A 69,443-nucleotide genomic window follows, 5' to 3' on the forward strand; every position below is an offset into this window, starting at 1 on the left:
CTGCTTTATATGCCTGCTACAGGAGTATCTGGAATTGAATTTTAAAACAAAATTTGAAGAACTTCCAATACAGACAATAACGGCTCGCAATGGTAAAAGACAAAGATGATCGCAAGAAAAAAATACACAAGCAGTTGGGTAAACATCAGCTACGGGGCACTTTATTGAATGAAAATACTAAAAGTGAGTTTATTTATAAAAACTGTTGAATAAGGTCAGTTGTTCATCACGTTGTCGTATTGAAACCCTTTAGTTATAAGTGAAATATTTGCTGAAGTACTGAGGTTTTCACGCTTTCTATGGTATATAATGATTTTTTGGTGACAAATGAAAATGCACAGTGTTACTGTGAACACAGCATCATCTAATTAATTAATTGCAATAATAAAAAATAATGAAAAAACATAGTAATCCCTGCTAAGGACACACTCACAACTTAGTAGAGTCACTAGGTTAGTATTTCATTCGGCGACCCAAAGAGTTCAGCCCAAACAGTGGATCTTAGCCCGCGTTTGATAAAGATCAAATGATTGGTTGCAACTTTCAACAACACTTCATTGTGATTACGTGCCGTTTTGTGGAATCGTTCTTTAAATAGAATATTTCCATTATTGATGCTTCAATTTATACGTGTTGTACATAGTACTTCATTATAACGTTATACAACAAACAGCAATTATCTGTCGAACGGTTTTCATGAAACCTAAGTGGAAATATTCTAAATTTAGCATACAAACTCTGCCAAAATATTTTTTCAAGTTCGTGTTTTCAACAGCAAAACGTAAATTCATTGTTATTGGAGTGGTGATTGTGATCTTGGCTGTGTCAATAGCTGTGCCGGTGACTTTATTGGTTCTCAAAAAAGAAACTATTCCAGATACGACGGCATCAACGCTGGCAACAACACCGGGGAATATGCATGGTAAGTAATTTCAAGCAAAAAATGATAGTCAATATTTTTTTTCGTTAGTTTTTAATCAGTTAATTGTATATTTTACAATTACGGTCAATTTCATGTCAATAACTGACTCAGGCCTACAATCTGGTAGTGAGACAAAAATTCGTTTTCGATGTTGGACTATAATATAATAGTGGGGTTTTCAACGACAACGACGAGAAAGTGCTGCCTGTAGCATACGTAGAAAGATATAGAAAGTGTGCAAAATTCAGGATTGCTAGATTGTGGGTTGTTTACATAAGATTCGGGGTACGCGTTAGGTTGTAATACAAGCGGTTACACTTATAAATTGATCTATGCCAGCATAATACAGTTCAGGAATATTGATATTATGTGGTCAAATTAAATTTAAAATTTATGAATAATTTAAAAATATATATTGTCACGGTAGAGAGGCATCACAAACGGAATAGCCAAGGCTGATGTGAAAAGGGTTGAAATGGTGCAAATCCAGGCCCGCGGACACATGCGGTCCGCAGATTCATTATCTGTGGCCCGCGTCGCATTCGGAAAGTACCGTATATGCTCGTTTTACCGCCCGATCTTGATTAATAAGGGCCCATTTGAATAGCCGTCCGTGGGAACAGAACATAAAAACGAGAATATCGGTCGGAGACCGAAGACTTATCGATCGAAACCGCGGTTTCGATTCATGACTCTATAGTGACACCGCGTGTACCATCACTAATTAATAAATAACTCGCTAATTATACGACATAATTCATCCATAATCGATATTCTCGTTTCAATATTGATGGGGCGTCGCAAAACTTTTCTTCTTTTGCGGATTTGTACCTGCGGTGCGTAGAAAAAGTCAAAATTTTCGTTATTCTCGTTCGAATCATACTTGAGAACTGGAAATGACAATATATTTATTATTGTAACGATCGATCTTATCTATATGTGACTTCACAAACAAACAACCTGACAAAACAACAAGCGTCCGTGCTTGAATAAGGGCCCGGTTAGTGAGTTTGGTTTAAAAATATGGGCCCGGGCTAAAAAACGAGAAAATATACGGTAATCAAAAAATTGCATTTTGTGTTGTTTAGTCATAAAATTAACCAGAAAAATTTTCTGACGTATTGTTACATCACTAATGTCACTGAATTGACTAGTGATATGGCTAGCTGAGGCAACGTTTGGTCGGGAATATATGCTATCAATTTTGGCATCATAGAAATCTAAAAATCGAATGAGGAAAATGATGCCTATATGTCGGAAAATTTAGTAATTACTCTCCTGTACCTCACATTGTGTAATCAATCAATCTGTTATTTTGTAAAATAAGTTTGAAAAAAAAAGTTGACAAATTCAAACAGATTTTTAACTAGATGTGGGAAGAAAAACACCACAATGCTCACTTGATATGTCTGCAAGTTGTGTCGATGAAAAAAGAATATAATTTAGAACGACATTTTGAAATCTTGTGAGCAATGAGCATTTCCAGAGTCAAGATTTTACTTAAATTTGCGGAAGCACTTTTTACGTTATGAAGAGTTTGAAATCCTACACTAAATGTAGATATAGAAAGAGTTTTGTAGGTTTTAGAAAGTTTTTTGGTGGTTTTTACATGCCTTAATGTGTTAGCGTAATAAATGACAAATACTGATCAATGTGTTTGCACAATGAAAGTGTTTGTTATGTATTGCACTGTTTACATATTCTTGGCACTATTGTGGCCCGCGAACAATGCAAAAATAATTTTGGGGCCCCGGAGCCGATAACCTTGGACCACATCAAGTTAGACAGAGGATCCGGCAAGTTTTAGATAAAATAAATTTGAAATGTTTATCGCAGGATCGACTGTATCTATGAGCGTACAGCAAAAAAGCAAGACTTATTAACATTTTCAAAAAAGTCTAATTTCAGTATACCATGATATAATTTATATACTACATAAGCATGTAACTATGACATTGATATATGTTTTGAGGAATATTTTTATTTGCGTTTATGTTTTCTCAGAATTTTGTGAAGTAAAAAATGAAAAAAGAGGTCTGTGTTACTGGACTGAAATCCATCAAAAACCCGATGTCGATTATTTACGAGCAGTTTCTATTTGCAAACAAATGTCGATGGAAATTGCTGTCATAGGGCAATATGATCGCATTGTTAATGCGTTCATTTCTTCGAAATTGCTGAAATCGTATCCTCCACATCGTTATTGGACAAGCGCATGGACAAATATGACTGTTGATTTGAAGGTATAAACGTAACTACCGTCAAGTGTGTTAGATTTAAAACTTTTCTTAGAGTTTATCATGATGGATTGGTTTTGAAGATGTGCGTTACTATCGATGTGCTTTTGCAGAACCAATTTTATAATCAACATGATCAATGATCTCCGATTATGCTGACGTCATTGCTTAATATTGATGTCTATAGATAAGACTTATGATCAGATATAACGTTTGAATCTCGCATAGGTCCTGTGCGCAGACTTGGATCGGGTTGGGGAACGCAGTGGCAACGTGGCAACTGTTTTATCACCTCAAAAAAAGATCCCATCACAAGTCTCACGAAAATTGTATTGTATTGAGATTCACAGTTTATCTACTATAATATAGATTTTTAATCTCGACTGTATTTTCACGGGTAATAATGAATAAATATTTATTTTATGATAATCCAAATATTTTTTTAAAGATTTTCTCGCCCACGATTTCTTTCGAAGGAATAAAGGTTGAGAAATATTGGTTTAATCATGTCAATGTGCACATTGGACCTTTTCATTTTTTTGATTTGTTATTTCATACATAAAATATTGCTTTTGCTCTACATCCGCGATCAAATTTATAGGACTATTTTGAAAACTTAATCATCGTAAAGCAAGTTCGATATATTTTTTCACGTGTATTATAGTGGATTCGGTTTTTCTGTTATCGTCGCACACAACAAAGTTGTCAGTCATCGTATACAATTCAATTTATCGTCCATTTGAAATCAAAAAGTTTTTCTCAAAAAGTTTCATAACTTACATTCTTTGCTTGACCGCATTGAACAATAGTGCCCAAATTTAAAAGTTTCTCATAAAAGACTGCAGTCCCTACTTCCAATTTTGCCTTTATAATTTTCAGAGATTGAGTAGGAAGAATTATATTTTTTCTGATCAGATTGTTGAAATCATCGATCAAATCAATATTTTCTTAAGATTTGAAGATCAGATACATGATGTTGACTCAATGCTACAAAGCTGTATAAACATTTCAGCTTTTCGAACTTTGAATCTCTGCTTTTGTCGTAGATTACCAACATAATTCAGTTCGCTTTATTTTGTGTAAACGTTAACATATTGATTATCCAATATTACAACTATCTAGATTTTACATCAAGTTTAATACCATTAATCTTCTTTATTTATTTCAGACTAGAGTGGTTTCTCCTCCGGGTAGTTTAGACAACTTCCTTTGGTATGGAATATTTGATGCTCCTCAGCAGAAAACGTGGACAAGAATTGTTTTGATTGTCATGGATTTTGCTGCTTGCACTGTTGTCAATTCTGATCCTTCCCAAATGACCTATGGAGCTGTGTGTTCGTTTCCCATACCATGATATTTTTGGTGCAGCTCACCTTCTATATACAGGGTGATCAGACAGTGTAGACAAATGTTTCAGTGAAATATTTACAATATAGCAAAATAGCATTACAAATATAAATAATAGAATTCATTTTTATTTTTCGATATATCCGCCCTTTGCCGTCATCACACGCCTCGATCTGAGTGGAACTTAACTGCACGAGGCACGTATAGTTTCTTCCGAAATCTTGTCCCAATAAGTCATCAACCTATGCTTTAGAGAAGATCTGAGTTCCGCGCACCACTAGTGGTACGCAAGCAGCTTTGAATCATTACAACAATTAATTTTTCTATTCGCTGAAGGACGATTATAGCGCTACCGATCTTTGTCTTTTATAGATCGCCCTCGTCCATCACTGACCATTCAAAACGGAACGGGCATGTTTTCGGCATTTTGCATGATATGTCACAGTGCGTCTGCATTAAATGAGGGAGCGTTCGTGATAGCGGCTAGCACTGTTCAAAGTGTAATCGTACGAGGTTTCGGATAATTTAGCGATTATGATAAGATGTATTGTGACGTAACGGACAAATTGGCAAAAACGTGCCCGTTTCGTTTCAGGTGGGCACAGGGGCGTAGCAGAAATTTTTCAAAAGGTAGGGGGTTCTGTCAGATCGAACGCTGGAATACGCGTGTTTTTAGTAGTCTTGGAGGTTCTAAAAAACATTTCAAGCTACGAAAAATGCTATCTATGGACTATGATACAGAAAATTGATTTTTTTTTTTATATTTCAATAGGGGGGGGGGGGGGGGTCCACCCGCAAAACCACCCTCCCTGGCTACGCCACTAATTGGACAGTAATGGTCGAGGGCGGTCTCTGACGACAAGAACGCCGTTTAGCGAATACAAAAGTTAATTGTTGCAATAATTCAAAGCTGAAATACTCCCGTGTATCAGACTGACATCAACTAATCTTAAGGCAAAAATTGATGACCTGTTGGGACAAAATTTCAGAAAGCACCATACGTGCCTCGTGCAGTCAAGTTTCAATCAGATGCGTGTAGTGAAGGCAAAGGGAGGATTTATCGAAAAATAACAATGAATTTTAATATTTATTTTTGGACACGTTTATTGGACACGTTTAGTGGCGATAACGATCGTTTCAAAATTTTGTTGTTATTGTTATTTTCTTTCGTCATTATCATTGAAAAATCGGGTTTCTCTTCGAATACTGGACCAATTACTTTCAAATTTTCAGTGATTAAAGATTGATTTTTTTGCCAGAAGCCTATCACTTTTATTTATTTCTAAATTTCGCCTGAAATCTGATATTTCGTCTAAAATTTCGCTGTCTTATTTTATCCATGGGAACACTGGCTGTCCGGTTTGATTCTGCAAATTATTTCTACGCGAAACTCGGAATTTTTTGTGGGTATCGGTGGCGTCAAAGATAAATACTGCTTTGCTCTTCGCTACCGGTATTTGTTTTTCGAAATCATGGACTGCTTGCTTGGTGTCAGTATATTTGTAGACTGTGGTATGTCCTGTAGACCAGTACCGGTATGTAGACCAAGTATGTACCGGTACGTGGACCGTAACTAGACCAATACGGTTATTCAGTCATTGTATTATAAATAGGAACATGTAAAATATTTTATTCCTAATACCGTACCGGTAACTGCGTTGTCTCAGTTCTAACACCGGTACCATACGCTGTTACCCTGTACCGGTAAGTGCCGAACACTGGAATATATTAAATGTCAGAATGCCTGGTACCGGTAGTGAAATGAATTTCCTTTACCAGATTTGGCTACTTCGGACGAAAACTAAAGGTTTGATCTTGTCCGCCTTATTTTAGATATTTACATTTCTTTATTTTGAATATTTACGTTTCATCCACACATTTTCAACGTGTTTTTGAATAAAACATACTTTCGGCTCACTATCTGTTATTTGCAGCTTATTGTTAGCTAGATGTTTTTGAAGGGGGGCACAAGACATGACAAACTCTAAAAAGAGGGCATGTCGATTTGCCAGACTCGTTTTATTGAGAATATTCAAAACTGTTGCCTGAAACATAAATGAAAATAATTAGCACCAAACAAATAAAGACAACTGATACGGAATAAAAAACTAATACACACGGAAACAACTCCATATAAAAGCCTAGTACCAAAATGCCTGATTAACAATCAATGTAAAACAATACATGTAAATGCAACACAAATCGAACTGTGTACATGCAAATATCATAATGTTACTTAACGATCCAAAATACAGCATAAAAGGACGCTTTACATGGAGATTACTAAATGAATTCAAACCACAACGCTATTTAAGGCAATGTAATCTTAAACTGCCATAACAAGAAATACATTTTAACTGTTACCACCAGAAATGCAATCCTAAATATCTTACTGAGCTTGGAGGGACGATGATAAATTCAATACATAAAACGACGACACGTGAAAGAGAAAAAGGCGACACGTCGGATGCAAAAAACAACACACTAAAGATGACGACGACGAAATAGCGATAATCATCACGATAACAATTGAAGATGCCCGAACTAAACAAAAACCTAGGATTATTCAAACTGCCGAGAAAGCCACCTCCATGAGTATCAGCAGGAAGTCATTCTTCTAGGAGTCAGAGTTTCGAATATGAAAAGAAATTTGCTAATAACTATTACTATTGCGACATCAAGAAAGGGGGAAATCAGTAATCAGTGCCCACAATACTACCACAAAACATAATAAGCATTGCGGGAAACCAAAGTATGAAGACTTTAGATCAGAGTTCAGCCACCAGCGGGCCATATTAATAAGGCTGCAGTGTTTATTCTTGTGCAATCTGTTGAGATGTATTTGAGTAAAAGAACTTAAAAAGAGTCTTTTATAGAATTCGGCTTTACAAGTAGTATCAAAAATTTCGTGGACAATCCGCAATGCGTCGTTTGCTGTAAAATACTCATCCAGAAAAGTATGGAACCGGTAAACTGAGGAAACACTTTGAGTCGTGTCATGGCGACTTGGCAGGATAAACAGTTGATTATTTCAGGAGAAAATCTGAGAATTTGAAATTTTCTCATCTTTATTCCTGTGGAATGTGAGCACGCCAAAATTATTCATTATTGGAGGGATCGTACCGCATCGCCTTCCGGATCTCCCAGGCAAATAAACCCCACGCCGTCGGTGAAGAACTGATAAAGCCCTGTCTCATCGAAGCAGCTACTTTGGGAAAGCAGCAATCTACCAAGTTAATTTGACTAATAAACAATACAATCAAACATCGTATTTCTAAAACGAGTGACGATATTTTACAGCACGTTGTGGAAGATTTAAGGACCAGTCCGTTGTTCTCTTTGCAATTAGATGAATCCACGGATGTTTCTCCATGTGCTCAATTATTGTTTTATACTCTGTGCATTTCCGAAAACGACATTATTTCAGTTACAAGGGGCACCGCAGACATGATTTCCTGCTGATGGTGGCTGGATGGATGATGGATGATGATCGATCGGTACTTTCCTGGAATTGTAGAACAACACTAGGACATGTGGATTTGTAAATCATTTTTGTGCAAAGAAAGCACCATTAGTGATACCGATATTTTCAGATTTTATTTTCCAGTTTGCGTAAAGATTTAGTTCTCAAAATTGATTTTGCAAGGACAGACATCGGAAAATTATGGACTAGCCTCCAACATGAATATACCATTCTCTCTAAGAAGGCATTGAGATTTTCGATTCAATGTCCTTCAACTTACCGCTGTGAAGTAGGATTCTCTGCAATGACATCTATTAAAACAAAATATCGGAGTAAGCTTATGATTGATTAAATCTCAAATCGAACACGTATATACAATGAAACTGATTTTCCTTTTCTTCTGATTTCTATTTTGACACGTTACTCATAGTGTGGTAGGTTCCATTACATTTGAACCCACGTACATTTGAACCCATGACAATTGCACCTATGGAATTTTTTTTGTTTCACGGATAGTTAAACCCATACTAAACCCGCATATAGATTGAACCCGTGGATATACGCATGGGTTCAAATGTACATGGGTTCAAATGTACGGTCACCAGTGTGGTACGATACCCTTTTTCCTTTTTATGCTACAAAAAGCTGACATTTTCTCGAGTGTATATGTGTGAGCGTTGACGTTGCCGAAAATCAATCACCAGTTTGATATCATGAGAAACTTCACTTCATAAGTGGCCTCCTATTAATATACGCAAGGAATGCAAAAGAGGCTAGCTGAAAACAACCATAGTATTTGACCTCTCTTAACTACGAAAGTGAGGCTGGAAGAATATGTTTTTCGAAAAGGTTCATCAAAGTTTTTCAATTTTTTTTACGGGTTTTCTTTAAAATTGAATTATAATCAGATCAAGAGATACGTTTACTTTTGTCTCCATTTAGCTTAATTATTTATTTAGTATGTCAACAATGAAAGCCTCAACATTTTTTGGCGTACAACCGTATCTTTCTCCCATCACCAGAAATTCGCATTAGACCGTTCATATTCATTTTCACATCAGATTAGAAATAAACCATTATAAATTAGATAGGCTGAAACTATTACATTGATGATGGCAATATTTACATATCGAACTAAAATCTAAACTGAACTATATAAGGTTTGAAACCAAAGTCTCTGTTCTCCGTAACTAGTATTGATAAAGTCATATATAATCTTCACTATACTTACCTTTGTTTTCAACTTCACCTTTCACGTTGCTTACCATTAGACATTATTATCGGTTGGGATTACGCTAGACTTACTAATTTTACCTGCTCTATGCATTTGCGCCAATGGATTTGTATACGTTTAATGCATGGGTACTGTAGCAAGGATAACAATGACCATTCTGTTTGATTTATAAGTCTTGCTGCCACAATATACCTTTCTCCAAAGATACTTTTTAATAAATATTTTGAACCCGCATTTATCATCGTAACTAGCAGAAAGTTTCATACAATATTGATGCTTGCTCTGACAAATGACGATAACCACATTTTGATTGTGTTCAACAATGAAGTATTTCATACCCCAAATATAGTGAAAATTTTGCCATTCATAACCAATTTTGCCTTGTACTGATAGATATTTTATCTTTTTTTAGTCACAACATGGCACCAATGAAAAATTTCACGTTTATGATTCATTGTCAGACAAATTGTTATCCCAGTCTGACGTAGTTACATGACAAAACGTAGAAAACACCGGTAGTTACGTTACAAATTGATAAAACGTTTTAGAAATACTGGGGTTCCGAGTCTCTAGCGGGGCACCGTGGGTCGGACAAGGGTCAGCGGACCGTATGTTGCACCCCTCAAACTTACACTATAGCTGTAAGTTCTTCAATAAAGACCACCATTTTCAGTTCGGATCAGATACGATCTGATGACAACTTGTCGTTCAATTCTACATTTGCGCCATCTTTTCCCACGGTCCCGCTTTATTCTGTCCAACTGACCCGGATACAATTTCATCAGCTCCCTCGTTAGCTTGAATGTCTTTACGCTTCTTTAAATGGGGTTCGATATTCGTAACAATTTTCGGACGCAAAAGAGATTTTGATGTTGGAAGCAGAGTTCTTGTGCGTCTTCCAAATAACCTTTGTGCTGGTAAACCTGGTATTCCTTCACTCGGCGTATTACGCCAATCGAGCAACGCAAGAAATACATCACCCTTACTCTCAATAGATTTTATCATTATGCTCTTCATTTGTTTACGGCGGACTCTGCTTTGTCGTTGCTTTGGCTATATGTAGGAGAGCTTGTAACATGCTGAAATTCATATTCTTCAGCAAATATTCTAAATTCCTCGTTACTATATTGAGGAGCGTTGTCAGAAATCAGTTTTTCTGGTAAGCGGTGTCTAGCCATGTGTTGTTTCAACGCTTTGATAACTTCTGCAGATGTGGTCGTATGAAGTCTGTCAACTTCGCAAAAATTGGAGTAAAAATCAACTGTTACCAGACAGTTTCTGCCTTGCAGTTCAAATAAATCGGACGCAATAATTTGCCATGGTCGAGAAGGAATCTCATGGTTAATTATCGGCTCTTTTTGTTGATTAGGTTGAAACACTCGACAAGTAGTGCATGACGAGACATAATCATGTATGTCACTGGCCATTTTTGGCCAGAGTAGAACCTCTCTTGCCCTACGAATGAAAGCCTGTATTCCAATGTGACTTGCGTGTATGCGCTGCAGAATATATTGTTTGGCAGATTCTGGTACCACAATGCGACATCCTTTCGAAATTAGCCCATTTTGAACAGTAAGTTCTTCTCTAAAATTGAAATATTCTTGCATGGACCGTGGAAGCTGTTTCTTGGTAATCGGCCATCCATCTTCAATGATGGCTCTAGGAGTTTGCATTGACGATTCTTTCTGTGTCAATTTTTGTAAAACATGCATTGTTTTGTCCAACACTGGAATATCTTCCAACATATCAATTTCTTCAATTTCATTAGCCAGTGACAGTTGATACACATCATCTTCACCAATCGTGTCAGTACTTTTATCAATATATGCTCGGCTCAGACTATCGGCAATGAACATATTTGCACCTTTTTTGTAATTTACCACAAAGTCATATTTTTGTAATTGAAGAAGCATTCTTTGTAGTCGTTTTGGTGCATCTACTAATGGCTTTTAGTAATAGTTTCGAGTAGTTTGTGATCGGAGTCAACTCGTACAGTCCTTTCATACACATAGTGTTTAAATTTTTCCATGCCAAACAAAATCGCCAAGACTTTTTTTTATTTGGGCATAATTGCACTCAGTAGATGTCAGGGCACGTGAAGCATAAGCAACAGGGTGGTCATTTTGCATCAAGCAAGCTCCCAAGCCCTTTGAAGAAGCATCACATTGTAGGACAATGGGGGATTTCTCATCACAATATTGCAAAATAGGAGATTTCATCAGAGTATCTTTCATTGTATTGAAACATGTACCGTGTACTTTTTTGTCCCATATGAACTCATTATATTTTCTAATAAGTTTTCTAATAGGTGCACTAATTTGAGATAATTTCGGAGCAAATCGCCGTAGAAATATTGTGTTAGCCAAAATTCTTTGCACCTCTTGTTTATCAGTCGGATGAGGCATATCTCTGATACCTTCCAATTTTGCCAAATCTGGTTTTAAACCGTCTTTGCTGATAACGAGACCCAAGTAAGCAACTTATGTTTTCATATATTGTAATTAATCTTTATCCAATTTAATACCCTTCTCTCTAGATCTTTGTAGAAGATCATAAATTTTTTTTCTTGTTATCGGGCGTTGCCTATTCTATGGTATCACCCACACCATATATCAAGATATCATCGGTAACTGGCATAACTCCACTTAAACCATTAAGAGCAAAGTTCAGACGGCGCACAAACTCTTCAGGGGACGGCTTAAGTCCGAATGCCATTCTTCGCCACCAATAGCGACCCCATGGAGTACCAAACGTTGTCAGATAACTACTTTTAACATCGAGTTCAATATGCCAAAAACCATTTTTAACATCGGCAATGGTGAATACTTTTGCCTTGTGCAAGTGAGGTAGGTAATACATCGTCAATAGTAGGCAGTGGATGATTGTTTCGTTTAAAAGCCTTATTCAAAGGCTTTGGGTCAAGACATAAACGAATATTTCCAGATTTCTTTGATACTACAATCAAATTTGAAATCCATGGCGTATAACAATCTACAGGGGATATAATACCGTCATTCACCAATCTGTCCAGCTCATTCTTAACCTTGTTTTGAAGTGATAATGGTACTTTTCGCACTGGCATTTGAACTGGAGTAACCGTATTATCAACCTCCAGTTTCAATTTTTCTTCAAGTTTGCCCGTGCCAGTAAATATATCAGCGAACTCGGCAAAAATTTGGCTGAGCGACATCTTGGAGAATTTTTCAAAATTACATGAATTGGAAATGGTACAAAAAATATTTTCATAATTGACAGTAACTAAATTCAGTTCTTGAATTGCCCCAAATACCAGTAATGGTATTAATGGTTGTTTTAAAACCATAAAATTTAAAAAATAAGATATACGATTTTTCGGGTTATAAACCGGTAAAGAAATCTTCCCCAACGGCAAGATTAACGTCTTGTTGTACATCGATAATTCAGCAGATGTAGGTACTAGTTTAATTAATTTAAAGTCGTTGCTGGCCTTCGAAATAACATTAACATAACAACAACTTCTTATGAGATAAATGGGTACTGCTATTGGTATAAATTTTTTCACACATATCAATGTCATTTTTATAATAAGTATCGACACATTCAGCATTTGGGCCATCGGTACCATGGTTATATTTAGTTCTCAGTCGACATTTTACTGCAAAGTGATTTTTCATATTGCATCTGTTGCAAACTTTACCCCACCCTGGACAATAATTTCTACCAAAAATGTGCTTTTTACCACAAAATTTACACTCACGGATATTGAGTTTGCTCTCAATATTTCTCTTTCAATTTGCTCTCCATATTGATGATTTTCGACATTCGACAGAGGTGGAAACATCACAAACGGTTGTGCAATGTGTCAAGTGATAGTGCCGTTATGGTTTAGTAATCATGCATAGTTGGCGCGTTTTCTTACCATTTCTAGTTTATCTTATTGCATTTTCATTCAAACTACGCTTATCACAACCTCCAACTCCGAGTACAAAGGTATATTTATTTTTGAGATATAAATATACTTAGTTATATGAAGATTTATTCACATAGTTTTATGATATGCTTGTTGTAGTTCAATTGGACCCAACGTATCGAAGACAATTACACAGTAGGTCCTTTTTGCATTTATAGTTCATATTTTATGTAAATCGAAGCGTTAGAAATATAACTCGTTTATATCGTCAATTTTAATTTTGAAGACGCCACATTCTGAGACTTTCTTACAAAAATCTTAGCTTATTCATACTGATCCCGATAAAGGAAAGTTCATGGACCCCGCACATTCGTCAGATTACCAGTCAAACTTAGTTTTTGAATTAGTTGACCAGTTCATTGTTCCATATGCAGGACTTTGATAAGGTAATCATATAACAGTGACTGACATTGATTTGCCCATTCAGAACATTTATTATGATAGTATTTACAGCCAATTACTGTGCTGCAGTCCATATATAATTTCATTGCTCGTATTTTACTGCAATTAAGTTGAAAAATATTTTATAATATCTGGTAACTGCATTTTAGACCTTCTTGGCTTTCTTCCCCGTCAATATAACAAATCCGTATAATGCGATGAAGCAATGTTTGTCTACAAGCTCAACAAGTCAGTCGCTTCCTATATAACTAGTCATGGTTATGACGTTAAATTCTCACAATTTATTTGTATATTTTAAGTTGGTCAGTTTCTTCTCTAAATATCAAACAGCCCACACATACATGTAAAACTGCTTATATCGAAGAAGAAAAGTTTTGAGATAATTATCACATGTTAAATTAATCACCAATTATATAAAACGCATGTGACGCTCAAGATGCATTCGAAAGAATGCCATTGTTTATTTCAGCTGTTTTAAAACTGTCCGTTTTAAAAAGTTCGATTTACAGACTTCAAAATATGTACTAATATTTTCATCATAATTGTCTAATAAATGTATTGTATTGTATAAATATTTTTTAAAATATATGTCACGTCGAAGCGCCAAGCGCCATATATAGAAGTTAAGGTCAATCCCAAGATCAATATCTCAGAAAAGTTTCTAGCTAAGATGAGACTATATTGTTGGTATAGGGTTTCGGGGCTGAGTTTTTATTTTGGTCGTTCTATTCAAATACAAATCTGAAATTAATGTTTGAACCTGAACAGAGGGTATTTTATCATGTTTTCTTCTAAGAACAAATGTGGGAATTTATTTTTGAGTGCTGTTCTACAAAAACGATGGCGAAAATGATGTGAAAAAAACTGATATAAACTCGAGCCGATTCCCTGGCAAACTCGAAAAACTTTAATCCAAGATCTGAAAGTGATTTACCGAAGTTAGATGATCCGAAGTCATGTGAGACCTTAAGTATGATTCAGGTCAATAAGGTCGGAAAAACAAACTTTAATGTTACAATGTTTTGTCTGAGGTAACGATCTAAAATTTAGTAAACACTTTAAGAAAGTTGAAAGGATTGGGACAAAGTGACACGACAGTGCATTTCTATAAACCTAAATTTTACAGCTGAAACTGAAATTTTAGCAGCTTATGACAATATATATACTTAGTTTGTCATAATATTAGCAAAGAATTTTTCCTATTTTGAATCGTGGAAGCGCAAGTGAACTTTCGAAACAAAGCTATAAGAAAAAAACTATTATACTTCCATGATATAAATTCAACATTCAAGCTATCAAATTCGACAAATCAATAATTTTTGATCTGATAGATAGTACTTTTCACATATGAAACACATAAACCTTGAACGAAGAATCAATATTGATCGTGTAATCACATTTCACGCAAAACCCCAGGAAGTCTGGTAGTATGTAGGTTCATCAAACATTCCGTGATTTTCATGATTCGGATCCGATTCATGTTAATATATAACTTAACAAGGCTAGCACCGCAGAACGGAACCTTTGGTTTAAAACCGTATTGTTCAGTTTAAAATTCACTTCAAAATGTCAATATTGCCAACATCAATGTAATAAATAGGCTACTGCTTATCTAGACGATAGTGATATATTTTTAATCTGATGTGAAAATGAATATGCACGGTCTAATACGAATTTCTGGTGATGGGAGAAAGATACGATTGTACGTATAATGTTGATACGTACGTTGTTGTTATAAATGTTGATGCTCTCCGTGTTGACATAGTAAATCAATGATTAACCTATCTAAATGAAGACAAAATTAAATGTATCTCTCGATCTCAATGTAATTCAATTGTAACGAAAACACGTAAAAGAATAATAAAAAAGTTTGATGGACATTTTCGAAAACATTTTCTTTCAGCCTCACTTTTCGTATTTAAGTGAGGTCAAATACTATGGTTGTATATAGTTAGCCTCATTTTCATCCATTTGGTATAGCACAAAAGAGGCCACTTATAAAGTCTGTAATAAACTTGAGAAACCTTTTTGTGAAGTTTTTCACGATATCAAACTGGTGATTGATTTTAGGCAACGTCAACGATCACACATATACACTCGAGAAAATGTCAGCTTTTTGTAGCATAAAATGAAAAAAGGGGTATCATACCACACTATAAGTAGCGTGTCAATATATAGACTATAAGAAAAGGAAAATCGGTTCCGTTGTAGATACGTGTTTGATTTGCGATTCAAGTGAATAGATTGACAATGAAAATGCATGTTTGCATTCATTTGGCCATTTTCTTGTTGGCATTTATCTTAGGTCATACGCAAGGCCATGACAATAAGAAAATAATGGTCTGTGAAGACTTGGATGATGTGCTCGGAAATGAAAATCAACAAAGACCCGATGTCCGGTCTCAAGTTAATGGACCCCCCGGCAAAAAGGGGCCCCCTGGAATTAAGGGAGAGAAAGGAAATGTTGGCACCACAGGGCGGCAAGGTTTATTGGGTCCACCGGGTGCGAGAGGATTGAAAGGTGCAACAGGCTCTCCTGGTGTTGCTGATGAAACTGAACTTCAAAGAATTCATCAAGGTAATTAATACAACAACATTTGTTGAACAATGACTTTGCCAACTTTCTGCGCCTGAGAGACTAATTGTTATCGATACTATGGCAAGTGTAGGAAAAAGCTTATCAAGCATATTAAATTTCCGAAATTGATTAATTAATTAATACCATTAATAAGTCGATTCAACGCCAACAGATTCCAGAACTTATACTTGACCACAAGTATTTCCAACTTACATATATCAAAATAAAAATGGAATTTCTGAACATTATTTCAAATAGCTTTAATTTTTGTCTATTAGACATTGCCGACGTTGATGGTATAGCAAAAGGTATTGAGACTAGATTAAACGATTTGGAAGGAAAGTGTATGACAAGAAGAGATTTAGGTATGATACACAAGATTATTTCTCTACTTTTATTTGAGTTTTAAACTTTGTGGAAAGGTTCCACAGATTGAAATATAGAAATCTTTAAATAATAATTTATTAGTTTTATGCAAGCTATATTCACTAAGACTATAAAATAGACCAGTATGGTGGTCCATCGTTGTCACGCGGAAAATTAAAAAAAATAATTTAAAACAAAATAAAACAAAATTTGCAAAAAAACGAAACTAAAATAAAAACGGAATAAAAAAATAATGAAATAGCCAAAAAAAAAAACGATTAAAATGAAAATAAAGAGGTTTATCCTTGTCAGACGTTTTCATTTGAAAAAGTGTTGCTTCTGCTCGGGGCAGGTAGAAACCTGTGGAAAGGTTAATCCATATATCATTTAGAAATTAAACTTATTCCACTCAATGCAAATTAGTAGTGAATTGGAAACCCAAGGAACACCGTTTGTAAGCGTAGAAGTATGTATGACAACGTTGGTGCAAGGCAGAAGCAACATTTTTCAAAATAAACCTCCTGTCAACGATATTTTAATCTTAATTTTTTATTCCGTTTTCATTTCATTTTTGTTTTATTTTTGTAAACTTTATTTAATTTTTATATTTTCTATTTTATATTTTAGAGTTTTTCACTGATAATTTGGCGCCAAACGAACAAAAAGTTTGGGAACCTCTGAAATGGGCAATCCTAAACATTTTCATTTATATTTAGAAAATTGCGATGAAGTTTACGATGGAAAGTGTTACGTGTTGATCACAAATGATAACCGCCTAAATCTAGACCAAGCAAAAGCGAGTTGTCGAAGGATCGGCGGGAATGCAGCAAACATTTATAGCAAAGATCACTTCTATAAGATGGTTGCATTAATCCGGTCACGGATCGTCATCGGACATTATTACCATCACCTATGGACGGGAATGACATTAAACACGAGTGTAAGTTTTCACCTGCAAATACAACCACAATGTTTAATAACTGCAAATTTTGTGTTCATCTTTTTTCTGTTTGATCTTTTCAGACAAAAAAAATTTATTTATCCAATGGAAGAACAGCTGCCTACACACGCTGGTTACCAAATAGACCATTCAATCCTGCAAGACCTTACATGGGCATTCACGTTCCATCAGATTCAAATCATGTAAATCAAGGAATGTTTGATGAAAATTCCTCATACAGACTTCTCGGGGTTTTGTGTGAAATGTGATTGAAAGCGAACTTTAATATTGATACTTCGTTCAAAGTTTTCTTTTGTATATGTTTTCTATGTATTCATAAAAAGGCTGAATGAACAGCAAACTGCATAACTTTTGTAAAGACATTACATAAGAATTGCTTTTTACAATTGCTCATCAACGTGTCTGAATGATGACCCCATTATTCCCGTGTCTGTTCAATTCTAATTTGAAGATTTTAGTCAGCATTGCCGCTATATGAATATTAGTTGGCTGTATTATATATATTGGCTGTATTTGTATGTCACGTTACCAACCCTATCGAAATGAAAAGCCCAATAGGATTAGCTTACTATTTGAATGAGAACACAAAACGCTGAAAATGCCTTCAGCCTAATGCAAAATTAAGTCGATGAGATCTCAGTACTACTTCATCAATGAACCATGCTCGTTATCAGACGATTTCTGCAGGGTTGACTTTCGAGTTTCTCAAACGAAGCGGTAAACGCAAACATAGAACCAAATTTGCCACAAAAATTTGTGCGTGATACACCCGACTTTTAATGGATTTTCATAACACACATAAAACAAAACATTTCATGAACTTGTTAACTTTCCGCATGTGTCTAAATTGACTTATAATTCAAATAAATGTACATTGAAATGCAATTATCTCCTGCGTCACACAGCTAGCTTGTGGAATTATCGAAGGTGAAAATGAAAGTAAATGAAGCATTAAAAGAAACTTCGTACTGAACTATGAACTAAACCTAAATCAATACCTAAGAAATCTTCGCAAACGTTTGGAAAAATCGCTGAATATTATCTAGCAGCGTTGAATTAGGTACACGTTCGATAGACTTGGGTATAAATTTAGGCATTTTGCAATAAAAATGAATCATAGCTAATAATTTACATTTAAAGGTCTGCTTTATATGCCTGCTACAGGAGTATTTAGAATTAAATTAAAAAAATTCGTTTTCGATGTTGGACTATAATATAATAGTGGGGTTTTCAACAACTACGACGAGAAAGTGCTGCCTGTAGCATACGTAGAAAGATATAGAAAGTGTGCAAAATTCAGGATTGCTAGATTGTGGGTTGTTTACACAAGATTCTGGGTACGCGTTACGTTGTAATACAAGCGGTTACACTTACAAATTGATCTATGCCAGCATAATACAGTTCAGGAATATTGATATTATGTGGTCAAATTAAATTAAAAATTCATGAATAATTAAAAAATATATATCGTCACGGTAGAGAGGCGGCACAAACGGAATAGCCAAGGCTGATGTGAAAAGGGTTGGAATGGTGCAAATCCAGGCCCGTGGACACATGCAGTCCGCAGATTCATTATCTGTGGCCCGCGTCGCATTCGGAAAGTACCGTATATGCTCGTTTTACCGCCCGATCTTGATTAATAAAGGCCCATTTGAATAGCCGTCCGTGTGAACAGAACATAAAAACGAGAATATCGGTCGGGGACCGAAGACTTATCGATCGAAACCGCGGTTTCGATTTATGACTCTATAGTGACACCGCGTTTACCATCACTAATTAACAAATAACTCGCTAATTATACGACATAATTCATCCATAATTGATATTCTCGTTTCAACATTGATAGGGCTTTGCAAAACTTTTCCTCTTTTGCGGATTTGTACCTGCGGTGCGTAGAAAAAGTCAAAATTTTCGTTATTCTCGTTCGAATCATACTTGAGAACTGGAAATGACAATATATTAATTATTGTAACGATCGATCTTATCTATATGTGACTTGACAAACAAACAACCTGACAAAACAACGAGCGTCCGTGCTTGAATAAGGGCCCGGTTAGTGAGTTTGGTTTAAAAATATGGGCCCGGGCTACAAAACGAGAAAATATACGGTAATCAAAAAATTGCATTTTGTGATGTTTAGTCATAAAATTAACCAGAAAAATTTTCTGACGTATTGTTACATCACTAATGTCACTGAATTGACTAGTGATATGGCTAGCTGAGGCAACGTTTAGTCGGGAATATATGCTAACAATTTTGGCATCATAGAAATCTAAAAATCGAATGCGGAAAATGATGCCTATATGTCGGAAAATTTAGTAATTACTCTCCTGTACCTCACATTGTGTAATCAATCAATCTGTTATTTTGTAAACGTAAGTTTGAAAAAAAAAGTTGACAAATTCAAACAGATTTTTAACTAGATGTGGGAGGAAAAACACCACAATGCTCACTTGATATGTCTGCAAGTTGTGTCGGTGAAAAAAGAATATAATTTAGAACGACATTTTGAAATCTTGTGAGCAATGAACTTTTCCAGAGTCAAGATTTTACTTAAATTTGCGGAAGCACTTTTTCCGTTATGAAGAGTTTGAAATCCTACATTAAATGTAGATATAGAAAGAGTTTTGTAGGTTTTAGAAAGTTTTTTGGTGGTTTTTACATGCCTTAATGTGTTAGCTTAATAAATGACAGATACTGATCAATGTGTTTGCAAAATAAAAGTGTTTGTTATGTATTGCACTGTTTACCTATTCTTGGCACTATTGTGGCCCGCGAACAATGCAAAAATAATTTTGGGGCCCCGAAGCCGATAACCTTGGAACACCCTGAGTTAGACAGAGGATCCGGCAAGTTTTAAATAAAATAAATTTGGAATGTTTATCGCAGGATCGACTGTATCTATGAGCGTACAGCAAAAAAGTAAGACTTATGAACATTTTCTAAAAAGTCTAATTTCAGTATACCATGATATAATTTATATACTATATAAGCATGTAACTATGACATTGAGATATGTTTTGAGGAATCTTTTTATTTGCGTTTATGTTTTCTCAGAATTTTGTGAAGTAAAAAATGAAAAAGAGGTCTGTGTTACTGGACTGAAATCCATCGAAAACCAGATGTTGATTATTTACGAGCAGTTTCTATTTGCAAACAAATGTCGATGGAAATTGCTGTCATACCGAAAGATGATCCCAGTATTGATACGTTCATTTCTTCGAAATTGATGAAAATGATTCCTCCACATCGTTATTGGTCAAGCGCATGGACAAATATGACTTTTGATTTGAAGGTATAAACGTAACTACCGCCAAGTGTGTTAGATTTAAACTTTTTTTAGAGTTTATCATGATGGATTGATTTTGAAGATGTGCGTTACTATCGATGTGCTTTTGCAGAACCAATTTTATCATCTACATCAGGGGTGGCCAACCTATGGCGCATGCGCCAAACGTGGCGCATTGCATGATTAGAGGTGGCGCATTGCATCTTTAACAGGAAAATAAATAAAGTTTAAATATTGATACTAAAGGCCTGTTGTCACAATATTACGCCTAACTTTACTTCTTAATCGTACCTTTTTCTCTTCGTTGTTAAAAACAGCTTTATTGCGTAATGCTCATAAGACAGAATGCGTTTTTCTCCTACTTTCAGGAAGGCTGTAGTTTTTACTTGAAGCATGGCGTCACAATGGTTCCCTGTTTCGTAATCAATCGTAATCTGTTTATCGTAAATTGCTCGAATTATTGCGTGGATACGAGAATTTTCGTTGAGTTAACTATATATATGCGGCTGTCATTGAAATTTATTCATTCAGTGTTTAATTCAGTGATTCGGTAATTCTCTAAATGAGTGGTTTTCTGTAAACTTAATTGGTAAAGTTTCTTCTTGTGTGTGTAAAGGCGTGTATTAAGGTTGATTTTTGTTTGTAAACATTTGCAGTTGTGTACTTTTCAGGATTTAAGCTTTGCTTTTATATATTTTGTTACCTAACACAGTGCGAAAGAAAATGAACAAAAGAAAGGCGGAAACTGATAGTAAGCTTGAATTTAATGAACAATGGGAAAATGAGTTGTTATTTATTGCAGGTCCGTCAAGAAAACCGTTGTGCATTGTTTATGAAAAAACTCTTTCACAAAATAGAACTCCAAGAATAAAAAAACTGGCGAAAGTAAAACAGCAGCAAAAGTCTCATAAAGGTGGTACTCAAATAAAATTGATCAGTTTTATTTATTATACTTCCTTGCTTAATTTCTATTCCTGTGAAGTTGTAAATTGTAAAAACTACATATACGTGTGTATATATGTGTGTGTATTATAAATTTATATAATTTCAACAAGAAGCGGACATTAGGCGTGGGAATACAAGAGATTTACGGCGCATCTGAAACATGATGTTTAAAACGTGGCGCATGGTATGTGAAAGGTTGGCCACCCCTGATCTACATGATCAATGATCTCATCTCCGATTATGCCGACGTCATTACTTAATATTGATGTCTATAGATAAGATTTATGATCACATATAACGTAGATCGGGTTGGGGAAATTGGGGAAAGCAGTGGCAACTGTTTTATCACCTAAAAAAAAAAAAGATTCCACCACAAATCAATATCAATCTAATGCCATGACAATCAATGGAGAATTCATTTCGTTTATAGCAAAAAATCTTTCTGTAATTTTGGTTGTAAATTTGGTCTCACGAAAATTGTATTGTATTGAAATTCACAGTTTATCTACTATATTATAGATTTTTAAACTTGACTGTAAATTATTTTCACGGTTAATAATGAAGAAACAACATTTTTATGATAATCCAAATATATTTTTTTTAGATTTTCTCGCCCACGATTTTTTTCAAAGGCATAAAGGTTAAGAAATATTGGTTCAATCATGTGCACATTTGACCTTTACAAATTGTTGATTCGTTATTTCATATATAAAATATTGCCCTTGCTATAGATCCGCGACCAAATTTATAAGACTATTTTGAAAACTTAATCATCGTAAAGCGAGTTCGATATTTTTTTCCACGTGTATTATAGTGGATTCGGTTTTTCTGTTATCGTCGCACAAAACACAGTTGCCAGTCATCGTAGACAATTCCATTTATCGTCCATTTCAAATCGTGTTTACAGAAAGTTTTATTCAAAAAGTTTCATAACTTGGACTATTAAATCAACAAACTTACATTCCTTACTTGACCGCAATGAACAATAATGCCCAAATTTAAAAGTTTCTGATAAAAGGCTGCAGTCTCCATACTTCCAATTTTGCCTTCATAATTTTCAGAGATTGAGTAGGAAGAATTATATTTTTTCTGATCAGATTGTTGAAATCATCGATCAAAGCAATATTTTCTCGAGATTTGAAGATCAGATACGTGATGTTGACTCAATGCTACAAAGCTGTATAAACATTTCAGCTTTTCTAATTTTGAGTCTCTGCCTTTGTCGCAGGTTACCAATATAATTCAGTTCGATTTATGTTGTGTAAACGTTAACATATTGATTATCCGATATTACAACTATCTACATTTTCATCAAATTTAATACCATTAATCTTCTTGATTTATTTCAGACGAGAGTGGTTTCTCCTCCGGGTAGTTTAGACAACTTCGTTTGGTATGGAATATTTGATGCTCCTCAGCAGAAAACGTGGACAAGACTTTTTTTGTTTGTCATTGATTTTCCTGTTTCCACTGTTGTCAACTCGGATCCTTCCAGAATGACATATGGAGCTGTGTGTTCGTTTCCCATACCATGATATTTGTGGTGCAGCTCACAAACCTTTTACATACAGGGTGATCAGACCAAATGTAGACAAATGTTTATTGAAATATCTACAATATAAATGTGAGAGAGAAAAAATTATTTTGCGGAAAATGGCATTATAAAGATAAATAAAATAATTCATTGTTATTTTCTGATATATCCTCTCTTTGCCTTCACCACACTCCTCGATCTGTTCGGAACTTGACTGCACGAGGCACGTATGGTTTCTTCCGAAATCTTGTCCCAATAAGTCATCTATGCTTTAGAGCAGTTGCTCTCAATCTGAGTTACGCGCACCACTAGTGGTACGCAAGCAGCTTTGAATCATTGCAACAATCAATCTTTGTATTCGCTGAAAAGCGATTGTAGCGCTACAGATCCTTGTTTTTTAAAGATCGCCCTCGTCGGTTACTGTCCACTAAAAACGGAACGGGCATGTTTCGCCATTTTGCATGATATTTTACAGTGCGTCTGCATTAAATGAGGGAGCGTTCGTGATAGCGGCTAGTACTGTTCAAAGTGTATTCGTACGAGGTTTCCAATAATTTAGCGATTATGATAAGATGTATTGTGACGTAACGGACAAATTGGCAAAAACGTCCCTGTTTCGTTTCAGGTGGGCACAGGGGCGTAGCCAAAAATTTTGAAAGGGTTTCTGAAAATTTTTTTTTTTCCAAGTTAGATTGAAACAGCTAGCGGGTCCGATCGAACGCAGGAATACGCGTGTTTTCAGGTAGTCAGTAGTTTTGGTAATCTTGGTAAAGTAATGGGCGAGGGCGCTCTCTAACGACAAGGATTGGTAGCCTTATAAACGCCGTTTAGCGAATACAAAAGTTAATTGTTGCAATAATTCAAAGCTGCTTTCGTACCACGTGAAATACTCCCGTGTATCAGACTGACAACAACTAATATTAAGGCATAAATTGATGAGCTGTTGGGACAAGATTTCAGAAGACACCATACGTGCCTCGTGCAGTCAAGTTTCACTCAGATCGAGGCGTGTAGTGAAGGCAAAGGGAGGATATATCAAAAACTAACAATGAATTTTAATATTAAATTTTATAATGATATTTTCTGCAAAATATTTTTTTCTTTCTCGCATTTTTAATGTAGATATTTTAAATAATAAACATTTGTCTACACTTGGTTTGATCACCCTGTATGTTGCATTCTATATCATTTATATTTTACATGTTGATTTGAATTTAATTACATATTTAGAATTTAATGATGATAACAAAGCAATAAATAATATCATGTGTCCGAGGTTGTTTATTTACCGCGAAGAATTTTTTTCTTGAATTTCTTCTTTACTTTCGACTGTGAGGTTTTGCGCTTATCTCTGGACTAAATCGCAACCCCCATCTTTCCACTTGTCACAATGGACAGTTTCCCCGACACCTTCTTTGTATTTGTTTGTTTTCCGTATAATATAGGCGGATAGGACATGATATATAATCAGTTAGATCATAAAATCTCGACACGAAAGTGTCAGGTCCATAGTGAATTAACAACAACAGTAGCATTATTTGAACGTTTCGCTGCCGTTCGTATTTAAGCTTGCTGAAAAACGGTCCCAAATGCTCCATCAAAAGTCGAAGAAATACTGTTTGCATTTGCGAATATTTATGTCGATTTGTTTAATGAAAGCACACAGGCCGATTTGAGTCACCCGCAATTTACAATTTCCAAGATACTTTGAGGGAACAATGCTTGAAAATATTGGTCGCAAATCGAAGCCTTTATATTTACGTTTGCAATGTCGCTGAAAAGCCTCTTTCTGATTGTACAAACTTTTGTTTGTTTGTATGACTTTTTACAAATTACATTTCTGTACATATGACCTAACTTAGTTTCGAATAAACAAAAGGTGTGTTGCATTTCAATAGCTGAATATGGAGTTGGTTAATCGAATTTTGAATGAGCTATCTTCAATTAGTCTCTGTAGGGGTAGGCTATTTGTTCAATCACACATATTATATACTTGTCCATAAAATGTTGAACAAAAAGTTTTCTTAAGTCCGTTTTCCATGATATGGTAGGTTAACATTCATCTTGTTTTATGATGCCAAGTAAGGAAGTGCTTCCTTTCAACCTATTTAGTTTTTAGTGACATCTTACTCTAAATCAGTGGTTCTGAAACGCTGGGACGCGTAGACAATTTTTCTAGTGGGCGTGAAGCTAAGTAAAAATATAAATATTTGTAAGGTTTGTTCCTGTCCGCCTTATTTTGGATATTTACATTTCTTTATTTTGAATATTTACGTTTCATCCACACATTTTCAACGTGTTTTTGAATAAAACATACTTTCGGCTCACTATCTGTTATTTGTAGCTTATTGTTAGCTAGTTGTTTTTGAAGGGGGGCACAAGACATGACAAACTCTAAAAAGAGGGCGTGTCGATTTGCCAGACTCGTTTTATTGAGAATATTCAAAACTGTTGCCTGAAACATAAATGAAGATAATTAGTGTTGCGCTCGATTCTATGTAGCCTGGTTACTTCTCACGCACATTAAGAGATTGGAGACTTCAAAAACGCGTCCCAATACCCCAGTCCTGACCCCAAACCTATATCGGTTAATTGTTACAACTAGTCCGTGCTTTCAAGCAATTAAAGTCTGTAAAGAGCGGTTAAAGTGCCGCCAGATTCTTCTGTGCCTTTCAAATGCTGCCCCAATATAATTCAACTTGAAATCGGTGAATATCTTTAATAACAATCAACAGACACTTCAAATCAAATCTCGTACATGAATCAGGAAAATAGAACTTGTCGGGTACCGGAAACGGAACGTTGTTAATGGAACGTAACGTAACTCTTGATACCGGGTATGAGGAACGTAAAGGAACGTTGTTAATGGAACGGTTTTCTGCCAAAATAATAGATAAAACTAAATAGCTTATATGGCACAATTAATCAAATATAACAGCATTACCATTTTACAAGCAATAACAATTCACATCAATTAGCAGATAACCATATGTCACAATTATGTACAGATTAAATCACATAGGATAAAATAGTATTCGCAATACTAAAATACAGAATAAATCATACAAGATAAACAATATTTACATACCGAATGTTTAGGATCTCCAGGCAACTCAATTCAACAATTTATAATCCAAAGTAAATACAACTTAACTTGTGTGACTAAATACAAGAAACGGCATTTATCATTCTATTTGGACTATATTACAACCCTAACCTGTATCCCTACATTATATTACAACTCCAGTATGAACCGTTGATTTTAAACCCAACTAATAACTTCAATTCGAATCGTTTATCCTAACCGCGAATAGTAAACCCAATATTAAACACGATAAACAACTCCTAGCGCAATAGATTACACTGTATACAAGGACAGAAGGTGCCAACTCATCGAAGCAGCGTGGCGATAATTTAGAATTCCCGGGATTAATCGAGAAACAGGACTCTGTCGCAATAATGCTGCGTCGATACGTTTGCAACGTCTGCGTAACAACGTAAAACGTCATCAAATTAGAAACACGTTATGATTCTCGCTAACATTCCCCGCCCCAGATGTAGGAACGAAGAGAATACATCTTACAATTCAAAAAGAAAAAGTGAGAATCATCACCAATAAGTAATACAACTAACAATGAATTACTCATCAGCTCATCAGCTCTCTGAATCATACAAAGTTTTGCTATTGGTCTTCTTAAAAACCCATGAGAAGTTTTGACAGTCACTTGTCTGACAGCTCCAAATTTGTCTGGTATAACTTCCATAATTCTGCCTGTCAGCCACTTCCCTCTTGTCTGACAGCTCCAAATTTGTCTGGTATAACTTCCATAATTCTGCCTGTCAGCCACTTCCCTCTTGGTATTGTGTTGTCAACCAGTAGCACAAGATCATCGACTTTGAAATTGTCTTCCTTCTTCAACCATTTATGTCGAGCTTGTAGATTGACAAGTACTTCTCTGGACCATCTTATCCAGAATTGGTCAGCCAAATATTGTATTTGACGCCATCTTCTTCTCGCATAACAATCTTTCTTGTCAAATATTCCTGGTGGTAAATTTGCTTTATGCTTCAGCAACAATAATTGATTTGGTGAAAGTGGTTCTTCATCCAAAGGATCCATACTAATAGGTGTAAGTGGTCTTGAATTCAATTGACTTTCAACTTCACAAAATATAGTAGACAACGCTTCATCAGTAACCAATTGATCATGCAATAAAGCAGTCAGTATCTTTCTTGCTGATCTGATGAGTCTTTCATAGAAACCTCCAAAGTGTGAAGCTGTGGGAGGATTGAACTTGAATATGATATCACTTTGTCTGCAAAATTCTCCCATTTTAATGGAATTCCAAATTTGAATTTCTTTCTTCAACACTTTATTTCCAGCTGTAAAATTGCTCCTATTATCACATATAATGGTTGACATCTTGCCTCTTCTGGCAATGAATCTTCTTAATCCATTAATAAATGAATTGACATCCATACTATGCACAATTTCCAAATGCACTGCTCTAGTTGTTGCACAGGTTATTATCAAGCCCCATCTCTTCACAGAACTTCTTCCTTGCTTCACCAACAACGGTCCGAAGTTGTCAACTCCAACACATGTGAATGGTGGTTGATCTGGTGTCACACGCTCTTCAGGTAGGTCAGCCATAAATTGCTTACCCATCGAAGCATTTCTCTTTTTGCAAAAAATGCAATTACGAATATTTCGCTTTACAACAACAGCTCCATTGATAATCCAGAACTTCTGTCTCAGCAAATTCCATGTATGACTTGCTCCACAATGATGTGAACTTTTATGGTATTCTCTGACAATCAACTGTGTGATATGATGGTTACTTGGCAGTATTATTGGATGTTTCAAATCAAATTCTATGGGTGCGTTCTGCAATCTTCCACCCACTCTCAATATTCCTTCAATTAAAACAGGATTCAACTTTTGCATTGAAGGTGCAATTTTCAAATTTCTAAGCACACTTTTTCCTTGTACATCAGAATTTTGTAACTTTGCAATAACTTTATTCAACTCACTATTTTGTAAATACTTTATCAGCTCATTTTCGGATCTTCTCAACTCTTCTGTTTGCAATTTACCTTTTTGAACAGTTGGTTTAGCTTGTAAATAAATTTTGAATCTGATAATCCATGCCGTAGCTTTCTTCAACTTATACCACGAAGAATAATATTTGATGAACTTGTCCAATGGTTCATTCTCTGTCACTAGATTAATTAGGACATTCATTGGCTTTTTTTGAATATATTCCAATGGTAAATGTGGTAATTTAACTGGCATTTGTGGCCAGTTCTCTTCATTCTGGTAGAGAAATTCTGGTCCTTGTAACCATGATTTCTTTGCAGTCAATTTCTTTGCTGTCATTCCTCGAGATGCATAATCCGCTGGGTTCAATTCACTTGGAACATAACGCCATTGATGTGGCTCTGAACCTTCTTCAATTTTTTCTAATCGGTTAGCTATGAAAGTAGGAAATCTTTTCGACGAATTGTAAATTGATTGGATAGTAGCTGTGCTATCACTCCAGAATATAGACTTAACATTCTTCTCAAATTTTAATTGACATCTTATAAACATATCCACTCGCACACAAAGCGCAGCAGCTGTAATTTCCAGCCGTGGAAGTGAACATATTGTCTTGATAGGACACAATCTTGATTTTCCAAGTAAAAATGAACAGTGTATTTGACCGTTTTCATCTGATAACCTCAAATATGAAACTGATCCACAGGCAACTTGTGATGCTTCGCCAAAATGATGTAATTCTTGTGAAACAATAACCCCAAATGAATTCGGTTTAATGTATCTTGGTAATTTGACTTCTGATAAGTCTGGAATTGCTCTAGTCCAGCTTTCCCATGCTATTTGTTCATTTTCTCCGATAGTTTCATCCCATCCCAATTGTTGGCGACATAACTCTTGGAATATAAGTCTTGCTTGCAATATCACAGGTGATACAATACCCATGGGATCGAATACGGAACTTAAAATTGCTAGAACTCCTCTTTTCGTATCAGGTTTTGGCTTCAGCTTTGTATTGAATCCAAAGCAATCTTCTACCACGAACCACACAACTCCCAAAACTCGTTCAACACGATTTGGGTCTAAATTTACGTTTGCTTGAATTTGTGCTCTATCCTTTTCTGGAACACAAGAAATAATTTCTTCTGAATTACTCCTCCATTTGTTTAAATGAAAACCTCCACATTCAGTAAGTTCTGAGGTTTGCTTGACAATTCTCCTCCCTTCAGATATACTATCTGCTCCAAGTAGGAAGTCATCTATATATAAATTATCTTTGATATTGTCACTTATATCTGATGGAAAGTCTTTTCCAAAATCTTCTGCAGTTCTCCTTAAACAGTAATTTGCACAAAATGGACTTGATGTATTTCCAAAACAATGCACTAACATCTGATGATCGACAGGAGTTTTTGTCAAATCTCCATCAGGCCAAAATAGGAATCTCAATGCATCAACATCCCTAGGCGTTACACGAGCTTGTAAGAACATAGCTTCTATATTTGCCGTTATACCATATTTGTACATTCTGAAACGTAGCAAAACAGATAACAATCCATTTGCCATATCTGGACCTTGCAGTAATTGATCATTCAGTGATGTGTTCAAATATCTTGCACCTGCATCAAATACCAGGCGTACTTTACCAGGTTTCTGTTCTGATGTAACGGGTTGATGAGAAAGATACCACGCTTTACCAATGGGTGCTTCAAATTCAGCAGCAGGAATTTTCCTTGCCCATCCTTTCTTTATAAATTCAGCCATGGTACTGCAATATTTGTCCCTTAAAACATCATTTCTCAACAAGCGTTTTCCCAAATTGTTGGTTCTTCTCATAACTGCATCACGATTATTAGGAAATTCAGGACATCCCGGTTTCCATGGTAACGGAGATTGGTAATGTCCATCCACCATCTTTATATTATCTTCCATCAGTTGTAATGCATACTTATCTTCTCTTGACAATGTTGGTGTGGGAGTCAATGATATATCTTTGAAATCCGTTTCCCACATCCCTCGAATTTGTTGTTGAAGATCTTCACTTTTCACTTCAACATGATTAACATGTACATGAAAACTTTCATTCCCAGAAGCTTTATTAAAGGCAGGCCCGACCAGTGACCAACCAAGAATACTTCTTTTTGCAACTGGTTCATTTGTAGTACCACGCCTTTCATCTTTTACCCAGAATACTTCAGGTACATTCACGCCAATCATGAGCATCACTCTTTCATCTGGTAATTTTGGAAATTCAATACCCTCGAGATATTCATGCCTTTTTAATTCAATCCTTTTAGGTAATTTATTCGGTACTGTCGGAATTTCATCCACAGTGAGCACACGATGTAATGTCACACAACCTTCCCCTTTCAGTGGTTTAACAGTTAAGTCAAGAGCGAATCCATCTTGTTTCTGTGGATTCGGTGTGTTTACAGTAGTAATGGAATAACTCATTGGATCACCATCCATCTCTAAAAGTTCCATCAATCTTTTATCACATAGACAAGAGGTGCTTCCCTCGTCTAGGAAACAGTATACTTCGATTTCTCTACCTTGAGGTGAGGATACTTTCACTGGAACTATATTCAAGTATACTCCAGCTGAATTTCTGGTATAGTTCGTTAAGGTCGATCCCGATGTAGCAGTTTGAGTAGCGGAACTTGTACTTTGCTCTTTTCGCTTAGTATCTGCAACATTTCGATGAAGCATCCTATGATGTCTGCCACCACATCCTCTCTCAGTACATGCAGGATTCTTACGACATTGCCGTGCCATATGACCAATGTATAAACAGTTTCTGCAAATATGAAATTCACGAATTGTAGCCTCGCGTTCACTTGCAGATTTTCTTTCAAACTCTGGACAATGAATAAGAAAATGATCTTTTGAACAGATAACACATCTGTATCTATTTCTATAATCTGCTGCCTCTTCTTCCCATTTATTATGGTACTTCAGGGGTAATCTACATGAAAGTTGAGCAATATTATCAAAATTATTTAGATCTGAATATTGCTTCCAATGCGACAGCGTTAGGTAACATTCTTCCATTTTATGAGAAAGATCCAGAAGACTATCTCGATCATCTGGTTTCAACATTGGACCATGTACCAACTCTTCCATATAAGTTCTGGCAATCAACAATGGTCGTCCGTAAGCTTCTCTTAGAAGTCTCTTTGCTAAAGTCAATCCTTCTGTAGGAGGATATACAGAACATTGACGAATCAATTCTCTTGCTTTACCTTTGCAAAACTGTTGCAAGTAAGTCAATCTCAGATTGTCATCTGAAATCCTGTTCTCAATATTTATCTTGAAACTATTCATGAATCTTGTATATTCTTCATGAGAACCATGAAACGAAAGTAATTCGGGTTTAGGTAAATCTACCATGTCACGCATTGTAGATGTCATAGTAGCAAGAATTGAGCCAACATCTTGTGATGGCATATTAGGTACTTCTACAGGACTCACCAAATTAGCCTGTCTCGTTCCACCTTGTCTAGTTCGAAATTCTTGATTAACGGGATTCATCACTTCCGCAACCACTTCCTGGACCGGATCCAGGGATAATCTAACTTGTGGCTCTCTAGGAGGCACAATACAATTGGTTTGACCCACTTGAGGTGTGTTTACTTCAGCCTGTGCTGCTTCACATTCTACCAATTGTGCTATCGGTGGTCCAGAATCCATTTCTTGAAACTGAACCCTTTCATTGCGATTAGAGCCTATTTCCCACACTTCCGCCTCTACACATGCGGCTTGATATTCGTGTATAGCTTGTACTCGCCTTATTTCTCTCTCTGATGCTGATTTTAATTCTTCAGCTTGTTCCAACTCTGACAGTTGCTTCATTTTCAATTTTGCAAGTTCTCTGACAGCTATTGCCTCAGTTCTCTTGTAACTGGAACTTGTACTTTTGTAACTCGATGCTGTCCTTGCAGATCGAGGTCTTGACATATTAGAGGATTTTCTACTAGCTATAGATTGTGGTTTTGATGGAGGATTCTCAACGATTTGTGTGCTTTCTTGTCTGGAAAGCCACTCTTCAACATGTGCTTTGAACTCTTCATATCCATAACTTTCTCTCTGGAAAGATTCTTTAGCTACTCTTTGAGCCTCTTCATCTACTGGCAGTTCTGCAACATGTATTTCATAAGCTTTAGAATACTCCACAAACATTGCATCTATTTCTTTCACTTGTGATTGTAGAATCTCCTTATTTCTTGGATTCAACATCAATTCTTCTGCTGATCTATACTGACCATTCAGATCAGCCAATAAACGTTCCAGTTCTTCTTGTGAAACTGGTTTTGCCGCCATTTCGACTTTTAAGTGACTTTCTTTACTCACTCTAGGATCAATTGAAAAGTTTAATATCTTTCAATTGCTGCTTACAATACTCTGGTTTGATTTCGAAATAGAAAACTTCAGTTTTCCTTCATTCGAAAACTTTAATGTTGCGCTCGATTCTATGTAGCCTGGTTACTTCTCACGCACATTAAGAGATTGGAGACTTCAAAAACGCGTCCCAATACCCCAGTCCTGACCCCAAACCTATATCGGTTAATTGTTACAACGAGTCCGTGCTTTCAAGCAATTAAAGTCTGTAAACAGCGGTTAAAGTGCCGCCAGATTCTTCTGTGCCTTTCAAATGCTGCCCCAATATAATTCAACTTGAAATCGGTGAATATCTTTAATAACAATCAACAGACACTTCAAATCAAATCTCGTACATGAATCAGGAAAATAGAACTTGTCGGGTACCGGAAACGGAACGTTGTTAATGGAACGTAACGTAACTCTTGATACCGGGTATGAGGAACGTAAAGGAACGTTGTTAATGGAACGGTTTTCTGCCAAAATAATAGATAAAACTAAATAGCTTATATGGCACAATTAATCAAATATAACAGCATTACCATTTTACAAGCAATAACAATTCACATCAATTAGCAGATAACCATATGTCACAATTATGTACAGATTAAATCACATAGGATAAAATAGTATTCGCAATACTAAAATACAGAATAAATCATACAAGATAAACAATATTTACATACCGAATGTTTAGGATCTCCAGGCAACTCAATTCAACAATTTATAATCCAAAGTAAATACAACTTAACTTATGTGACTAAATACAAGAAACGGCATTTATCATTCTATTTGGACTATATTACAACCCTAACCTGTATCCCTACATTATATTACAACTCCAGTATGAACCGTTGATTTTAAACCCAATTAATAACTTCAATTCGAATCGTTTATCCTAACCGCGAATAGTAAACCCAATATTAAACACGATAAACAACTCCTAGCGCAATAGATTACACTGTATACAAGGACAGAAGGTGCCAACTCATCGAAGCAGCGTGGCGATAATTTAGAATTCCCGGGATTAATCGAGAAACAGGACTCTGTCGCAATAATGCTGCGTCGATACGTTTGCAACGTCTGCGTAACAACGTAAAACGTCATCAAATTAGAAACACGTTATGATTCTCGCTAACAATTAGCACCAAACAAATAAAGACAACTGAAAAAATTGCGGCAATCGACTGCTGATCATATGCTTGTTTTTTTTGTGACAGTGATAAACTAGTCATGGGCAGCAGACTACGCTTCCCTCGAGGAGTGACCGACCCACCGTTTAAGATTCTGATCAAATAATAGAGAATTGGTTTTGGACACTCGGCCACTTTTCCCGATAGTTAATGTCGTTAACTTAACTTAGAGCGATTTTGTGCCAATATGAAATATCAATTCGCGACATGGCTTAGTACTGACATTTAGGATACAAAGTTCTCAAAATAGGAATTTCGTATTTTTAAATATTAGAGTATTCATATATACACTTATTGCCGCTCAACTGAACCCGAAAAAGTATTGCAAATCGAAAGAAACGAAAGCCGAATAATAGGTGTTTTGTTATATGTATATTGATAAATATTTAAAAATACTTTTAAAACTGTAATAGTAGTTATATTTATTTCATTGCCACTTTAATATTTACTTTTACTAGACACTGAATAAATTAGGTAAGATGTACTTAGTTTATCATGTCTTTTTACTTTTAATTACCTACATATAATTCACCTCTGACGATGATTTTCGACATTCGACAGAGGTGGAAACATCACACACGGTTGTGAAATGTGTCAAGTAATGGTACCGTTATGGTTTAGTAATCATGCATAGTGGGTTCGTTTTCTTACCATTTCTAGTTTATCTTATTGCATTTTCATTCAAACTACGCTTATCACAACCTCCAACTCCGAGGACTCAAGTATATTTATTTTCGAGATATAAATATACTTAGTTATATGAAGATTTATTAACATAGTTTTATGATATGCTTGTTGTAGTTCAACTGGACCCAATGTATCGAAGACAATCACACAGTAGGTCCTTCTTGCATTTATAGTTTATATATTATGTAAATCAAAGCGTTAGAAATTTAACTCGTTTATATCGTCAATTTTAATTTTTAAGACTTCACATTCTGAGACTTTCTTACAAAAATCTTAGCATATTCATACTTATCCCGTTAAAGGAAAGTTCATGGACCCCGCCCACTCGTCAGATTACCAGTCAAACTTAGTTTTTGTATTAGTTGACCAGTTAATTGTTCCATATGCAGGACTTTGATAAGGTAATCATATAACAGGGACTGACATTGATTTGCCCATTCAGAACATTTATTATGATAGTATTTACAGACAATTACTGTGCTGCAGTCCATATATAATTTTATTGCTCGTATTTTACTGCAATTAAGTTGAAAAATATTTCATAATATCTGATGACTGCATTTTAGACCTTCTTGGCTTTCTTACCGTCAATATAACAAATCCGTATAATCCGATGAAGCAATGTTTGTCTACAAGCTCAACAAGTCAGTCGCTTCCTATACAACCAGTCATGGTTATGACGTTAAATTCTCACAATTTATTTGTATATTTTTAGTGGGTCAGTTTATTCTCCAAATACCAAACAGCACACACATACATGTATAACTGCTTATACCGAAGAAGAAAAGTTTTGAGATAATTATCACATGTAAAATTAATCACCAATTACATAAAACGCATGTGACGCTCAAGATGCATTCGAAAGAATGACATTGTTTATTTCAGCTGTTTCAAAACTGTCCGTTTTAAAAAGTTATGTTTACAGACTTCAAATATGTTCAAAATATGGGGCCACAGAGGAGTTGGATGGGGGCCACAAGGATGGGCTGAAATCTGAATTTACTTTCCACTTCAAAAGAAATCTCACAGTTTTTCCTAGTTTGCTGCTCAACAAGATTATTTCGCAGGGTGTTTTCGCTCTCTTTTGTGCAAATTGTTTTAACATAATGGGATTTGGAATCTATCAATGAAATTAACCCTATTAATACCTCTGGAATATTAAAGTGGGGGCCATGAGGGCTAAAAGCCTCCGAAATGGGGCCACGAGTCATAAAAGGTTGAGAACCACTGGTTTAATGAATGTATTGTATTGTATAAAGATATTTTTTAAATATAGGTCACGTAGAAGTTAAGGTCAATCTCAAGATCACTATCTCGGAAATGTTCTTTTTAAGCTAAGATGAGACTATATTGTTGGTAAGTTTCGGGGCTGAGTTTTTATTTCGGTCATCATAATCAAATACAAATCTGAAATAAATGTGTGAAACCTGAACAGAGGGTATTTTATCATGTTTTCTTCCAAGAAAAAATGAGGGAATTTATCTTTGGAGTGCTGTTCTACAAAAACGATGGCGAAAATGATGTGAACAAAACTGATGTAAACTTGAGCCGATTCCCTGGCAAACTCGAAAAACTTTGATTCAAGATCTGAAAGTTATTTACTGAAGTTAAATGATCCGAAGTCATGTGAGACCTTAAGTATGATTCAGGTCAAAAAGATGGGAAAAACAAACTTTTATGTTACAATGTTTTGTCTGAGGTAACGATCTAAAATTTAGTAAACACTTGGAGAAAGTTGAAAGGATTGGGACGAAGTGACACGACAGTGCATTTCTATAAACCTAAATTTTACAACTGAAACTGAAATTTTAGCAGCTTATGACAATATATATACTTAGTTTGTCATCATATTAGCAAATAATTTTTCCTATATTGAATTGTGGCAGCGCAAGTGAACTTTCGAAACAAAACTATTATAAAAAAAAAACTATTATACTTCCAAGATATAAATTAAACATTCGAACTATCAAATTCGACAAATCAATAATTTTTGATCTGATAGATAGTACTTTTTCACATATGAAACACATAAATTTTGAACGACGAATCAATATTGAATCAATATAATTGAATCAATATTGATCGTGTAATCACATTTCCCACAAAACCCCAAGAGGTCTGATAATAATAGGTTCATCAAACATTCCGTGATTTTCATGATTCGGATCCGATTCAAGAGTATATATAACATAACAATTCTGGTGATGGGAGAAAGATACGATTGTACGTATTAAAAATGTTGACGCTCTCCTTGTTGACATAGTGGATTATCCTATCCTAATTATCCTAGCTAAATGGAGACAAAATAAATGTATCTCTCGATCTCAATGTAATTCAATTGTAACGAAAACCCGTAATAGAATAATGAAAAACTATGATAAACCTTTTCGAAAACATTTTCTTTCAGCCTCACTTTTCGTATTTAAGTGAGGTCAAATACTATGGTTGTTTATAGTTAGCCTCATTTGCATTCATTGGGTATAATATATACGAGGCCACTTATACGTTCTCGAATAAACATGAGAAATCTTTTTGTAAATTTTCTCACGATATCAAACTGGTGATTGATTTTCGGCAACGTCGACGCTCACACATATACACTCGAGAAAAAACGGCGTTTTGGAGCAGAAAATGAAAAAGGGTTTCTTATCACACTATATCGTAGATAGTGTTTGATTTGATATTTAAGTGAATAGATTGACCATGAAAATGCATGTTTGCATTTATTTGGCCCTTTTTTGTTTTCATTTAACTTAGGCCATACACAAGGCCATGACAATAAGAAAAGAATGGTCTGTGAAAAATTAGATGATGTGTTCGGAAATGAAAATCAACAAAGACCCGAAGTTCGATCACAAATTAATGGACCCCCCGGCAAAAAGGGAACCCCTGGAATTAAGAGAGAGGAAGGAAATGTTGGCAGCAAAGGTCGGCAAGATTTATTGGGTCCACCGGGTGCAAGAGGATTGAAAGGTGCAACAGGCTCTCCTGGTGTTGCTGATGAAACTGAACTTCAAAGAATTCATCAAGGTAATTATTACAACAACATTTATTTAAATTTTGAACTTGCTTTATTGAACTTGCTTGAACTTTATTGAAATTGCATAGTGAATTTCCGAAATTAATTTAATCATATTATTAATAGGACGATTCAACGCCAACAGATTCCAGAACTTGTACTTGCTCACATGTATTTCCAACCTACAAATACAAAATGAAAATGGAATTTTTGAACATTATTGAAAATAGCTTAAATTTTTTTCTATCAGACATTGCCGACGTTGATAATATAGCAACAGGTATTAAGACCAGATTAAACGATTTGGAAGAAAAGTGTATTACAAGAAGAGATTTAGGTATGATACACAAGATTATTTCTCTACTTTTATTTGAGTTTTAAACTTTGTGGAAATGTTCCACAGATTGAAATATAGAAATCTCTAAATAATAATTTGATAGTTTTATGCAAGCTATATTCACTATAATTATAGAATAGACCAGTATGGTGGTCCATCGTTGTCACGCGAAAAATTGAAAAAAAAAATCAAAAAATAAAAAATTAGAGAAATAAAACAAAATTTGCAAAAAAAAAAACGAAACAAAAATAAAATCGGAATAAAAAAATAATGGTAATGAAAAAAAAATTAAAAAAAAAATAAATTAAAATGAAAATAAAGAAGGTTCCTCTTTGTCAGACGTTTTCATTTTAAAAAATGTTGCTTCTGCTTGGGGCAAGTAGAAACTTGTGGAAAGTTTAATTTATATATCATTTAGAAATTAAACTTATTGCACTCAATGAAAATTAGTAGTCAATTGGAAACCCAGGGAACACCGTTTGTAAGCGTAGAAGTATGTATGACAACGTTGGTTCCAGGCAGAAGCAACATTTTTCAAAATAAAAACGCTTGTCAACGATATTTTAATTTTATTCCTAATTTTTTATTCCGTTTTCATTTCATTTTTGTTTTATTTTCGTAAACTTTATTTAATTTTCCAATTTTCTTTTTTGTTTTTGAAATTTATTTTTTATTTTACGCGTGACAACGATGGGCCACCATAGACCAGTATTCCCAAAGAAAAATCAACGGAATTGTGTTAAACATAACTAAAATGCATTTATCATAAATGTTTTTTATTTTAAATGCTGTTTATATAAAGCAATAACTTCATTTTACCTTTCAATGTCATTCATTTTCTGTTACGTAAGAAGAGTTGACTCTTTGCCTTTATTTATTAGGCCTACATGTTTACAAACTTTAAAAGGCAAAAAGTACACATTAACGATCACAATATTGAGTTTTATTTAAAAGCAGAATTTTCTTTCGTGTAAGTGCGTCGTGAGTTTTTCATTGATAATTTGGCGACGTACGAACAAAAAGTTTGGGAACCTCTGAATTGGGCAATCTTATACATTTTCATTTGTATTTGGAAAATTGCGATGAAGTTTACGATGGAAAGTGCTACTTGTCGATCACAATTGATAACCGACCAAACCTAGACCAAGCAAAAGCGAGTTGTCGAACGATCGGCGGAAATGCAGCAAATATTTACAGCAAAGATCATTTCTATAAGATGGTTGCATTAGTCCGGTCACGAATCGTCATCAGGCATACTTATCATCACATATGGACGGGAATGGCATTTAACACGAGGGTAAGTCTTCACCTGCAATGTAAAACCACAATGTTTTGTATCTATTGCATTTATTATCTTTTCGCGAAGTTTATGTTCAACTATTTCCTATTTGATCTTTTCAGACAAAAAGAATTTATTTATCCAATGGAAGAACAGATGCCTACACACGCTGGGTTCTAAATAGACCATTCAAATCTGCAAGACCTTACATGGGCATTCACGTTCAATCGGATCCCAAGGAATGTTTGATGAAAATTCCTCATTCAGACTTCTTGGGGTTTTGTGTGAAATGTGATTGAAAGCGAACTTTAATACTGATACTTCGTTCAAAGTTTTCTTTTGTATATGTTTTCTATGTATTCATAAAAAGGCTGAATGAACAGCAAACTGCATAACTTTTGTAAAGACATTACATAAGAATTGCTTTTTACAATTGCTCATCAACATGCCTGAATGATGACCCCATTATTCCCGTGTCTGTTCGATTATAATAAGATGTTTTATTTTTAACATTAGTTGGCTTTACGTCAATGTGCAAGAACATCTCCCTATTGATGGTATGACATATAACCGACCAGTCGATCGCGATCTAATTTGAAGATTTTAGTCAGCATTGCCGCTATATGAATATTAGTTGGCTGTATTATATTGGCTGTATTTGTATGTCACGTTACCAACCCTATCGAAATGCAAAGCCCTATAGGATTAGCTTACTATTTGAATGAGAACACAAAACGCTGAAAATGCCTTCAGCCTAAAGCAAAATTAAGTCGATGAGTTCTCAGTACTACTTCATCAACGAACGAAGATGTGCGTTTACTCAAACGAAGCGGTAAACGCAAACATAGAACCAAATTTGCCACAAAAATTTGTGCGTGATACACCCGACTTTTAATGGATTTTCATAACACACATAAAACAAAACATTTCATAAACTTGTTAACTTTCCGCCTGTGTCTAAATTGACTTATAATTCAAATAAATGTACATTGGAATGCAATTATCTCCTGCGTCACACAGCTAGCTTGTGGAATTATCGAAGGTGAAAATGAAAGTAAATGAAGCATTAAAAGAAACTTCGTACTGAACCTAAATCAATACCTAAGAAATTTTCGCAAACGTTTGGAAAAATCGCTGAATATTATCTAGCAGAGTTGAATTAGGTACACGTTCGATAGACTTGGGTATAAATTTGAGCATTTTGCACTAAAAATGAATCATAACTAATAATTTACTTTTATAGTCTGCTTTATATGCCTGCTACAGGAGTATCTGGAATTAAATTTTAAAACAAAATTTGAAGAACTTTCAATACAGACAATAACGGCTCGCAATGGTAAAAGACAAAGATGATCGCAAGAAAAAAATACACAAGCAGTTGGGTAAACATCAGCTACGGGGCACTTTATCGAATGAAAATACTAAAAGTGAGTTTATTTATAAAAACTGTTGAATAAGGTCAGTTGTTCATCACGTTGTCGTATTCAAACCCTTTAGTTATAAGTGAAATATTTGCTGAAGTACTGAGGTTTGCACGCTTTCTATGGTATATAATGATTTTTTGGTGACAAATGAGAATGCACAGTGTTACTGTGAACACAGCATCATCTAATTAATTAATTGCAATAATAAAAAATAACGAAAATACATAGTAATCCCTGCTAAGGACACACTCACAACTTAGTAGAGTCACTAGGTTAGTATTTCATTCGGCGACCCAAAGAGTTCAGCCCAAACAGTGGATCTTAGCCCGCGTTTGATAAAGATCAAATGATTGGTTGCAACTTTCAACAACACTTCATTGTGATTACGTGCCGTTTTGTGGAATCGTTCTTTAAATATAATATTTCCATTATTGATGCTTCAATTTATACGTGTTGTACATAGTACTTCATTATAACGTTATACAACAAGCAGCAATTATAGGTCGAACGGTTTTCATGAAACCTAAGTGGAAATATTCTAAATTTAGCATACAAACTCTGCCGAAATATTTTTTCAAGTTCGTGTTTTCAACAGCAAAACGTAAATTCATTGTTATTGGAGTGGTGATCGTGATCTTGGCTGTGTCAATAGCTGTGCCGGTGACTTTATTGGTTCTCAAAAAAGAAACTATTCCAGATACGACGGCATCAACGCTGGCAACAACACCGGGGAGTATGCATGGTAAGTAATTTCAAGCAAAAAATGATAGTCAATATTTTTTTTCGTTAGTTTTTAATCAGTTAATTGTATATTTTACAATTACTGTCAACTTCATATCAATAACTGTCTCAGGCCTACAATCTGGTAGTGAGACAAAAATTCGTTTTCGATGTTGGACTATAATATATTAGTGGGGTTTTCAACGACAACGACGAGAAAGTGCTGCCTGTAGCATACGTAGAAAGATATAGAAAGTGTGCAAAATTCAGGATTGCTAGATTGTGGGTTGTTTACATAAGATTCGGGGTACGCGTTACGTTGTAATACAAGCGGTTACACTTATAAATTGATCTATGCCAGCATAATACAGTTCAGGAATATTGATATTATGTGGTCAAATTAAATTTAAAATTTATGAATAATTTAAAAATATATATTGTCACGGTAGAGAGGCGTCACAAACGGAATAGCTAAGGCTGATGTGAAAAGGGTTGAAATGGTGCAAATCCAGGCCCGCGGACACATGCGGTCCGCAGATTCATTATCTGTGGCCCGCGTCGCATTCGGAAAGTACCGTATATGCTCGTTTTACCGCCCGATCTTGATTAATAAGAGCCCATTTGAATAGCCGTCCGTGAAAACAGAACATAAAAACGAGAATATCGGTGGGAGACCGAAGACTTATCGATCGAAACCGCGGTTTCGATTCATGACTCTATAGTGACACCGCGTGTACCATCACTAATTAATAAATAACTCGCTAATTATACGACATAATTCATCCATAATCGATATTCTCGTTTCAATATTGATAGGGCGTCGCAAAACTTTTCTTCTTTTGCGGATTTGTACCTGCGGTGCGTAGAAAAAGTCAAAATTTTCGTTATTCTCGTTCGAATCATACTTGAGAACTGGAAATGACAATATATTTATAATTGTAACGATCGATCTTATCTATATGTGACTTCACAAACAAACAACCTGACAAAACAACAAGCGTCCGTGCTTGAATAAGGGCCCGGTTAGTGAGTTTGGTTTAAAAATATGGGCCCGGGCTAAAAAACGAGGAAATATACGGTAATCAAAAAATTGCATTTTGTGTTGTTTAGTCATAAAATTAACCAGAAAATCTTCTGACGTATTGTTACATCACTAATGTCACTGAATTGACTAGTGATATGGCTAGCTGAGGCAACGTTTGGTCGGGAATATATGCTAACAATTTTGGCATCATAGAAATCTAAAAATCGAATGCGGAAAATAATGCCTATATGCCGGAAAATTTAGTAATTACTCTCCTGTACCTCACATTGTGAAATCAATCAATCTGTTATTTTGTAAACATAAGTTTGAAAAAAAAAGTTGACAAATTCAAACAGATTTTCAACTAGATGTGGGAGGAATAACACCACAATGCTTACTTGATATGTCTGCAAGTTGTGTCGATGAAAAAAGAATATAATTTAGAACGGCATTTTGAAATCTTGTGAGCAATGAGCATTTCCAGAGTCAAGATTTTACCTAAATTTGCGGAAGCACTTTTTCCGTTATGAAGAGTTTGAAATCCTACACTAAATGTAGATATAGAAAGAGTTTTGTAGGTTTTAGAAAGTTTTTTGGTGGTTTTTACATGCCTTAATGTGTTAGCTTAATAAATGACAAATACTGATCAATGTGTTTGCACAATACAAGTGTTTGTTATGTATTGCACTGCTTACCTATTCTTGGCACTATTGTGGCCCCAAAAATAATTTTGGGGCCCCGGAGCCGACAACCTTGGACCACCCTGAGTTAGACATAGGATCCGGCAAGTTTTAAATAAGATAAATTTGGAATGTTTATCGCAGGATCGACTGTATCTATGAGCATACAGCAAAAAAGTAAGACTTATGAACATTTTCATAAAAGTCTAATTTCCGTATACCATGATATAATTCATATACCACATAAGCATGTAACTATGACATTGATATATGTTTTGAGGAATCTTTTTATTTGCGTTTATGTTTTCTCAGAATTTTGTGAAGTAAAAAATGACAAAAGAGGTCTGTGTTACTGGACTGAAATCCATCAAAAACCAGATGTCGATTATTTACGAGCAGTTTCTATTTGCAAACAAATGTCGATGGAAATTGCTGTCATACAGAATAATGATCCCATTATTAATACGTTCATTTCTTCGAAATTGCTAAAATCAAATCCTCCACATCGTTATTGGACAAGCGTATGGACAAATATGACTGTTGATTTGAAGGTATAAACGTAACTACCGTCAAGTGTGTTAGAATTAAAACTTTTCTTAGAGTTTATCATGATGGATTGGTTTTGAAGATGTGCGTTACTATCGATGTGCTTTTGCAGAACCAATTTTATAACCAACATGATCAATGATCTCCGATTATGCTGACGTCATTGCTTAATATTGATGTCTATAGATAAGACTTATGATCAGATATAACGTTTGAATCTCGTATAGGTCCTGTGCGCAGACTTAGATCGGGTTGGGGAACGCAGTGGCAACTGTTTTATCACCTCAAAAAAGATCCCATCACACGTCTCACGAAAATTGTATTGTATTAATATTCACAGTTTATCTACTATAATATAGATTTTTAATCTTGACTGTATTTTCACGGTTAATAATGAATAAATATTTATTTTATGATAATCCAAATATTTTTTTAAAGATTTTCTCGCCCGCGATTTCTTTCGAAGGAATAAAGGTTGAGAAATATTGGTTTAATCATGTGCACATTGAACCTTTTCAAATTTTTGATTTAGTATTTCATACATAAAATATTGCTTTTGCTCTACATCCGCGATCAAATTTATAGGACTATTTTGAAAACTTAATCATCGTAAAGCAAGTTCGATATTTTTTTCCACGTGTATTATAGTGGATTCGGTTTTTCTGTTATCGTCGCACACAACAAAGTTGTCAGTCATCGTATACAATTCAATTTATCGTCCATTTCAAATCAAAAAGTTTTTCTCAAAAAGTTTCATAACTTACATTCTTTGCTTGACCGCATTGAACAATAGTGCTCAAATTTAAAAGTTTCTCATAAAAGACTGCAGTCCCTACTTCCAATTTTGCCATTATAATTTTCAGAGATTGAGTAGGAAGAATTATATTTTTTCTGATCAGATTGTTGAAATCATCGATCAAATCAAAATTTTCTAAAGATTTGAAGATCAGATACGTGATGTTGACTCAATGCTACAAAGCTGAATAAACATTTCAGCTTTTCGAACTTTGAATCTCTGCCTTTGTCGTAGATTACCAACATAATTCAGTTCGCTTTATTTTGTGTAAACGTTAACATATTGATTATCCAATATTACAACTATCTAGATTTTACATCAAGTTTAATACCATTAATCTTCTTTATTTATTTCAGACTAGAGTGGTTTCTCCTCCGGGTAGTTTAGACAACTTCCTTTGGTATGGAATATTTGATGCTCCTCAGCAGAAAACGTGAACAAGAATTGTTTTGATTGTCATTGATTTTGCTGCTTGCACTGTTGTCAATTCTGATCCTTCCAAAATGACATATGGAGCTGTGTGTTCGTTTCCCATACCATGATATTTTTGGTGCAGCTCACCTTCTATATACAGGGTGATCAGACAGTGTAGACAAATGTTTTAGTGAAATATCTACAATATAGCAAAATAGCATTACAAATATAAATAATAGAATTCATTTTTATTTTTCGATATATCCTCCCTTTGCCGTCATCACACGCCTCGATCTGAGTGGAACTTAACTGCACGAGGCACGTATAGTTTCTTCCGAAATCTTGTCCCAATAAGTCATCAACCTATGCTTTAGAGAAGTTCTGAGTTCCGCGCACCACTAGTGGTACGCAAGCAGCTTTGAATCATTACAACAATTAATTTTTCTATTCGCTGAAGGACGTTTATAGCGCTACCGATCTTTGTCTTTTATAGATCGCCCTCGTCCATCACTGACCATTCAAAACGGAACGGGCATGTTTTCGGCATTTTGCATGATATGTCACAGTGCGTCTGCATTAAATGAGGGAGCGTTCGTGATAGCGGCTAGCACTGTTCAAAGTGTAATCGTACGAGGTTTCGGATAATTTAGCGATTATGATAAGATGTATTGTGACGTAACGGACAAATTGGCAAAAACGTGCCCGTTTCGTTTCAGGTGGGCACAGGGGCGTAGCAGAAAATTTTCAAAAGGTAGGGGGTTCTGTCAGATCGAACGCTGGAATACGCGTGTTTTTAGTAGTCTTGGAGGTTCTAAAAAACATCAAGCTACGAAAAATGCTATCTATGGACTATGATACAGAAAATTGATTTTATTTTTTTTATATTTCAATAGGGGGGGGGGGGGGGGGGGGTCCACCCGCAAAACCACCCTCCCTGGCTACGCCACTAATTGGACAGTAATGGTCGAGGGCGGTCTCTGACGACAAGAACGCCGTTTAGCGAATACAAAAGTTAATTGTTGCAATAATTCAAAGCTGAAATACTCCCGTGTATCAGACTGACATCAACTAATCTTAAGGCAAAAATTGATGACCTGTTGGGACAAAATTTCAGAAAGCACCATACGTGCCTCGTGCAGTCAAGTTTCAATCAGATGCGTGTAGTGAAGGCAAAGAGAGGATTTATCGAAAAATAACAATGAATTTTAATATTTATTTTTGGACACGTTTATTGGACACGTTTAGTGGCCATAACGATCGTTTCAAAATTTTGTTGTTATTGTTATTTTCTTTCGTCATTATCATTGAAAAATCGGGTTTCTCTTCGAATACTGGACCAATTACTTTCAAATTTTCAGTGATTAAAGATTGATTTTTTTGCCAGAAGCCTATCACTTTTATTTATTTCTAAATTTCGCCTGAAATCTGATATTTCGTCTAAAATTTCGCTGTCTTATTTTATCCATGGGAACACTGGCTGTCCGGTTTGATTCTGCAAATTATTTCTACGCGAAACTCGGAATTTTTTGTGGGTATCGGTGGCGTCAAAGGTAAATACTGCTTCGCTCTTCGCTACCGGTATTTGTTTTTCGAAATCATGGACTGCTTGCTTGGTGTCAGTATATTTGTAGAATGTGGTATGTCCTGTAGACCAGTACCGGTATGTAGACCAAGTATGTACCGGTATGTGGACCGTAACTAGACCAATACGGTTATTCAGTCATTGTATTATAAATAGGAAACATGTAAAATATTTTATTCCTAATACCGTACCGGTAACTGCGTTGTCTCAGTTCTAACACCGGTACCATACGCTGTTACCCTGTACCGGTAAGTGCCGAACACTGGAATATATTAAATGTCAGAATGCCTGGTACCGGTAGTGAAATGAATTTCCTTTACCAGATTTGGCTACTTCGGACGAAAACTAAAGGTTTGATCTTGTCCGCCTCATTTTAGATATTTACATTTCTTTATTTTGAATATTTACGTTTCATCCACACATTTTCAACGTGTTTTTGGATAAAACATACTTTCGGCTCACTATCTGTTATTTGCAGCTTATTGTTAGCTAGTTGTTTTTGAAGGGGGGCACAAGACATGACAAACTCTAAAAAGAGGGCATGTCGATTTGCCAGACTCGTTTTATTGAGAATATTCAAAACTGTTGCCTAAAACATAAATGAAAATAATTAGCACCAAACAAATAAAGACAACTGATACGGAATAAAAAACTAATACACACGGAAACAACTCCATATAAAAGCCTAGTACCAAAATGCCTGATACACAATCAATGTAAAACAATACATGTAAATGCAACACAAATCGAACTGTGTACATGCAAATATCATAATGTTACTGAACGATCCAAAATACAGCATAAAAGGACGCTTTACATGGAGATTACTAAATGAATTCAAACCACAACGCTATTTAAGGCAATGTAATCTTAAACTGCCATAACAAGAAATACATTTTTAACTGTTACCACCAGAAATGCAATCCTAAATATCTTACTGAGCTTGGAGGGACGATGATAAATTCAATACATAAAACGACGACACGTGAAAGAGAAAAAGGCGACACGTCGGATGCAAAAAACAACACACTAAAGATGACGACGACGAAATAGCGATAATCATCACGATAACAATTGAAGATGCCCGAACTAAACAAAAACCTAGGATTATTCAAACTGCCGACAAAGCCACCTCCATGAGTATCAGCAGGAAGTCATTCTTCTAGGAGTCAGAGTTTCGAATATGAAAAGGAATTTGCTAATAACTATTACTATTGCGACATCAAGAAAGGGGGAAATCAGTAATCAGTGCCCACAATACTACCACAAAACATAATAAGCATTGCGGGAAACCAAAGTATGAAGACTTTAGATCAGAGTTCAGCCACCTGCGAGCCATATTAATAAAGCTGCAGTGTTTATTCTTGTGCAATCTGTTGAGATGTATTTGAGTAAAAGAACTTAAAAAGAGTCTTTTATAGAATTCGGCTTTACAAGTAGTATCAAAAATTTCGCGGACAATCCGCAATGCGTCGTTTGCTGTAAAATACTCATCCAGAAAAGTATGGAACCGGTAAACTGAGGAAACACTTTGAGTCGTGTCATGGCGACTTGGCAGGAAAAACAGTTGATTATTTCAGGAGAAAATCTGGGAATTTGAAATTTTCTCGTCTTTATTCCTGTGGAATGTGAGCACGCCAAAATTATTCATTATTGGAGGGATCGTACCGCATCGCCTTCCGGATCTCCCAGTCAAATAAACCCCACTCCGTCGGTGAAGAACTGATAAAGCCCTGTCTCATCGAAGCAGCTACTTTGGGAAAGCAGCAATCTACCAAGTTAATTTGACTAATAAACAATACAATCAAACATCGTATTTCTAAAACGAGTGACGATATTTTACAGCACGTTGTGGAAGAATTAAGGACCAGTCCGTTGTTGTCTTTGCAATTAGATGAATCCACGGATGTTTCTCCATGTGCTCAATTATTGTTTTATACTCTGTGCATTTCCGAAAACGACATTATTTCAGTTACAAGGGGCACCGCAGACATGATTTCCTGCTGATGGTGGCTGGATGGATGATGGATGATGATCGATCGGTACTTTCCTGGAATTGTAGAACAACACTAGGACATGTGGATTTGTAAATCATTTTTGTGCAAAGAAAGCACCATTAGTGATACCGATATTTTCAGATTTTATTTTCCAGTTTGCGTAAAGATTTAGTTCTCAAAATTGATTTTGCAAGGACAGACATCGGAAAATTATGGACTAGCCTCCAACATGAATATACCATTCTCTCTAAGAAGGCATTGAGATTTTCGATTCAATGTCCTTCAACTTACCGCTGTGAAGTAGGATTCTCTGCAATGACATCTATTAAAACAAAATATCGGAGTAAGCTTATGATTGATTAAATCTCAAATCGAACACGTATATACAATGAAACTGATTTTCCTTTTCTTCTGATTTCTATTTTGACACGTTACTCATAGTGTGGTAGGTTCCATTACATTTGAACCCACGTACATTTGAACCCATGACAATTGCACCTGTATGCTATTGCACCTATGGAATTTTTTTTGTTTCACGGATAGTTAAACCCATACTAACCCTAACCCATGGGTTTTAGCACCCGCATATAGATTGAACCCGTGGATATACGCATGGGTTCAAATGTACATGGGTTCAAATGTACGGTCACCAGTGTGGTACGATACCCTTTTTCCTTTTTATGCTACAAAAAGCTGACATTTTCTCGAGTGTATATGTGTGAGCGTTGACGTTGCCGAAAATCAATCACCAGTTTGATATCATGAGAAACTTCACTTCATAAGTGGCCTCCTATTAATATACGCAAGGAATGCAAAAGAGGCTAACTGAAAACAACCATAGTATTTGACCTCTCTTAACTACGAAAGTGAGGCTGGAAGAATATGTTTTTCGAAAAGGTTCATCAAAGTTTTTCAATATTTTTTACGGGTTTTCTTTAAAATTGAATTATAATCAGATCAAGAGATACGTTTACTTTTGTCTCCATTTAGCTTAATTATTTATTTAGTATGTCAACAATGAAAGCCTCAACATTTTTTGGCGTACAACCGTATCTTTCTCCCATCACCAGAAATTCGCATTAGACCGTTCATATTCATTTTCACATCAGATTAGAAATAAACCATTATAAATTAGATAGGCTGAAACTATTACATTGATGATGGCAATATTTACATATCGAACTAAAATCTAAACTGAACTATATAAGGTTTTAAACCAAAGTCTCTGTTCTCCGTAATTAGTATTGATTAAGTCATATATAATCTTCACTATACTTACCTTTGTTTTCAACTTCACCTTTCACGTTTCTTACCATTAGACATTATTATCGGTTGGGATTACGCTAGACTTACTAACTTTACCTGCTCTATGCATTTGCGCTAATGGATTTGTATACGTTTAATGCATGGGTACTGTAGCAAGGATAACAATGACCATTCTGTTTGATTTATAAGTCTTGATGCCACAATATACCTTTCTCCAAAGATACTTTTTAATAAATATTTTGAACCCGCATTTATCATCGTAACTAGCAGAAAGTTTCATACAATATTGATGCTTGCTTTGACAAATGACGATAACCACATTTTGATTGTGTTCAACAATGAAGTATTTCATACCCCAAATATAGTGAAAATTTTGCCATTCATAACCAATTTTGCCTTGTACTGATAGATATTTTATCTTTTTTTAGTCACAACATGGCACCAATGAAAAATTTCACGTTTATGATTCATTGTCAGACAAATTGTTATCCCAGTCTGACGTAGTTACATGACAAAACGTAGAAAACACCGGTAGTTACGTTACAAATTGATAAAACGTTTTAAAAATACTGGGGTACCGAGTCTCTAGCGGGGCACCGTGGGTCGGACAAGGGTCAGCGGACCGTATGTTGCACCCCTCAAACTTACACTATAGCTGTAAGTTCTTCAATAAAGACCACCATCTTCATTTCGGATCAGATACGATCTGATGACAACTTGTCGTTCAATTCTACATTTGCGCCATCTTTTCCCACGGTCCGGCTTTATTCTGACCAACTGACCCGGATACAATTTCATCAGCTCCCTCGTTAGCTTGAATGTCTTTACGCTTCTTTAAATGGGGTTCGATATTCGTAACAATTTTCGGACGCAAAAGAGATTTTGATGTTGGAAGCAGAGTTCTTGTGCGTCTTCCAAATAACCTTTGTGCTGGTAAACCTGGTATTCCTTCACTCGGCGTATTACGCCAATCGAGCAACGCAAGAAATACATCACCCTTACTCTCAATAGCTTTTATCATTATGCTCTTCATTTGTTTAACGGCGGACTCTGCTTTGTCGTTGCTTTGGCTATATGTAGGAGAGCTTGTAACATGCTGAAATTCATAATCTTCAGCAAATATTCTAAATTCCTCGTTACTATATTGAGGAGCGTTGTCAGAAATCAGTTTTTCTGGTAAGCTGTGTATAGCCATGTGTTGTTTCAACGCTTTGATAACTTCTGCAGATGTGGTCGTATGAAGTCTGTCAACTTCGCAAAAATTGGAGTAAAAATCAACTGTTACCAGACAGTTTCTGCCTTGCAGTTCAAATAAATCGGACGCAATAATTTGCCATGGTCGAGAAGGAATCTCATGGTGAATTATCGGCTCTTTTTGTTGATTAGGTTGAAACACTCGACAAGTAGTGCATGACGAGACATAATCATGTATGTCACTGGCCATTTTTGGCCAGAGTAGAACCTCTCTTGCCCTACGAATGAAAGCCTGTATTCCAATGTGACTTGCGTGTATGCGCTGCGGAATATATTGTTTGGCAGATTCTGGTACCACAATGCGACATCCTTTCGAAATTAGCCCATTTTGAACAGTAAGTTCTTCTCTAAAATTGAAATATTCTTGCATGGACCGTGGAAGCTGTTTCTTGGTAATCGGCCATCCATCTTCAATGATGGCTCTAAGAGTTTGCATTGACGATTCTTTCTGTGTCAATTTTTGTAAAACATGCATTGTTTTGTCCAACACTGGAATATCTTCCAACATATCAATTTCTTCAATTTCATTAGCCAGTGACAGTTGAAATCCACATCTTTACCAATCGTGTCAGTACTTTTATCAATATATGCTCGGCTCAGACTATCGGCAATGAACATATTTGCACCTTTTGTGTAATTTACCACAAAGTCATATTTTTGAAGAAGCATTCTTTGTAGTCGTTTTGGTGCATCTACTAATGGCTTTTAGTAATAGTTTCGAGTGGTTTGTGATCGGAGTCAACTCGTACAGTCCTTCCATACACATAGTGTTCAAATTTTTCCATGCCAAACAAAATCGCCAAAAGTACTTTTTCTCTTTGGGCATAATTGCACTCATTAGATGTCAGAGCACGTGAAGCATAAGCAACAGGGTGATCATTTTGCATCAAGCAAGCTCCCAAGCCCTTTGAAGAAGCATCACATTGTAGGACAATAGGGACATTCTCATCATAATATTGCAAAATAGGAGATTTCATCAGAGTAAATTTCATTGTATTGAAACATGTACCGTGTACTTTTTTGTCCCATATGAACTCAATATATTTTCTAATAAGTTTTCTAATAGGTGCAATAATTTAAGATAATTTCGGAGAAAATCGCTGTAGAAACATTGTAGTAGCCAAAATTCTTTGCACCCCATGTTTATCAGTCGGATGAGGCATATCTCTGATACCTTCCAATTTTGCCAAATCTGGTTTTAAACCGTCTTTGCTGATAACGAGACCCAAGTAAGCAACTTATGTTTTCATATATTGTAATTAATCTTTATTCAATTTAATCCCCTCCTCTCTAGATCTTTGTAGAAGATCATAAATTTTTTTTCTTGTTATCGGGCGTTGCCTATTCTATGGTATCACCCACACCATATATCAAGATATCATCGGTAACTGGCATAACTTCACTTAAACCATTAAGAGCAAAGTTCAGACGGCGCACAAACTCTTCAGGGGACGGCTTAAGTCCGAATGCCATTCTTCGCCACCAATAGCGACCTCATGGAGTACCAAACGTTGTCAGATAACTACTTTTAACATCGAGTTCAATATGCCAAAAACCATTTTCAACATCGGCAATGGTGAATACTTTTGCCTTGTGCAAGTGAGGTAGGTAATACATCGTCAATAGCAGGCATTGGATGATTGTTTCGTTTAAAAGCCTTATTCAAAGGCTTTGGGTCAAGACATAAACGAATATTTCCAGATTTCGTTGATACTACAATCACATTTGAAATCCATGGCGTATAACAATCTACAGGGGATATAATACCGTCATTCACCAATCTGTCCAGCTCATTCTTAACCTTGTTTTGAAGTGATAATGGTACTTTTCGCACTGGAATTTGAACTGGAGTAACCGTATTATCAACCTCCAGTTTCAATTTTCCTTCAAGTTTGCCCGTGCCAGTAAATATATCAGCAAACTCGGCAAAAATTTGGCTGAGCGACATCTTGGAGAATTTTTCAAAATTACATGAATTGGAAATGGTACAAAAAATATTTTCATAATTGACAGTAACTAAATTCAGTTCTTGAATTGCCCCAAATACCAGTAATGGTAATAATGGTTGTTTTAAAACCATAAAATTTAAAAAATAAGATATACGATTTTTCGGGTTATAAACCGGTAAAGAAATCTTCCCCAAAGGCCAGATTAACGTCTTGTTGTACATTGATAATTCAGCAGATGTAGGTACATAGTTTAATTAATTTATAGTCGTTGCTGGCCTCAATATATTGGCTCTTCGAAATAACATTAACATAACAACAACTTCTTATGAGATAAATGGGTACTGCTATTGGTATAAATTTTTTCAAACATATCAATGTCATTTTTATAATAAGTATCGACACGTTCAGCATTTGGGCCATCGGTACCATGGTTATATTTAGTTCTCAGTCGACATTTTACTGCAAAGTGATTTTTCATATTGCATCTGTTGCAAACTTTACCCCACGCTGGACAATAATTTGTACCAAAAATGTGCTTTTTACCACAAAATTTACACTCACGGATATTGAGTTTGCTCTCAATATTTCTCTTTCAATTTGCTCTCCATATTGATGATTTTCGACATTCGACAGAGGTGGAAACATCACACACGGTTCTGAAATGTGTCAAGTGATAGTGCCGTTATGGTTTAGTAATCATGCATAGTTGGCGCGTTTTCTTACCATTTCTAGTTTATCTTATTGCATTTTCATTCAAACTACGCTTATCACAACCTCCAACTCCGAGTACACAGGTATATTTATTTTTGAGATATAAATATACTTAGTTATATGAAGATTTATTCACATAGTTTTATGATATGCTTGTTGTAGTTCAACTGGACCCAATGTATCGAAGACAATCACACAGTAGGTCCTTCTTGCATTTATAGTTCATATTTTATGTAAATCAAACTGTTAGAAATTTAATTCGTTTATATCGTCAATTTTAATTTTTAAGACTTCACATTCTGAGACTTTCTTACAAAAATCTTAGCTTATTCATATTTATCCCGATAAAGGAAAGTTCATGGACCCCGCACACTCGTCAGATTACCAGTCAAACTTAGTTTTTGGATTAGTTGACCAGTTAATTGTTCCATATGCAGGACTTTGATAAGGTAATCATATAACAGGGACTGACATTGATTTGCCCATTCAGAACATTTATTATGAGTTGCGTTGACATACTCCATCGACGACTTCATTGTTTCCAGGCGAATCATTGTCGACTCATGAGCTCGACAGCGATCAATACTCTTTGCAAGAGTTAAATCTCGTTTTTGTAAAAATCTTCGTCTAAGGTGATTATCGAGTACTCCATCAATTATCTATTATCAATTATAGTCAATAGAGTTGCAGTACGCAGGATAGGACTTGCAGGCAATTTCATAGTAGTCCCACGACCTTTTAAATATCTTCCAATTTAGAGACAAACTGCCACTTTTAACATTAAATGGCGCTGGAGTAGGAAGATTCATTTTCTATCTGAAGTCCGCAGATGAGCAATTTTATGTAGGCGTAATTCGTATCCTCGCTATTCCACAATAGAACCACTTCTGACACCATGTTTCGTTTCTTAATTGCTATCTGCTCAGAATAGAAATTCGTATACAACTGAACTACGTTTATTGAGAACAGCGGCACCACGTTAAACAATACAACAAAACAACGATCATAAACAAACGTCTAAAAGTTAACACAACTGTATATCGACGGGTCTTACTACTTACTGAATACAGCGCGAAACACCGCGAAACAGCGCGAAAGAGCGCAAAACAGCGCAAAAGAGCGCAAAATAGCGCGAAACAGAGGAAAACAGCGCGAAACAGAAGGAAACCAGCGCAAAACAGAGGGAAACAGCGCAAAACAGGAGACGCAGTCATTACCACCTCCTGCCACGAAAGAACCACGGCGCCTCTCGCCATGGTTTTATGGCGCTATTTCCGGCATATGTACAAGGTTATGTACCGGATTAAAGGTCATCATGCGAAATTTTATCTACCTTTTTGGTGCTCCAGAAGTATGTGCAGCAATATGTCGCACAACCTGAATCCGCAACACACACACATACTATTTTCAGGTTGGGCGCCATCTTGGTGCACATACTTCTGGAGGTCCCTTTATACCTAACCCTAACCCTAAAGCCAACCCTATCCATATGGAAAATGTTCTAAATTATGGTACCCAAAATGTGTCACCAGCAGGGGCAGACCTGCCATTACAGCATTACTGGCTACATACGTTGGTTTGTGTTTTTAATTTGCTGCCGTGGTACTCCAACTCAAAACAAAGTGCCCCGAACTCATTGCAAAATTTTTTTCTGCTTCACACTGTTTCCCTCTGTTTTGCGCTCTTTCGCGCTGTTTCCCCACTGTTTTGCGCTGTTTCCCTCTGTTTTGCGCTGTTTCGCGCTGTTTCGCGCTGTTTTGCGCTGTTTCGCGCTGTTTTGCGCTCTTTGTGGTGTTTCGCGCTGTATTCAGTAAGTAGTAAGACCGGTATATCGACTGCTGAGCCAGACGAATAGATGAGATGCATTGCGCCGCAACAATTAGCGCTACTCATCATTTACGTCACAGTAATCACATTACGTCACAGGTCTAACCATTCTTTTAACGTTAAAAAGCATGTTATTGCCAGTATGTGTGGACAATTTTCGTGGATAATTTGTAAAAAGCAATTCTTAGGTAATGTCTTCACAAAAGTAAAGAAGTTAGCTAGCTGTTCATTCGGTCACTTATTTATACAGCTTTACAAAGTCCAAAGAAAACTTTGAACAATGAAACCATATGAAAGTTCGCGTTTAATCACATTTCACACAAAACCCCAAGGGATCTGTGAGAAGAATTTTCACCAAACATTCTGTGGCCTACACTGTTCGGATTCGATTCAACGTTAATGCCCACGTAAGATCTTGAAGGATTGAATGGTCGATTTGGAAACCAGTGTGTACATGCAGCTGTTCCCCCATTGGATAAATAAATTCTTTTTGTCTGAAAGACCAAGCAGAAAAAAGTTGAACATAAAATTTGAGCAAAGTTAAAAAATGCAAATGATCCAAAACATTGTGGTTTCACTTTGCAAGTGAAGACTTACACTCGTGTTTATTGTCACTCCCGTCCAAATGTGATGGTAATGATGCCGATGACGGTTCGTGACCGAATAAGTGATCTTTGCTGTACATATTTTCTGCATTTCCGCCGATGCTTTGACAACTCGCTTTTGCTTGGTCTAGATATAGTCGGTTATCATTTGTGATCAACACGTAACACTTTCCATTGTAAACTCCATCGCAATTTTCTAAATACAAGTGAAAATGTGTAAGATGGTCGATAGTTATCTTATAATGAATATATATACATAAAACTATTTTATTATTATTACGAGCTTTTATATTATGATCTCTGAAACATTTCCACAAAGTTTAAAACTCAATTAAAAGTAATCGTAGAGAACCTGGAGAGAAAAACTTGTATATCATACCTAAATCTCTTCTTGTCATACACTTCTCTTCCGAATCGTTTATTCTGGTATCAATACCTTTTGCTATACCATCAACGTCGGCAATATCTAATGGTAAAAATTGCGGTAATCGACTACTGATCATACGCTTGTTTATTTGTGACAGTGATTAACTAGTCATGGGCAGCAGACTACGCCTCACTCGGGGAGTGAGCGACCCACAGTTTAAGATTCTGCTCAAATAATAGAGAATTGGTTTTGGACGATCGGCCATCTCGCGACTTTTCCCGATAGTTAATGTCGTTAACTTAACTTAGAGCGATTTTGTGCCAATATGAAATATCAATTCGTGACAAGTAGGCTTGCACGTAATTTACGGATTTACGGAATTACGGAATTATTTCGAGTTACGGAGGCGAAGTTACGAATTACGTAAATTCGTAATTATTGGTCGAGCGCTTTCCCGATTGAAACGAGCTCTCTTCAGAGCAGTCAATTCCGTCGATTGTAAAAAATTAAAGTTCAATAAGTAGAAGAAGTTAGAGTTCCGGTATTCGCAGCCGTTTTTCTCTCTCTTGTTACGCAGATGGAGAAGGCATAACGCGTTGCCATTTACTAACCTATTATCAACTTATCTAGCATGGCAAATGTACATATTAAGCGTAGATATGGGATAGAATTGTGTTGAGACCGATGGACGCCAACACACCTGGTTTCAACTTCTCCGGGTGAAATGACTAAAGAATGTAAGAGATCAACTTACCATACATGGTGCCGTGATAATTAATGTTGCGCTTATCAAACAGCAATATGACGACGGAAGAGAAATTGCGTAATGAACCAACGCAACTTAGTCTTTTCGGTATCGGTAAAGCGACTCATACGGCAGAGAAACAACCAAAAGGCGGGATTTCCCATGTTTATTCTGCGCGAGATCCATTTTCTATTACAAAATCTTGATGTTCTGTTACCGGTTTTATCGTTATATATCTGTCCGGACTTGGCCTTGTTTTCACAATGCCTCGCACTATTTCGGCCAAATATGTCTTTACAAAATCTTTAAGTCTTTACCAAATGCGGCAACTTATTTTGATTTATCGTCGACTCAAATACCACCGGCACTCGACCAAACTTGTGTCAATCTTAGCCGATAGGATTGTCGACTTGAGTTAGAAAAGTAAATTAATATTTTCCTGAGTGCAAAATAAATGTCACATAATGAATTGTTTTGCGATATAACTTTGTATTTTTGGAGAAGGCATGTCATATAAGTACGGTATTTAAATTATGCGCAAATAATTAATATTTGGTCTAAATTTATCGCAAATAATGTTATAACATTTAGGCCCCGAAATGATTTAATGTAAAATGAAGCATGGTAATCGGAATATCGTCAATAAGTCGGCATCAATAATTATTATAAAATGGTAGGTAGTAAAGTCGGATAATGTAAAAAAAACGGTACAATAACAAGTCTTCGTCGCCAGGCAAGCGCAAGTATAATCAAACGAGAGAATACGCTCGTCGTTGATTTATAAATTAGAATTTTTATTTAATACGGAACTCTTATTAATACGTTAATACGATTTTGAAAAAGTCAACTATCGTTTCATAAATATGTTACCACTTACCAGTGTTGGTAATGATAAAATTGATCGCATAAAATTGGGTGATAAAGTTGATAAAGGAAAATCAAAGCTAACACAAAAGATAAAAATCAGAATAAAATTAATTTGAATTCACTCCTTGATATTTGTCTTTAGCATCTGTCGCCGGCGTGTAGTACTGGCGGAAATATGAAAACCAAACTGTCCCAACTGTCGATGTCCCATTCGATATAGAAGTGGATTAAATTGGTTGAAAAAAATATCGCAATTACGGGGTCATTACGTAATCGATTTGGCCGTAATTACGGAATTGATTTTTGTCGATTACGTGCAAGCCTAGTGACAAGGCTTAGTACTGGCATTTAGGATACAAAGTTCTCAAAATAGGGATTTCGTATTTTTAATTATTAGAGTATTCATATATACACTTATTGCCGCTCAACTGAACCCGAAAAAGTATTGCAAATCGAAAGAAACGAAAGCCGGATAATTGGTGTTTTGTTATATTTATATTGATAAATATTTAAAAATACTTTTAAAACTGTAATAGTAGTTATATTTATTTCATTGCCACTTTAATATTTACTTTTACTAGACACTGAATAAATTAGGTAAGATGTACTTAGTTTATCATCTCTTTTTACTTTTAATCACCCACATATAATTCACCTCTGACGATGATTTTCGACATTCGACAGAGGTGGAAACATCACACACGGTTGTGAAATGTGTCAAGTAATGGTACCGTTATGGTTTAGTAATCATGCATAGTGGGTTCGTTTTCTTACCATTTCTATTTATCTTATTGCATTTTCATTCAAACTACGCTTATCACAACCTCCAACTCCAAGGACTCAAGTATATTTATTTTCGAGATATAAATATACTTAGTTATATGAAGATTTATTAACATAGTTTTATGATATGCTTGTTGTAGTTCAACTGGGCCCAATGTATCGAAGACAATCACACAGTAGGTCCTTCTCGCATATTTTATGTTCATTTCATATTTTATGTAAATCAAAGCGTTAGAAATTTAACTCGTTTATATCGTCAATTTTAACTTTTAAGACTTCACATTCTGAGACTTTCTTACAAAAATCTTAGCTTATTCCTATTTATCCCGATAAAGGAAAGTTCATGGACCCCGCACACTCGTCAGATTACCAGTCAAACCTAGTTTTTGGATTAGTTGACCAGGTAATTGTTCCATATGCAGGACTTTGATAAGGTAATCATATAACAGGGACTGACATTGATTTGCCCATTCAGAACATTTATTATGATAGTATTTACAGCCAATTACTGTGCTGCAGTCCATATATAATTTTATTGCTCGTATTTTACTGCAATTAAGTTGACAAATATTTCATAATATCTGGTAACTGCATTTTAGACCTTCTTGGCTTTCTTACCGTCAATATAACAAATCCGTATAATCCGATGAAGCAATGTTTGTCAACAAGCTCAAGAAGTCAGTCGCTTCCTATACAACCAGTCATGGTTATAACGTTAAATTCTCACAATTTATTTGTATATTTTTAGTTGGTCAGTTTATTCTCCAAATACCAAACAGCACACACATACATGTATAACTGCTTACATCGAAGAAGAAAAGTTTTGAGATAATTATCATATGTAAAATTAATCACCAATTTTATAAAACGCATATGACGCTCAAGATGCATTCGAAAGAATGCCATTGTTTATTTCAGCTGTTTTAAAACTGTCCGTTTTAAAAAGTTAGGTCTACAGACTTCAAAATATGTACTAATATTTTCATCATAATTGTCTAATAAATGTATTGTATATATATTTTTTAAATATATGTCACGTCGAAGCGCCAAGCGCCATATATAAAAGTTAAGGTCAATCCCAAGATCAATATCTTAGAAATGTTTTTAGCTAAGATGAGACTATATTGTTGGTATAGGGTTTCGGGGCTGAGTTTTTATTTCGGTCGTTATAATCGAATCCAAATCTGAAGTAAATGTGTGAAACTGAACAGAGGGTATTTTATCATGTTTTCTTCTAAGAACAAATGTGGGAATTTATTTTTGAGTGCTGTTCTACAAAAACGATGGCGAAAATGATGTGAAAAAAACTGATATAAACTCGAGCCGATTCCTTGGCAAACTCGAAAAACTTTAATCCAAGATCTGAAAGTGATTTACCGAAGTTAGATGATCCGAAGTCATGTGAGACCTTAAGTATGATTCAGGTCAATAAGGTCGGAAAAACAAACTTTAATGTTACAATGTTTTGTCTGAGGTAACGATCTAAAATTTAGTAAACACTTGAAGAAAGTTGAAAGGATTGGGACAAAGTGACACGACAGTGCATTTCTATAAACCTAAATTTTACAGCTGAAACTGAAATTTTAGCAGCTTATGACAATATATATACTTAGTTTGTCATAATATTAGCAAAGAATTTTTCCTATTTTGAATCGTGGAAGCGCAAGTGAACTTTCGAAACAAAGCTATAAGAAAAAAACTATTATACTTCCATGATATAAATTCAACATTCAAGCTATCAAATTCGACAAATTAATAATTTTTGATCTGATAGATAGTACTTTTCACATATGAAACACATAAACCTTGAACGAAGAATCAATATTGATCGTGTAATCACATTTCACGCAAAACCCCAAGAAGTCTGGTAGTAATAGGTTCATCAAACATTCCGTGATTTTCATGATTCGGATCCGATTCATGTTTATATATAACATAACAAGGCTAGCACCGCAGAACGGAACCTTTGGTTTAAAACCGTATTGTTCAGTTTAAAATTCACTTCAAAATGTCAATATTGCCAACATCAATGAAATAAATAGGCTACTGCTTATCTAGTCGATAGTGATATATTTTTAATCTGATGTGAAAATGAATATGCACGGTCTAATACGAATTTCTGGTGATGGGAGAAAGATACGATTGTACGTATAATGTTGATACGTACGTTGTTGTTATAAATGTTGATGCTCTCCGTGTTGACATAGTAAATCAATGATTAACCTATCTAAATGAAGACAAAATTAAAAGTATCTCTCGATCTCAATATAATTCAATTGTAACGAAAACACGTAAAAGAATAATAAAAAAGTTTGATGGACATTTTCGAAAACATTTTCTTTCAGCCTCACTTTTCGTATTTAAGTGAGGTCAAATACTATGGTTGTATATAGTTAGCCTCATTTTCATCCATTTGGTATAGCATAAAAGAGGCCACTTATAAAGTCTGTAATAAACTTGAGAAACTTTTTTGTGAAGTTTTTCACGATATCAAACTGGTGATTGATTTTAGGCAACGTCAACGATCACACATATACACTCGAGAAAATGTCAGCTTTTTGTAGCATAAAATGAAAAAAAGGGGTATCATACCACACTATAAGTAGCGTGTCAATATATAGACTATAAGAAAAGGAAAATCGGTTCCGTTGTAGATACGTGTTTGATTTGCGATTCAAGTGAATAGATTGACAATGAAAATGCATGTTTGCATTTATTTGGCCATTTTCTTGTTGGCATTTATCTTAGGTCATACGCAAGGCCATGACAATAAGAAAATAATGGTCTGTGAAGACTTGGATGATGTGTTCGGAAATGAAAATCAACAAAGACCCGATGTCCGGTCTCAAGTTAATGGACCCCCCGGCAAAAAGGGCCCCCCTGGAATTAAGGGAGAGAAAGGAAATGTTGGCACCACAGGGCGGCAAGGTTTATTGGGTCCACCGGGTGCGAGAGGATTGAAAGGTGCAACAGGCTCTCCTGGTGTTGCTGATGAACTTCAAAGAATTCATCAAGGTAATTATTACAACAACATTTGTTGAACAATGACTTTGCCAACTTTCTGCGCCTGAGAGACTAATTGTTATCGATACTATGGCAAGTGTAGGAAAAAGCTTATCAAGCATATTAAATTTCCGAAATTGATTAATTAATTAATACCATTAATAAGTCGATTCAACGCCAACAGATTCCAGAACTTATACTTGACCACAAGTATTTCCAACTTACATATATCAAAATAAAAATGGAATTTCTGAACATTATTTCAAATCGCTTTAATTTTTTTCTATTAGACATTGCCGACGTTGATGGTATAGCAAAAGGTATTGAGACTAGATTAAACGATTTGGAAGGAAAGTGTATGACAAGAAGAGATTTAGGTATGATACACAAGATTATTTCTCTACTTTTATTTGAGTTTTAAACTTTGTGGAAATGTTCCACAGATTGAAATATAGAAATCTTTAAATAATAATTTATCAGTTTTATGCAAGCTATATTCACTAAGACTATAAAATAGACCAGTATGGTGGTCCATCGTTGTCACGCGGAAAATTAAAAAAAATAATTTAAATCAAAATAAAACAAAATTTGCAAAAAAACGAAACTAAAATAAAAACGGAATAAAAAAATATTGAAATAGCCAAAAAAAAAAACGATTAAAATGAAAATAAAGAGGTTTATCCTTGTCAGACGTTTTCATTTGAAAAAGTGTTGCTTCTGCTCGGGGCAGGTAGAAACCTGTGGAAAGGTTAATCCATATATCATTTAGAAATTAAACTTATTCCACTCAATGGAAATTAGTAGTGAATTGGAAACCCAAGGAACACCGTTTGTAAGCGTAGAAGTATGTATGACAACGTTGGTGCAAGGCAGAAGCAACATTTTTCAAAATAAACCCCCTGTTAACGATATTTTAATCTTAATTTTTTATTCCGTTTTCATTTCATTTTTGTTTTATTTTTGTAAACTTCATTTAATTTTTATATTTTCTATTTTATTTTTTAGAGTTTTTCACTGATAATTTGGCGCCAAACGAACAAAAAGTTTGGGAACCTCTGAAATGGGCAATCTTAAACATTTTCATTTATATTTAGAAAATTGCGATGAAGTTTACGATGGAAAGTGTTACGTGTTGATCACCAATGATAACCGCCTAAATCTAGACCAAGCAAAAGCGAGTTGTCGAAGGATCGGCGGGAATGCAGCAAACATTTATAGCAAAGATCACTTCTATAAGATGGTTGCATTAACCCGGTCACGGATCGTCATCGGGCATTATTACCATAACCAATGGACGGGAATGACATTAAACACGAGTGTAAGTTTTCACCTGCAAATACAACCACAATGTTTAATAACTGCAAATTTTGTGTTCATCTTTTTTCTGTTTGATCTTTTCAGACAAAAAAAATTTATTTATCCAATGGAAGAACAGCTGCCTACACACGAAATTTATTTATCCAATGGAAGAACAGCTGCCTACACACACTGGTTACCAAATAGACCATTCAATCCTGCAAGACCTTACATGGGCAATCACGTTCCATCAGATTCAAATCATGTAAATCAAGGAATGTTTGATGAAAATTCCTCATACAGACTTTCTGGGGTTTTGTGTGAAATGTGATTGAAAGCGAACTTTAATATTGATACTTCGTTCAAAGTTTTCTTTTGTATATATATGTTTTCTATGTATTCATAAAAAGGCTGAATGAACAGCAAACTGCATAACTTTTGTAAAGACATTACATAAGAATTGCTTTTTACAATTGCTCATCAACGTGTCTGAATGATGACCCCATTATTCCCGTGTCTGTTCAATTCTAATTTGAAGATTTTAGTCAGCATTGCCGCTATATGAATATTAGTTGGCTGTATTATATATATTGGCTGTATTTGTATGTCACGTCACCAACCCTATCGAAATGAAAAGCCCAATAGGATTAGCTTACTATTTGAATGAGAACACAAAACGCTGAAAATGCCTTCAGCCTAATGCAAAATTAAGTCGATGAGATCTCAGTACTACTTCATCAATGAACCATGCTCGTTATCAGACTATTTCTGCAGGGTTGACTTTCGAGTTTCTCAAACGAAGCGGTAAACGCAAACATAGAACCAAATTTGCCACAAAAATTTGTGCGTGATACACCCGACTTTTAATGGATTTTCATAACACACATAAAACAAAACATTTCATGAACTTGTTAACTTTCCGCATGTGTCTAAATTGACTTATAATTCAAATAAATGTACATTGGAATGCAATTATCTCCTGCGTCACACAGCTAGCTTGTGGAATTATCGAAGGTGAAAATGAAAGTAAATGAAGCATTAAAAGAAACTTCGTACTGAACTATGAACTAAACCTAAATCAATACCTAAGAAATCTTCGCAAACGTTTGGAAAAATCGCTGAATATTATCTAGCAGCGTTGAATTAGGTACACGTTCGATAGACTTGGGTATAAATTTAGGCATTTTGCAATAAAAATGAATCATAGCTAATAATTTACACTTAAAGGTCTGCTTTATATGCCTGCTACAGGAGTATTTAGAATTAAATTAAAAAAATTCGTTTTCGATGTTGGACTATAATATAAAATTGATCTATGCCAGCATAATACAGTTCAGGAATATTGATATTATGTGGTCAAATTAAATTAAAAATTCATGAATAATTAAAAAATATATATTGTCACGGTAGAGAGGCGGCACAAACGGAATAGCCAAGGCTGATGTGAAAAGGGTTGGAATGGTGCAAATCCAGGCCCGTGGACACATGCAGTCCGCAGATTCATTATCTGTGGCCCGCGTCGCATTCGGAAAGTACCGTATATGCTCGTTTTACCGCCCGATCTTGATTAATAAAGGCCCATTTGAATAGCCGTCCGTGTGAACAGAACATAAAAACGAGAATATCGGTCGGGGACCGAAGACTTATCGATCGAAACCGCGGTTTCGCTTCATGACTCTATAGTGACACCGCGTTTACCATCACTAATTAATAAATAACTCGCTAATTATACGACATAATTCATCCATAATCGATATTCTCGTTTCAATATTGAAAGGGCTTCGTAAAACTTTTCCTCTTTTGCGGATTTGTACCTGTGGTGCGTAGAAAAAGTCAAAATTTTCGTTATTCTCGTTCGAATCATACTTGAGAACTGGACATGACAATATATTAATTATTGTAACGATCGATCTTATCTATATGTGACTTGACAAACAAACAACCTGACAAAACAACGAACGTCCGTGCTTGAATAAGGGCCCGGTTAGTGAGTTTGGTTTAAAAATATGGGCCCGGGCTACAAAACGAGAAAATATACGGTAATCAAAAAATTGCATTTTGTGTTGTTTAGTCATAAAATTACCCAGAAAAATTTTCTGACGTATTGTTACATCACTAATGTCACTGAATTGACTAGTGATATGGCTAGCTGAGGCAACGTTTAGTCGGGAATATATGCTAACAATTTTGGCATCATAGAAATCTAAAAATCGAATGCGGAAAATGATGCCTATATGTCGGAAAATTTAGTAATTACTCTCCTGTACCTCACATTGTGTAATCAATCAATCTGTTATTTTGTAAACATAAGTTTGAAAAAAAAAGTTGACAAATTCAAACAGTTTTTTAACTAGATGTGGGAGGAAAAACACCACAATGCTCACTTGATATGTCTGCAAGTTGTGTCGGTGAAAAGAGAATATAATTTAGAACGACATTTTGAAATCTTGTGAGCAATGAGCTTTTCCAGAGTCAAGATTTTACTTAAATTTGCGGAAGCACTTTTTCCGTTATGAAGAGTTTGAAATCCTACACTAAATGTAGATATAGAAAGAGTTTTGTAGGTTTTAGAAAGTTTTTTGGTGGTTTTTACATGCCTTAATGTGTTAGTTTAATAAATGACAGATACTGATCAATATGTTTGCACAATAAAAGTGTTTGTTATGTATTGCACTGTTTACCTATTCTTGGCACTATTGTGGCCCGCGAACAATGCAAAAATAATTTTGGGGCCCCGAAGCCGATAACCTTGGAACACCCTGAGTTAGACAGAGGATCCGGCAAGTTTCAAATAAAATAAATTTGGAATGTTTATCGCTGGATCGACTGTATCTATGAGCGTACAGCAAAAAAGTAAGACTTATGAACATTTTCTAAAAAGTCTAATTTCAGTATACCATGATATAATTTATATACTATATAAGCATGTAACTATGACATTGAGATATGTTTTGAGGAATCTTTTTATTTGCGTTTATGTTTTCTCAGAATTTTGTGAAGTAAAAAATGAAAAAGAGGTCTGTGTTACTGGACTGAAATCCATCGAAAACCAGATGTCGATTATTTACGAGCAGTTTCTATTTGCAAACAAATGTCGATGGAAATTGCTGTCATACCGAAAGATGATCCCAGTATTGATACGTTCATTTCTTCGAAATTGATGAAAATGATTCCTTCACATCGTTATTGGTCAAGCGCATGGACAAATATGACTTTTGATTTGAAGGTATAAACGTAACTACCGCCAAGTGTGTTAGATTTAAAACTTTTTTTAGAGTTTATCATGATGGATTGATTTTGAAGATGTGCGTTACTATCGATGTGTTTTTGCAGAACCAATTTTATCATCTACATGATCAATGAACTCATCTCCGATTATGCCGACGTCATTACTTAATATTGATGTCTATAGATAAGATTTATGATCACATATAACGTAGATCGGGTTGGGGAAATTGGGGAAAGTAGTGGCAACTGTTTCATCACCTTAAAAAAAAAAAAGATTCCATCACAAATCAATATCAATCTAATGCCATGATAATCAATGCCATGACAATTGTATTGTATTGAAAATCACAGTTTATCTACTATATTATAGATTTTTAAACTTGACTGTAAGTTATTTTCACGGTTAATAATGAAGAAACAACATTTTTATGATAATCCAAATATATTTTTTTTAGATTTTCTCGCCCACGATTTTTTTCAAAGGCATAAAGGTTAAGAAATATTGGTTCAATCATGTGCACATTTGACCTTTACAAATTGTTGATTCGTTATTTCATATATAAAATATTGCCCTTGCTATAGATCCGCGACCAAATTTATAAGACTATTTTGAAAACTTAATCATCGTAAAGCGAGTTCGATATTTTTTTCCACATGTATTATAGTGGATTCGGTTGTTCTGTTATCGTCGCACAAAACACAGTTGCCAGTCATCGTAGACAATTCCATTTATCGTCCATTTCAAATCGTGTTTACAGAAAGTTTTATTCAAAAAGTTTCATAACTTGGACTATTAAATCAACAAACTTACATTCCTTACTTGACCGCAATGAACAATAATGCCCAAATTTAAAAGTTTCTGATAAAAGGCTGCAGTCTCCATACTTCCAATTTTGCCTTCATAATTTTCAGAGATTGAGTAGGAAGAATTATATTTTTTCTGATCAGATTGTTGAAATCATCGATCAAAGCAATATTTTCTCGAGATTTGAAGATCAGATACGTGATGTTGACTCAATGCTACAAAGCTGTATAAACATTTCAGCTTTTCTAATTTTGAGTCTCTGCCTTTGTCGCAGGTTACCAATATAATTCAGTTCGATTTATGTTGTGTAAACGTTAACATATTGATTATCCGATATTACAACTATCTACATTTTCATCAAGTTTAATACCATTATTCTTCTTGATTTATTTCAGACTGGAGTGGTTTCTCCTCCGGGTAGTTTAGACAACTTCGTTTGGTATGGAATATTTGATGCTCCTCAGCAGAAAACGTGGACAAGACTTTTTTTGTTTGTCATTGATTTTCCTGTTTCCACTGTTGTCAACTCGGATCCTTCCAGAATGACATATGGAGCTGTGTGTTCGTTTCCCATACCATGATATTTGTGGTGCAGCTCACAAACCTTTTACATACAGGGTGATCAGACCAAATGTAGACAAATGTTTATTGAAATATCTACAATATAAATGTGAGAGAGAAAAAATTATTTTGCGGAAAATGGCATTATAAAGATAAATAATATAATTCATTGTTATTTTCTGATATATCCTCCCTTTGCCTTCACCACACTCCTCGATCTGTTCGGAACTTGACTGCACGAGGCACGTATGGTTTCTTCCGAAATCTTGTCCCAATAAGTCATCTATGCTTTAGAGCAGTTGCTCTCAATCTGAGTTACGCGCACCACTAGTGGTACGCAAGCAGCTTTGAATCATTGCAACAATCAATCTTTGTATTCGCTGAAAAGCGATTGTAGCGCTACAGATCCTTGTCTTTTAAAGATCGCCCTCGTCGGTTACTGTCCACTAAAAACGGAACGGGCATGTTTCGCCATTTTGCATGATATTTTACAGTGCGTCTGCATTAAATGAGGGAGCGTTCGTGATAGCGGCTAGTACTGTTCAAAGTGTATTCGTACGAGGTTTCCAATAATTTAGCGATTATGATAAGATGTATTGTGACGTAACGGACAAATTGGCAAAAACGTCCCTGTTTCGTTTCAGGTGGGCACAGGGGCGTAGCCAAAAATTTTGAAAGGGTTTCTGAAATTTTTTTTTTTTTCCAAGTTAGATTGAAACAGCTAGCGGGTCCGATCGAACGCTGGAATACGCGTGTTTTCAGGTAGTCAGTAGTTTTGGTAATCTTGGTAAAGTAACGGGCGAGGGCGCTCTCTAACGACAAGGATTGGTAGCCTTATAAACGCCGTTTAGCGAATACAAAAGTTAATTGTTGCAATAATTCAAAGCTGCTTTCGTACCACGTGAAATACTCCCGTGTATCAGACTGACAACAACTAATATTAAGGCATAAATTGATGACCTGTTGGGACAAGATTTCAGAAGACACCATACGTGCCTCGTGCAGTCAAGTTTCAATCAGATCGAGGCGTGTAGTGAAGGCAAAGGGAGGATATATCAAAAAATAACAATGAATTTTATTATTAAATTTTATAATGATATTTTCTGCAAAATATTTTTTTCTTTCTCGCATTTTTAATGTAGATATTTTAAATAATAAACATTTGTCTACACTTGGTTTGATCACCCTGTATGATGCATTTTATATCATTTATATTTTACATGTTGATTTGAAGTTAATTACATATTTAGAATTTAATGATGATAACAAAGCAATAAATAATATCATGTGTCCGAGGTTGTTTATTTACCGCGAAGAATTTTTTTCTTGAATTTCTTCTTCACTTTCGACTGTGAGGTTTTGCGCTTATCTCTGGACTAAATCGCAACCCCCATCTTTCCACTTGTCACAATGGACAGTTTCCCCGACACCTTCTTTGTATTTGTTTGTTTTCCGTATAATATAGGCGGATAGGACATGATATATAATCAGTTAGATCATAGGTTCTCAAAGTGCTCCGTACGGAGCCCCAGGGCTCCGCGAGAGAAGCCTAGGGGCTCCGCGAGCTATTTGATTATTTTCCAAAAGACTGACTTGGCTAATTTTGTAACTGTCCAAGTAAGCAACAACAGCTTTAATAAAATTTGACAACAAATAGCCTCGAAATATGGCAAAGAGGCGGAATTAAAAAATGACATTATTTATAAGCAGGAGCGCAGCCAGGATTCTTAAGAGGGAGGGGGATCAAAATTGGAATCGAAAATTTCCGCGCAACATTATTCGCGATTAAGTAAAAAAACTTTTTTAATGGATAACGAGATTTCTGTTACGTAAAAT

The 69,443-nt window shown here is 35.4% G+C and overlaps 5 protein-coding genes across 6 annotated transcripts; 4 read left to right on the forward strand and 1 right to left on the reverse strand.

Annotated features, from left to right (window-relative positions):
* The first annotated feature begins 15,773 nt into the window (after nt 1-15,773).
* LOC144431467 (uncharacterized) lies at nt 15,774-18,287 on the forward strand. 2 transcript variants are annotated; one of them, XM_078119624.1, is made up of 4 exons: nt 15,774-16,132; nt 16,411-16,497; nt 17,215-17,438; nt 17,522-18,287. In XM_078119624.1, exons 1-4 carry the CDS (start codon nt 15,805-15,807, stop codon nt 17,705-17,707), a joined length of 825 nt encoding a protein of 274 aa, XP_077975750.1. In that variant the 5' UTR covers nt 15,774-15,804; the 3' UTR covers nt 17,708-18,287. The 2 variants fall into 2 exon arrangements, with proteins under 2 accessions (XP_077975750.1, XP_077975751.1); XM_078119625.1 differs by lacking the exon at nt 16,411-16,497.
* Nucleotides 18,288-27,002: 8,715 nt separating this feature from the next.
* LOC120338120 (uncharacterized) lies at nt 27,003-33,777 on the reverse strand. The gene is made up of 2 exons (XM_078119045.1): nt 33,329-33,777; nt 27,003-33,118 (listed from the first exon to the last, which is right to left on the reverse strand). Exon 2 carries the CDS (start codon nt 32,583-32,585, stop codon nt 27,003-27,005), a length of 5,583 nt encoding a protein of 1,860 aa, XP_077975171.1. The 5' UTR covers nt 32,586-33,118; nt 33,329-33,777.
* A 6,664-nt stretch (nt 33,778-40,441) lies between these two features.
* LOC144431212 (uncharacterized) lies at nt 40,442-44,784 on the forward strand. Its single transcript, XM_078119046.1, has 4 exons — nt 40,442-40,584; nt 41,177-41,323; nt 43,318-43,556; nt 44,704-44,784. The coding sequence occupies exons 1-4, from the start codon at nt 40,491-40,493 to the stop codon at nt 44,782-44,784; spliced, it is 561 nt and encodes a 186-aa protein (XP_077975172.1). The 5' UTR covers nt 40,442-40,490.
* A 16,571-nt stretch (nt 44,785-61,355) lies between these two features.
* LOC144431452 (uncharacterized) lies at nt 61,356-63,988 on the forward strand. Its single transcript, XM_078119606.1, has 4 exons — nt 61,356-61,729; nt 62,008-62,094; nt 62,812-63,035; nt 63,119-63,988. Exons 1-4 carry the CDS (start codon nt 61,408-61,410, stop codon nt 63,218-63,220), a joined length of 735 nt encoding a protein of 244 aa, XP_077975732.1. The 5' UTR covers nt 61,356-61,407; the 3' UTR covers nt 63,221-63,988.
* A 2,050-nt stretch (nt 63,989-66,038) lies between these two features.
* LOC144431263 (uncharacterized) lies at nt 66,039-67,744 on the forward strand. Its single transcript, XM_078119123.1, has 2 exons — nt 66,039-66,239; nt 67,442-67,744. The coding sequence occupies exons 1-2, from the start codon at nt 66,105-66,107 to the stop codon at nt 67,625-67,627; spliced, it is 321 nt and encodes a 106-aa protein (XP_077975249.1). The 5' UTR covers nt 66,039-66,104; the 3' UTR covers nt 67,628-67,744.
* The last annotated feature ends 1,699 nt before the right edge of the window (nt 67,745-69,443 follow it).

This window comes from Styela clava, chromosome 13 (genome assembly GCF_964204865.1).
Source record: "Styela clava chromosome 13, kaStyClav1.hap1.2, whole genome shotgun sequence".
NCBI lineage: Eukaryota > Metazoa > Chordata > Ascidiacea > Stolidobranchia > Styelidae > Styela > Styela clava.

Bases quoted from the DNA above. Each gene is read 5' to 3' on its own strand.
- LOC144431467 (XM_078119624.1), top strand. From the start codon at position 15,805: ATGAAAATGCATGTTTGCATTCATTTGGCCATTTTCTTGTTGGCATTT. The intron at 16,133-16,410 runs GTAATTAATACA...TTTGTCTATTAG, and splicing joins ACTTCAAAGAATTCATCAAG to ACATTGCCGACGTTGATGGT. The intron at 17,439-17,521 runs GTAAGTTTTCAC...TGATCTTTTCAG, and splicing joins GAATGACATTAAACACGAGT to ACAAAAAAAATTTATTTATC.
- LOC120338120 (XM_078119045.1), bottom strand. From the start codon at position 32,585: ATGGCGGCAAAACCAGTTTCACAAGAAGAACTGGAACGTTTATTGGCT.
- LOC144431212 (XM_078119046.1), top strand. From the start codon at position 40,491: ATGGTAAAAGACAAAGATGATCGCAAGAAAAAAATACACAAGCAGTTG. The intron at 41,324-43,317 runs GTAAGTAATTTC...ATGTTTTCTCAG, and splicing joins AACACCGGGGAGTATGCATG to AATTTTGTGAAGTAAAAAAT. The intron at 43,557-44,703 runs GTATAAACGTAA...TATTTATTTCAG, and splicing joins ATATGACTGTTGATTTGAAG to ACTAGAGTGGTTTCTCCTCC.
- LOC144431452 (XM_078119606.1), top strand. From the start codon at position 61,408: ATGAAAATGCATGTTTGCATTTATTTGGCCATTTTCTTGTTGGCATTT. The intron at 62,095-62,811 runs GTATGATACACA...ATTTATATTTAG, and splicing joins TATGACAAGAAGAGATTTAG to AAAATTGCGATGAAGTTTAC. The intron at 63,036-63,118 runs GTAAGTTTTCAC...TGATCTTTTCAG, and splicing joins GAATGACATTAAACACGAGT to ACAAAAAAAATTTATTTATC.
- LOC144431263 (XM_078119123.1), top strand. From the start codon at position 66,105: ATGTCGATGGAAATTGCTGTCATACCGAAAGATGATCCCAGTATTGAT. The intron at 66,240-67,441 runs GTATAAACGTAA...GATTTATTTCAG, and splicing joins ATATGACTTTTGATTTGAAG to ACTGGAGTGGTTTCTCCTCC.